The sequence below is a fragment of the Bufo gargarizans genome, chromosome 5 (assembly GCF_014858855.1).
Source record: "Bufo gargarizans isolate SCDJY-AF-19 chromosome 5, ASM1485885v1, whole genome shotgun sequence".
In the NCBI taxonomy this organism is placed as follows: Eukaryota; Metazoa; Chordata; class Amphibia; order Anura; family Bufonidae; genus Bufo; species Bufo gargarizans.
This window is the reverse complement of record NC_058084.1, coordinates 463762257-463823204: the sequence shown is the minus strand read 5'-3', so window position 1 is coordinate 463823204 and position 60948 is coordinate 463762257. Positions and strand designations below refer to the sequence as shown.

Genomic DNA, 60948 nt, shown 5'->3' with positions numbered 1-60948 from the left:
AGCAGCCCCATATACTGCACAGACAGCCCCCCATATACTGCGCAGACAGCCCCCCTATATACTGTGCAGACAGACCCCCATATACTGCACAGACAGCCCCCCATACACTGCGCAGACAGCCCCCCATATACTGCGCAGACAGCCCCCCATATATTGCTCAGACAGCCCCCCCATATACTGCGCAGACAGCCCCCCATATACTGCGCAGAGAGCCCCCCCATTTAATGCGCAGACAGCCCCCCATATACTGCGCAGACAGCCCCCCATATACTGCGCAGACAGCCCCCCCATATACTGTGCAAACAGCCCCCATATACTGCGCAGACAGCCCCCCATATACTGCGCAGACAGCCCCCCATATACTGCGCAAACAGCCCCCCATATACTGCGCAGACAGCCCCCCCATATACTGCGCAGACAGCCCCCCATATACTGCGCAGACAGCCCCCCCATATACTGCGCAGACAGCCCCCCGATATACTGCGCAGACAGCCCCCCATATACTGCACAGACAGCCCCCCATATACTGCGCAGACAGCCCCCCCATATACTGCGCAGACAGCCCCCCATATACTGCGCAGACAGCCCCCCCATATACTGCGCAGACAGCCCCCCCATATACTGCGCAGACAGCCCCCCATATACTGCGCAGACAGCCCCCCCATATACTGCGCAGACAGCCCCCCCATATACTGCACAGACAGCACTCCCATTTAATGCGCAGACAGCCCCCCAAATATACTGTGCAGACAGCCCCCCAAATATACTGTGCAGACAGACCCCCCCTATATAATAGAACCTATATATAAGAGGACAATCAATCAAGAACCAATATGAGAATAGCTCCTGCAAAGGGTTAAAAGTGCTTTTGGCATGGATAGTCATGCTTACCCTCGGCGCTTGCGCACTGGGATGTAATTTTTCCCTACCACCACATTGCGCAGGCGCGTATATCGTGTGGATTTTAATAAGTTAACCGCGCTTGCGCACTGACCCGTGATTTTTCCCTACCTCGGCTCCCCGACGCATGCGCAGGTTCCCGCTGTGCTGCTCAATTCAGCCGTGAGATTTTCAGTAGAGTGTCCTTTTGGGCATGCGCAGATGGTGAAACGTAAGGCACGCCTCCCGACGTCATCGCTGATGCGACAGGAAGTCAGAGGGTAGGGAAATCTCACGAGGTAGGGTAGTATAACGGATCACCCTTAGCTCGAATTGTACTTTCGGCGCATAGAGATGACGTCACCCCCCTCTCACGTCTGCCAGGAGTTGTAGCGCTACCTGGCAGGCTCAGCTAAATGACGTCATCGCTCCCGGCAGTCTGTGCGCTTCAATGTAGCGGTGTTTTGTGGCTGAGCGCAGTGGAGATGCTGAGTTATGAGAGGGGGGCGTGGACCCGGCAGCGGCCGTCTTACCCCGGGGACCCGCGGCTGATCTAGAAGAAGTGTGGAGGCCCGGGCCACCATTGACAGGAGCAGCTGTGAGGATTCTCATGCATTCCTATGGGGGAGGAGGAGGACTTTATGATTGCTTGTAGTGGAGGGACCTGAACAACCCCAGGAGCTGAAATCATAATGCGCCTATAAATATATATTAGTAATATAGGTTCAGTAGTCTTCTAGCTATGGCACTCCAATAGTGGTGTGCAACTACAACTCTCAGCATGTACTGGAAATTGTAGCTTCAAAACATTACTGTTTGTAGTAAATTACATTTCTGGGGTGAACCCCCCCAGGTTGTAGCCAGAATGCTGCAATAACCTCTAAATGTGTTTCCTCTCCGTGGCCGCATCTCCACATGATGACGTGTAGGAGCGACGCATCAGGTGAGGCGGCAGGTTTGGTCACTATGTGCGACGCGTTCCTGGGGTTATGTAAAAAGCAGCCTAAAGGGGTCCACCGGCTGGGACCCCACCTGCCTGTAGAGTGCTGGAGAAGCGGCATCACCTGCATGGTCACAATATATACAAAGCTCATTGGAGCTGCGAGGACGGCCATAGGTGCCCATTGTCATCATCTCTAGTATGGCCTCCATCTTTGAAGGGGTAGTCTGATGAAGACAATCCCCGTATGCCATATTGCCTTATTTGGGTGTATGATGTCATAAAGTACCAGAACAGAGAGTCACACTTTATCAGAATGGCCGCCGTGTAATGCCACATTTTCCCTAGATTTCCCCTTGTTAAAAAAATGAATAAAACCTCACAGCACGAGCGTAGTAGTCTTTAATGATATAATTCTTTTAAAGGGGTTCTCCGGTGTAGACAGTCCAGTATGCCTACGGCGCCACCACAGGGAAAATTAAAGGGGTTTTCCGGGAATAGATTGAGGACCCTTCCATGCATGAACCGTTGGGGTCTGACTCCGAGCACCCCCTTTTGATCAGTTCCTTTAGCACCATATTCGTTAGTCACGTTACCTTTGTACAACTCGGCCCCATTCTAGAAAATGGGTCTAGGCTGTATTACCAAGCACCGCCACTATACATTGTGCAGCACTGTGCTTGATGTATAATGAAAAGGCTGCCGTGGTAGTCCAAGGGGTGGCCCCCCACTGAACACATATTAATGATCTATCCTGAGGATATGTCATCAATGTCCGAGATAGGAATACCCCTTTGCACATGATCTGCCTCTGCCATAGACTGCAGTGATTTCCATAGGAAACTTGCTGTGCAGGCCTCTGAGTCTTAAAGGGGTATTCCCATCACAGATAATGGGGGCATAGCTAGGATATGCCCCTAATGTCTGATAGGTGCGGGTCCCACCTTTGGTACCCACGTCTATACTTAGAACGGAGCCCGCAAAGTCCCGGAGGATGCACCATGCATGCACGGCTGCCCTCCATTCATTCCTATGTGAGTGCCGAAAATAGCCAGGCGTCAGCCTCATAGAAGTGAATGGAATGGTGGCTGCGCTTGCACTGTGGATGTGTTTCCCATTCATTTCTATAGGACTTCCAAAAAATAGCCAAGCGTGCTGCTCGGCTATTTTAGGTGCTCCCAATGAATGAATGAAGGGCAGGCGCTCATGTGCGCTCTCTGGGACTTTGCGGGCTCAGTTCTAAGTATAGGTGACCCCTCTGGAACCTGCACCTATCAGACATTGGGGGCATATCCTAGCTGAGATCGGAACACCGCTTTTAAGTCTAGGACGGCCCCTTGAAGTATTACACAGCATCCATTTATATCAGTGGGTTTCTGTGTAATGCAGGACAGGCCCTCGAGAAAGATGTTCTTTGTAACCGCTCTCCACTCTGGCCAAGAGAGGAGGATCCTGAACAGGGGACCCGTCTATTAACTTTCCTAACAGGGTGTATGATGGGCTTTCTAAACTGGACAACCCCTTTAAGCTAGCTAGCTGCAGATTATCTCTCTTCTTCTTGGTATTTGGGGTCTCATACTCTGGAATAGACTGTATGCATTTCTCTTTAGGGTCTAAAATCATCAGTAATGTCACCTCCTCGTGACTCTTCTCTCACTTGTTCTTCCAGGTACAGGGATCACCTCAGCAGTTCTCAGCAGGACCATCGCCTGCTCTCAGAATGACCTCCATGGATAAAAGCAGCATTTACATGGCAGACAGGATTATAAGCCTCACCCTGGAGATCTTGTTCCTCCTGACTGGAGAGGTGAGCGACGTTGTCTCCTTCCTTACAGTAGTATTTTATGTCCACAATGTGTCTTCCTAGATCATTGTGTTCTTCTTCATACACAGGATTACACAGTAGTGAAGAAGACCTCTGGTGATCACATCACATCAAGCAGCAGCTTCACCGGGTCAGAAGACAAAGCCATATCTAAAGAGCTTCTTATGACATCTCGGGGACCCTCAATAAAACCTGAGAACAGTAATGAGAGGATTCTTCAGCTCACCAACCAGATCCTTCAGCTGCTGACTGGAGAGGTGAGACCCTTCCTAAAGATTATGCTTGTTTTTTTTCTGGAGGCTCAATGGTGGACCATTGACTCTAATAAGCTACATGGCCTACACTAATCGGACATTGATTACAAGCCTTATGGAGCAAAAATATTTGCTCCAAAATGTATGTATAACATTTTCTAACAGTTGAGAAGATGGTTTCAGTAGGGAATCACTGCCTAGATTGAAAGGGCATGTGGTGTTCTTCAGGCACCCATTGCCACATTCAGCTTTACTGGGGTTTCAGTCACTGTACAGGATGGGTTGACAGATTACACCATTCCAATAGCCAGTTTGATTTTTAATTTTTTTTAAAGTACCCAGGCAATAAGAACTTCCATAGACATCAAGGGTAGTGTTGAGCGAACTTGTGTTTTAAGTTCGGCGTCTAAAGTTCGGGTTATCGAAGAATCGCATTATGGATTCTAAATTCTGTTATGGTCGGTGGTAGCAGAATCCATAACGTGATTCTTCGATAACCCGAACTTTAGAGGCCGAACTTAAAACACAAGTTCGTTCAAAACTAATAAAGGGCAAACTACCTGAAAATAAATTAAATGGCAGCAGAAAATTTTAGGCTTGTTTGCTGCTTGGCCCCTGTTTGGTCTTATCTAGCTTTACGCATTGGCTATCAATGGTGGGCACAGTTGTGCTTGATCAGCACTTTAAATGCTGAGAAATAGTCACCCATTCAGGTAGGTGATCATAAGGACTTGGATGCTGTGCTCCTGTGTCACTGGCAGCTGTCACCATGAAGACAGCTTGGCACGAGATGAAGGTACTCTGTCTCTTGGAAAGGACTGTTGCGGTGTACCCGTACATAATTATTATTTTTTTGGGTGAGGACCTAGCCTCAAATGGACAATAGGCAGGAAGGGCTGAATACTGCAATATGGAGCCAGCAGGCTCTCGGGGAGAATTTGCGCCAGAAAGATGGACCCGCCCCCCCCCCCCCCCCATACCTGGGGATGGAAGTTGCGGCCTAGAAGGCCGTAAAGCTGGGAACTAATGTTTTTACGCAGGCTGACCGGGAATCACCGCCAGCCGGAGCACAGTGGGACCTGGAACGGTGCACGGAATGTGGCTGCGGAAGCCCACCCCGTGGGCCGGGAAGAAAACAGCGCAGGCCGGAGAAGAAATCAGTAGCCCCGAATTGAAGCTGGGGCCTAGATTTTGCGGCGCCCGGCTGACTTGTATATCCGCTCCGCCGCCGGGGAACATAGAAATGAATGGGGTTGCGTGAAAATCGCAAGCAAGTGCGGATGCGGTGCGATTTTCACGCACAGTTGCTAGGAGACGATCGGGATGGAGACCCGATCATTATTATTTTCCCTTATAACATGGTTAATACAGAATGCATAGTAAAATAGCGCTGGAGGGGTTAAAAAAATATATAAAATTTTTTAACTCTCCTTAATCCACTTGATCGCGCAGCCGGCATCTCTTCTGTCTTCTTTCTTTGCTGTGTGCAGGAACAGGACCTGTGGTGATGTCACTCCGGTCATCACATGATCCATCACCTGATCTTTTACCATGGTGATATCAACACCGGCGCAGCCTGCAACTGCCATGGGCTAGAGGCTGAGAGGTGGAACTGTGCACGAGTGGGCCGGAGCAGGACATATTTCCTCCTTGCTCACCTCCACACCCCCACCCTTCCTCCCTAGGATCACGCTCAGAACCCTCCCTCACTGGAGGGGTTAGTTCCGAGGGGGTGGTGGTGGGGGGAATCAGTTATTCGGACTCTGACATGAATCCAGTTCAATCTTCCAAGATTGCGTCCGTGCTAGCTGGCGGTACTGGGGTATGCATTACCCCCTTCCTTAGTTGGTATTTGCACTACTACTGAATACAGTACTTACCTTATGTATTACCCTCCTTCCATAGGTGGACTAACCACACTAGCACTGGTCTCAATGCAAGCCATAAGCGTCCCCCGTTCCATAGGTGGCGGAATTGCAGTTCCACTGGGCACAGTACTGTCAGTATGCATTAGCCTCTTTTATAGGTGGCATTATCACTGCCGTTGCAGTGTTTACCGTATGCATTGCCCCCTTACTTGGGTGGAGTAATTGCACTTCCCACCGGGTAAAGGACTCGTCATATGCAAGTTCCTGCTGTGTGCGTTACCCAGGGGTCAAGTCCTGGGAAAAAAAGTGTGGGAACTCACCCAAGATCCACTGCAACCCCCCCCCCCCCCTCCAAAAAATAAAAAAGCACAGAAAATCTAGCATGCTGTAATTTGTGTCGCTGCGGACTAAAAAATAAATTAAAAAAATAGCACTTTTAGAAAAGTTTGTCCTGGGATTCGATCTCATGACCTCTACACAGCAGAAGCAAGGCATATGCCCTCACAGCTATGAAAGCTGTCTAGCTTGCTACTTAAAAAAAAATATATATAAGACTTCTACTGTAGGTAACTTTGCCCACTGTGTATGGATGTAGCAGAGCTGGGTGTGTTGGGGCAGCTGTCATGTGTATGGTTGTACACTAGGTATCAGTACACAAGGTATCAGTAGAAGTATCAGAAAAAGAAAAAAAAACACTTTTAGTTTGTCCTGGGATTCGAACTCATGACCTCTACACATTACAGGCAAGGCATTTACCCTCACAGCCATAAAAGCTGTTGAGGTAGTTGCTTAAAAAAAAAAAACTAAGACTTCTACTTATACCTAGTGTACTGATACCTAGTGTACAACCATACACATGACAGCTGCCCCAACACACCCAGCTCTGCTACATCCATACACAGTGGGCAGCTGTCATGTGTATGGTTGTACACTTGGTATCAGTAAACTAGGTATCAGTAGAAGTCTTATAAAAAAAAAAAAAACACTTTTAGAAAAGTTTGTCCTGGGATTCGAACTCATGACCTCTACACATTACAGGCAAGGCATTTACCCTCACAGCCATAAAAGCTGTTGAGGTAGTTGCTTAAAAAAAAAAAAAATTAAGACTTCTACTTATACCTAGTGTACTGATACCTAGTGTACAACCATACACATGACAGCTGCCCCAACACACCCAGCCCTGCTACATCCATACACAGTGGGCAGCTGTCATGTGTATGGTTGTACACTTGGTATCAGTAAACTAGGTATCAGTAGAAGTCTTATAAAAAAAAAAAAACACTTTTAGAAAAGTTTGTCCTGGGATTCGAACTCATGACCTCTACACATTACAGGCAAGGCATTTACCCTCACAGCCATAAAAGCTGTTGAGGTAGTTGCTTAAAAAAAAAAAAATTAAGACTTCTACTTATACCTAGTGTACTGATACCTAGTGTACAACCATACACATGACAGCTGCCCCAACACACCCAGCTCTGCTACATCCATACACAGTGGGCAGCTGTCATGTGTATGGTTGTACACTAGATATCAGTACACTAGGTATAATTAGAAGTCTTATATTTTTTTTTTTAAGCATTTACCTAGACGGCTTTCATGGCTGTGAGGGTAAATGCCTTCCTCTGATGTGTAGAGGTCGTGAGTTCGAATCCCAGGACAAACTTTTCTAAAAGACATTCTAAATGATCTCGTAGTGAAGGAGATGATGTCATTAGGGGGCGGGGCGCCATGAGAGGAGTCGCAGGCAGCGGCACCGCACAGACAGCTTCCTCTCAACTGAAGCCGCCCCTCCTCCCTTAACCTGCCCTGCACAGTGCGCTCCGTCTCCCCCTGTGAATCTGATTCAGCCGTGTTCTCCTGGCTTGAGGCTGAAAGGGAACGGCGTTCCTGCCATGAAAAAAGTGCAGGAACGCCGTTCCCATGCGTTCCCCCTCCACTCGACCCCTGGCGTTACCCCCTTCCATAGGTGATGTACTTGCACTACCTCGGATTACAGTACTTGCCCGATATGTTACTCCCTGTCATAGGTGGAGTGATTGCACTGCCACTGAGTGCAGTGCTTACCGTAGGCATTACCCCCCTCCATAGGTGGGGTAATTACACTTCCGTTGGATGCGGTTCTATTGCTCTACCTTCTTCCTTAACCGGAGGATTGCACTACCACTGGATGCTATTCCATCAGACATTTGCCATCACATGCTTCCTGTGGCATTACCCTCTACAAATAATCCATTAACGGGGGAATCACTAAGCATCTTTGCATGTTATATTTCAACTACGCCACAACACTAGATGCCTTGGCTTCCTTCACAGGTGGTCCATGGCAACAGTCGGTACCCGCTGGTACCTGGTACTCTCCCTCTAGTGGCATATGGATACTGCCACTGGATACTATGGCTACTTCCATATTGTATCCTTCTCTTCTTCCGGCACTGGTTGAGGGCACAAAAATGTCGACCTTTGTGCTCTCAGGGGGGTCACCCAGCAACACTTGTGTCCTAGAGACCCCCCATCCCCATGAGCCTCCACTGGTCAGGTCAGTCACATTACACAGAATACTGTGATCACGACCCTGCAAGCAGAATATTCCACTGACTCCGGATGCTTTGTCCACCACTCTTCCTTATCTAGGTGAGGGTGTTATGCTGGCACTCTGCAGTGACTATACAACGGGTTCTTCTTCGCAGGGGAAGTCTTCACGCTAGAGCTAGATGATCGTAGTCGCTGCAGTGGGGCAGCCCCCCTCAGGTAGGGGTTCTACCCTGGCACTGCTTCGGCGGTTGCTTCTGTTTAGTGCCCTTTTCAAGTGGAGTGTTTAAGGTTAGCTCTACTTAACTGGGACAGCATGGTACCATGACTTCTACTGGATGTCCTCAGGCCTCCTCCTCAGTTTTACGCTGGCGGAGCATGCGGTAGCTCATACTGCACAAGGGGTGTTTGCGTCACCATTACATGCTAGGGTTCCTACTGCACAGCTCTTTCGTCAGGTGACGGATTCTTCTAACACTGGAATCAGTAGCCTCTACGGCGTGGCCTTCTCCTCAGCTGGAGTATGGCGTTAGCATTTCTCTTGTGGCTTCCCTTGTATGGCCTCTGGATGCCCATCTCTATTTTTTCCACGTAACCAGGGTTCCTCGGGTACGGTGGAGGCGTTGGACATCTTAATCGCACTCCACCCGGCAAGAGTATTTCTCTCATCTTTGTTCCACTCATCTGCCCTTCCAGGCAGTGTTGCCACATTGTCAATATATGGTCACTGACGGGGCTTCCCATCACATCGGCTTTACTTTTACCTTTCTCCGAGGTATTGGTTCTTTGGCCTGCAGTGGGGCATGCACAGGCGTTTTTTTGTCGATGGTTTCTCAAGCAGCTTCTCTCGCTAAAAGTCCCACCACAAGCCTCTACGGCTATAAGGGCATTGGTCTACTAATTTACAGCTTCCTAGGGGGCGTTCTCTTGACCAGAGGAGGATCCTGTGGATCTGGATTTTTAGTTCTACTTCCACAGTTGCGGCCAGGAGCCGGCTGTTTAGTGGCGATTCAGTGAGGAACAGGCCCTCCCTCTGGGACGTCGTCTTCTCCTTTTTATTTCGGGGAAAGCGGCATTCCGTGTGGCGGGATCATCCACCCAGCGTTTTTCGGAGTTGATACGCCTTCTTGTACGTACTTTTTTCTTTTATCATGAACATAAGGCAGTGCTCCGCCCAGTATTCTCTTTCTTTGCAGAAGGTAGTCGCCCTTCCACGTCATCACAGACATGGATTTCTCTTCTTTCTTCCTCGCATTATACGGACGAGCTCTCCATCAGCCATATGATTTGGCCTCTGAGGTTTGCTTGTCCATGACTAGCGCTTACCGCCGTACAGACTTTACCTGTTTTTTCCTGGAGGTCCTTGTCAAAGCTGACGGCCTCCAAGGGATGTTTTCCAGGTATATCTGTTTAACAGTTGCTCGGGCATTCTGCTCCCGGGGTAAGGCACCGCCCAGCTGAGTTTTGGCCCACCCGACCAGCGGTCGGTGCTTCTCTGGTTCATCTCCGTCATGGCAGTGTCTTGTTCTTCCGGGGCACACATTCACCAAGTTTTACCGGGTGCCTTCCTAGGCATCGGCGGCTGCTGCTGCTCCAGGCAGCAAGGCCTTGCAGACGGCAGTGGGTTACGCATCCTCGAGGGCGTTTTCTCCATGGGTGTGTGATTTGTTTCCCTCCCCGCGGACTGCTTTAGGATGTCCCACGGTCCTGTGTCCCCCAATGATACGAGCGAGAAATCAAGATTTTTGCGAAACTCACCTGTAAAATCTTTCTAGTTTAGTTCATTGGGGGACACAGCTCCCACCCAGTGATTTCTGTTTGCCGTAAATTATGACAGTTGAGGAGCCAGTATGGCCCTCAGTTCTGGTTCGATCCGACTGGCATTGGTCAGTTATTGGTTGTTTACCGTATGGTTTTTCTCTCCTACTCCTATTGCTTGGGCAAAAACTGATAACTCCTCCCCTGCCGGCTATACCCCCTCCAGCCTGTAGAGAGCATATCACTTTTCAGCCTAGTGTCGCCTCCTAGTGGCAGCAAGCAGCTATACCCACGGTCCTGTGTCCCCCAATGAACTAAGCGAGAGAGATTTTACAGGTGAGTTTCACAAAAATCTCGTTCTTTACACCCCTCACTCCAGTTTAGCAAAATGGCTGCGGTGAGACATTTAAAGGGGTTATCCAATTTTGAATAACCTCGCCTAGGATGCCCAGCCCCACGAGCCTGTGCATACTTGCCTGGTCCCTGACACCAGTTACCGCCGGGATCTCTCTGCGGCCGTTTTAGCATCTTCCCTGCCAGCAGCATCCGTTGACAGGGGGTGGGGGTTGTGTAAGGGGCAGGTCACTGTCGCGGCCTGCTATTGCTGACGTCCCATCCCTTGTCGACGGATGATGTTTTCTGACGGCAGGGACGATGCAAAGCTAGCTGTCGAGCAATACTGGAGGTAACCGGTGTCAGGGACCAGAGACACTGCTGGATGCGGACAGAGGGCCCGTCGGCCCCTTTAAGTATAATGGGATCTGGAGGAGATCCGTACGCTGTTCCTGCAGACAAGCGGAGAACAGGCAGGACACAAACCGCTGCATGCTACGGTTTGTGTCCGGCTGTTCCTCCTCTTGTCTGCCAGAACGGCCATGCCAGAGTTTCACACCAGAGGTGTGAATGTAGCCTTAGGGAACACACACTCTTGCAAAACTTTTCCCTTATTTTAATAATGACCTGGTCTTGAAGGGGTTAAACAAAACAACCTTTGCGCCAGCTTTCCCCATGTGCACACCTTCATGCCATTGTAGGATTGATTTTTGTTGTTTACTCCACTCTGACTCCTTCAAAGATGACCATCTTATGTCTAAGTGTGTCTCCAAATATTGCAGTCAAATAATGTTCTCATTGATTTATGCAACAGGAACTTCCAGAGGTTTTCTTCATGACTATCAGTGTGCATTTCAGGTTCCTGTACGGTATCATGACATCGCTGTCTACTTCTCTATAGAAGAATGGGATTATGTAGATAAACACAAGAACCTGTACAAGAACATCGTCAAGGATGACGAGCAGAACCTGTCCAAGAACATCGTCAAGGATGACGAGCAGAACCTGTCCAAGAACATTGTCAAGGATGACGAGCAGAACCTGTATAAGAATATCATCATGGATGACCAGCAGAACCTGTACAAGAACATCATCTTGGATGACCAGCAGTATTCCCCACAAGGTGAGGAGACTATAGATGCATCAGGCATCCTCAAGGGAATGCTTCATGTGCCTTTCTTCATTACCCCCAACAGGTTCTCTTTTTGGACATTGAAAAAAGTACTTAACAGTTCAGCCTGAGCAAAGCTCCGGTAGTCGGATGGAAGGTGGGGGGGAGGGCTCTTTTAACTCCTCATATCTTGGGCTGGGTAGAAGCTAGAAATATGGGCTTGGTCTTGTTTGTAAGCTGACAGTCTAAGCCTTAAAACAAGACTCGCAACATGCTCTGCTCTACATCGGCAGATATAGCTGTTAGAATTCAGGTCTGTGATAGCAGCTGAAAGTGAAAGCAGTTTTCAGCTGATTTTACTCCCAACACATCTTCTAACAATCTCCCAATGTAGATGAGATAATGCTGTGATTCTCTCTGTGATGCTTTCTTCGGTTGACTGAGCCCTTTCGCCGGTCGGACTCCCTCTTTGTGAACCCTGAGTGTCCTCGCAAGGGCCTTCAAGCTTCCAAGGCCACCATATCCCGTTGGATTATGTCGGCAGTTAAGGAGGCCTATGTTGCCAAGGGTCGTGTTCCTCGCTTTTGATTGACCGCTCATTCCACTATGGCGGTCGGGGCTTCTTGGGCGGTTAGACATCAGGCTTCAGCTTCCCAGGTCTGCAAGGCCCCCACCTGGGCCTCTGTTCATACGTTTTCTAAATTTTATCACATCCGCTCCTTGGCCTCTGCTGATGCCAGTTTGGGTCGCAGGTTTCTGCAAGCAGCCGTGAGTTAGTTGCGTTGCATGGCTGTTTTTTCTGCCCTCCCTTGTGGACTGCTTTAGGACATCCAATGGTGCGGTGTCCCCCAATGCATTCAAGAGAAAACTGTATTTTTGTACTCACTGTAAAATCCTTTTCTCGTAGGATGCATTGGGGGACACAGATCCCACCCTTTGTGGCTACGTTTTTTTCTTGTGCTCCTACTGCTTGTCTACCTACTGGTTTGCTCCTGCATCTGCAGTAGGTATAGCCCAGTTTGGAGGAGCCAACACTTTTTACTTTGTGTCAGCCTAGTGGTAGCTGGGCATATACCCATGGTGCGGTGTCCTCCAATGCATCCTAAGAGAAAAGGATTTTACGGTGAGTACAAAAATCCAGTTTTTCTCTCTTCTGCAGGTTTTCACCTGCTGCAGCCCACTTCAGTTGCACCCCCTGCGGGTGCGTACTCAGGTACCTCACCGGTCACCCATTCCCCATTGACTGCATGCACAGTGGCATGCCGGCATTCCCACGGTCCCTATGTTGAGTCTGCCGTTCGGGGACCCTGCGGCACCCGAAGACATCGGACGGTGAGTATCTCCCCTGCGTCCCTGTCCCCTTTCGTGACCAGGGATGGCATCTACTTTTTCGGGGGTCCGGGGTGCTACTCCCTCTTCTTTATCCCCTTCTCCCACAGGCGGGGAGGTATTTCTCCCTCTGGGAGGAGGGGGGGGGGGGGGGGGCGCTTGCTGTCTTCCCCCACTCCCTTCTTTCTCCCCCCCTGGGGTCCTTTTCTCTTCTCTTCTCCCTGGCCACCCTGCTTCCTTTGCGGCCTCCCCCGTCCACTCACCGGCCTCCCATCTACTTTAGTCCCCTGTTTCTACCGGGACTAGGCTGCGTTTTCTCTGGCCCCTGGTGCTTCTTTTGCTTTCTCCTCTCCCTGAGCGTCGCTTCCCCTCACCATTTTATTTTCATTCCGGAGGGCCCCCGGTCTCCCGCATTTCTGTCCCGCCGACGGCGCTCCTTTTCCGGCCACCTCATTAATCGAGGCCCCGGCTTCCTCCACGCCTTGGCTGCGTTCTCTCTCGCCCCCTTTCCTCGTTTCCCGGGCTTTTGCTGGCCATTTCCCGCTCCGCTCTGCTTCCCTCCTCCTATGCCAGACAAGCGTGGGCTTTAACCCTGTGGGTGCTGTTTCACTTAGAAATAGCCTCCATCTTGTCAGCAGGGGGTCCTTTCTCTTAGATTCTGCAGCTGCAGCACCTCTTTGGGGACTCGGCCCCTGGGACTCAGTAGGCAGCCTTGGCTGGCTGCTTTCTTTTTCAGGCTCCCTCTCAGGCCTCATGTGCCCTTTCTGAGGACTCCAATTCCCAGCCCCCTCGGGGGTCGCATGTATTTGGGTGTGCCCGGGGCAATAAAGGGTTGCCACGCGGTCAGCCTGTCCTTATTTTTGCGCAATAGCTCCCAGGCCCTCTGACTCCCTGACCTACTTCTCCGTCGGTCTCTCTTGACTGCTCCAACTGCCTGTCCAAAAATTGCGGCCACCTCTGCCCTCCCAGGGACCCTTCCGCGGATGGCGCACTCTCAACTAGGTCCCGCAGTCGACCTCTGGTTGTCACAACCATGTCCTGCTCCTCCTCGGTATCCTCGGGTCACTCCCAGGACAAGTCTGAGGCTGGTGACAAACCCTTCCCTGCCATTCCATCCGCTACTTCGGGGGACACCTCTGCTCTGATTCTCTCTCGGTAACAGAGCATCAGGCGGTCTTCCACCAGACAGATTCTCTCTGAGTGGTTAAAGACAAATGTCCGCTGAGGAACCTCTCCTCTCCAGGGTTAGTATGCTCTCTAGTGGACTTTCGGATGGCGCTCCCCTGGCTGCACGAGGTAAGTCAGCCTGCGACGTGGTTAGCATGCCGGCACACCTACGTGGTGTCCCAGGTACGTACGCGATCCCCTTAACAGGGGGTCACTTGTACCACTGCCAAATGCTGTGCCCAGCACTGCAGCTATTTCTCTGTACCAGGGGCTATATTCAACAGACCCTCCTAGTCCGAGAATGTTCGCGCCAGGCGCTGAAGCCAAAACAGCCATTCTGGTGCTAGCGTGCGACACGCAACCATATATGCGGAGGGAGCTCTAGTTCACCAGAGTGAGTGCCTGTAGCCATTACAGTACATTATGCAGCCGTATCCGAGCAGCTACATTGCTCCCTTCATATGTAGAGTACCTGTACCATCTCCAGGGGCTGTAGTTATTACACCTGTGTGGTTCTATGGTGCTCCATCTCCAGGGGCTGTAGCCATTACACTGGTTCTAATTTGCACCAAGCAGCCACATTGCTCCCTTTAGAGGTAGAGTACCTGTACCATCTCCAGATTTGCTGTAGCCATTACACCTCTCTGGTTGTATTATGCACCATGCAGCCCTATTTCTCCCTTACCAGGCGAGGTATAGAGGCCATTTCTAATGCGGTAGCCATTGCACTTCTCTGGTTCTAGTGCACACCACGCAGGTATCGCTCCCCTCTGACATGGAGTTCCTGTGCCATCTCCAGATGCTGTACCCTCTGCACCTGTCTGGTTTTAAGTCTGCAGTACACAGTCATATTACTCCCTTATTAGGTAGAGTACTTGTACAGCCTCCATATACTTTAGCATTTCCAAATGCTGTAGCTATGTTCCACACTCATTATAATGAGCACCATGCAGCCACATTACTCCTATTATTGGCAGAGTATTTTCAGTATCTCCAGCAGGGCTCCAGATGGTCGCCAATGCGACTTAGAATTGCTAAATCGCCATTTGCGCCTAGACCCTCCGCTGCTCTGCCTTTCATACACGAGGAACTGACATGGCACGCGCTGCTGTTAGCGCGCACCATGTTCTTCTCAACAGCACAGGGGAGAAGGAGGCAGCCCCTCCCCCCTGTGCTGCCGCTGCCACCAATGGGCTGATAGAAGTGAGGAGGAGGGGAGGGGCTGTGACCACTGCGCCACCAATGAATATAGTTTATGCCTTAATACAAACTCAGACTGCGTTGCAGGTGCCGGCCATATCCCATACCCGGCACCCAGCCTCTATGACTGCGCGCTGCGATCTTAACCCCTCAGGTGCTGCACAACCCCCCCCAACCCCAGTATTATAAAGTAAAATCATTGGTGGCGCAGTGTAGTCTCTCCCGGCTTTCCCTGCCGACTTATACTGTATCCTTTCTGACATATGGATGTTTGGCGATTCTTTCTCCAAATCCAGGCTGCTGCACTTGCCCCTTCTGGGACATTGTTACACAGTTGGCTGGTCACTACACTTGGGATGGTTGGTCACGCATGGCCGATGTTATTCCTTGGTTTTCGGACTATTGTTGTCCTTATGTGGTCCGATTCTTTGGACCCTTCTTGAGCCCCTGTCCAGGTAATCCTGCTTGGAGTCCCTGACCCCACTCTTCTTTGGGCCCGGTTTGGTCCTTTTTCCCTCCTGGGTCCACATAGGTTGTTGCCGCCTTTAGATTCTTACCTCTCTTCCCATCCCCCCAGATCAAGGCACCTGGTACCAACCGTATTTTTCACCCTATAATTTCCCCCATTCACTACACAGGGACACTGTTATGGGGGATCTGTGGATGACAGATTAGATAAGATGCTATATATGTGTCATCCACAGATTCCCCCCATAGCAGTGTCATGCCATCCACAGATGCCCCTATAACAGTGCAATCCACAGATGCCCCCATAATGTTCCCCCAATAACAGTGCCATCCACATATGCCCCCAATAACAGTGCCATCCACATATGCCCCCAATAACAGTGCCATCCACATATGCCCCCAATAACAGTGCCATCCACATATGCCCCCAATAACAGTGCCATCCACATATGCCCCCATAACAGTGCCATCCACATATGCCCCCATAACAGTGCCATCCACATATGCCCCCATAACAGTGCCATCCACATATGCCCCCATAACAGTGCCATCCACATATGCCCCCATAACAGTGCCATCCACATATGCCCCCATAACAGTGCCATCCACATATGCCCCCATAACAGTGCCATCCACATATGCCCCCATAACAGTGCCATCCACATATGCCCCCATAACAGTGCCATCCACATATGCCCCCATAACAGTGCCATCCACATATGCCCCCATAACAGTGCCATCCACAGACCACCATTAGTTCAAAACCCACCAAAGCACACCTTTTTGGTTCAAAATATATTTTTTCTTACTTTCCTCCTCAAAAACCTAGGTGCGTCTTATGGGCCGGTGCCTCTTATAGGGCGAAAAATACGGTAGTTGTTTAGTGCTATGGTTTGCAGTTTACATCGTATTGGTCACTTTTAGGATGGAGCTTTCCCTCGTTTGGAGAACTGTTTCTCCTTCGGCTGTTTGGAGTCCTCTCCTTCTACCTTCTACTCCAATATCTCTCAGACCAGTGGGTCTCCGCTTGTATCATCGGGGCCTGCGACTGGTTCCTTTTTTCCCTGTGACTTTATGTGGCCAGGGATTTCTCTGGTCTTACATTTCACAGCGATATTATGTCTTTCAGAGGCTTGTTCCTCGCCTCATCTGTATGGGAAGCAGGTCTTTATGTTCCCTTCCTCTGACCATTACCTAAGACCCCCCCCCTCCTCCGGGGGTCAGCTGTTTTCTCTGACTGGGAGAGGCTTCCTCCTTTTCATAGCGTGTTTCTCTTTCCCCCCGTCCTTGCTGTAAAAAGAAGCTCGCTCGCTTCCCTTGTGAGTCTTTGTTATGATTTCTCTCAAGCGTTTAGCCTCCAGTGCTTCGTTGTTTCCTCTGTACCCTGGCCTTTACATGTGGTTGGCCACGGACTGGCCGTGTTTTGCTCCGAGACAACTTAAAGTTTTAGTCTTTGGTTGAGGACTCCTTCCATCCTTTTTCCAGGCATTTTATCTCCTGCCAGGCACCCTCATAGTCTATTTTGTCTTATTGGGTCTGTCCTCTTGGGGCTTCTCCCCCTGGAGCTTCCATATCTATGCAGAGCGCTAGGTTGTTTCCAACTTAAGTACTTCCATATGCAGAGCGCCAGGTCGTTACCAACAGACATTGCTGTGCTACTCTCCTGTTTCCTCAGGGGGAGACCTGGTTCTTCAAGATCCTTCCTAGGGCTCTCTAGTGCATTCTTGGTCAACTCTTGATTCTCGCGCAGGACATCTGGACCTGTCCCTTCTCCTCTAGCGCTTTATTTTTTTCCCCACCTTGGGTGGAGCTAGGTGTTTCCCTTTGTTCCTTTTTGCAGGCCTTGTTTACCAGGCATCTGTCCATGGGATCCTGACAATCTCCCATTTTCCCCACGCCTCCACAACGGCACTTCCTGGAGGGTACCCGCCTCTTCAGGGACAGGAAAACAACGGAGATCAACGTATAAAAGCCCCCTCCCCTTTACCTTCACCAGTTGTTTTCCTGTCCCTTAAGTGACAGGTGGAGATCGGCGGTGTGCAGGGCATTTCGGTGGCGTGCTGCGTTCCACTGTTGGAACGCAGCGCAGGAAGTGACGTCATCACGCCTACCCGGAAGTTTTCAGGCGGCAGATTCAAATCAGATCGGCGTTCTCCAGGTAAGCAACTACAGAGAGGAACAGAGGTGTTTTCATTCGCACCACTATGTCTGTCCCTGGAGAGATGGATACAGCAAAGAAGACCATCGATGCCCCTAGGCCTTCAAGCCCGGTAATCCTCCTCCCTGAGGACATTAATATTATCACCCTATATGAGCACTGGGTTTTTCCCTTTATTTTTCTGGGTGATGGCTCTCCTATCTGAAGTCTATTTAAATTACCCAGCTCTGACTCTCCACCCTCATAATTTTTATTTAGTGGAGGGAGAGTCAGAGATCTTCGGGAGAACCATCACAGAAGAAAAAATTTCAAATGTGCAAGAAGACATTATCCCCAAACACTAAAAAAGTCGCTTTGTCAAAAAGTGTATAAATAGAGTGGTATCCAAGGAATCTCCTTCTATTGTTGATAGCCTGAGATCCTTAATTAAAGAAGAGATTGGAGCAGCTATCGACGCAAGACTACCGGTAGTCTCTCCAAAACCATCCACCTCTAGAACGGTTCCTTCTGTGATCGAGGAACAGTCTTCTGAGCCGGATGAACGAAACGCTTCTTCTGATTCGGACCCTTCTATTGAGGAGACTGAAACCTTACTTAAGAACATCAGGGCAACAATAAATTTAGATGAGTCAAAAGAACCTTTGACCGTCCAGGATCAGATGTTCTTAGGACTAGGGGAGAAAAAGAAACGAGTATTCTCGGTTCATTCTAACATCACAAAGTTAATCTTAAACTAATGGAAGGATCCAGGAAAAAGACAGGCAGCATCTAAAATGTTTAAGAGGAAGTATCCCTTTGCTGAGGAAGATTCCAGCTCTTGGGATAAAGCCCCAAGAGTAGAGGCACCAGTGGCTAAAATTTCTAAAAGATCCGCATTACCTTTCGAAGACTTGGGAGTCCTTAGGGATCCTATGGACAAGAAGTGTGAGTCCCTCCTCAAGAAGTCCTGGGAATCTTCTATGGCTTCATTACGTCCGGGAATATCGGCTACTTATACAGCAAGAACTCTGTCATTATGGCTGACTCAATTGGAGGATTATATTTAGTCAGGCACTCCAAGGGAGGACATTCCCTAGACTTTGTGCCATCCCCTGTGAGGGAGATTGTTTATTTGGGAAGACACTAGACGATATTCTAGAAAAGGGCTCCGATAGGAAGAAGACCTTCCCTACCGAGTCAGTTTTTTTTCATCAAATACGTAATTTTCGTGCCCAAAAACGTCCTGCATTTTATCAAAAGAAGAAAAATCGGGGATCCTCATGGCAATCGGAAGAAGTTCAAAATGGAGACAGTCAGGTCCACAATCAACCTAATATACAGGGATTGGGTAATGGCAACAATAGATCTATTCGATGCTTACTACCACATCCCAATCCATCCGCATTACCAATTTTTTTTAAGAATGGCCGTCTGGATTCGGGGGAGAATCAGTCGTTTCCAGTTCCGGGTTCTTCCCTTTGGTCTATTCTCTGCCCCAAGGGTATTTACAAAAATGATGGCAGAGATTTCAAGCTTCTTCCACCAGTCAGAAATAGTCTTGATTCCGTACGTAGACGACTTGTTAATAACAGCCTCAACGACAGAGTCCCTTCTCTTGCAGTTGCAGACTGTAATCAGAACATTATCACAGTTGGGTTGAATCATCAATATGAAGAAGTCAGATCTAGTTCCACATTATCGGAAAGTTTTTCTAGGAGTTCTCCTAGATTCTTCTCATTTAATGTCCCTCCTTTCTTCCAGGGGGAAAAAAGAGAGACCTGATTCGAAGAGTAGCAAAATTTCGGAAAATATGCAGGGCATCCATAAGAGAAATCATGACGATTCGGGGGGTAATGACCTCCACAATATCATCAGTGAAATGGGCCCAGGCTCACTCGAGAGTACTTCAATCCTTCCTGTTACGATCCTGGGACCGAAGACAGATCTTTCTAAACAAAAAGCTGGAAATTCCTCTCCATGTAAAGCGCTCTCTTACCTGGTGGCTCAGAGAAGAGAACCTTTTTCAGAGGTGTAGAATGGCGGCAGACGGAGCAACTAGTCTGTGATGACAGATGCAAGCAGCCAGGGTTGGGGTGCTCACCTGAAGGGCAGGACATGTCAGGGTCTATGGCAGCAGAGCCTTATCCAGCCAACATGCGAGAGCTTCACGCAGTCTGGCAAGCATTAAAATATTTAGCTCCATCCCTAGTCCAAAATCATGTAAAAATATTTTCCAACAACTCGACCACAGTTGCTTACATAAACAAACGTGGGGACAAAGTCGTCGCCTCTCGAAGGTGACAGAATATTTGTCTGGGCAGAAGCAAACTTAAAATCGCTGACGGCGGTCCATATAAAGGGCAAAGAGAATCATCTAGCGGACTTCTTGAGCAGAGAAAAATTGAGACAGGGAGAATGGAGCTTAAACCAGACAGTATTCGACCAGATCTCGGCAAGATGGGGAACACTGTTAATTGACTTGTTCGCTTCAAAGGAAAACAAGAATCTCTGCAAGTTTTAGTCCCTTTCTTACAAAGACAGACCGCTGCAAGTGGATGCCTTAGCACACAAATGGCCGAAGGGTCTCCTGTACGCCTTTCCTCCCTTCTCTCTAATACCAAAAGTCCTGACAAAAGTGATAGAAGAAGGATCCCAATTGATATTAATAGCCCCGTAGTGGCCCAAAAGGTCTTAGTTTCCGATACTCAAGTCTCTAGCAGAGACAATTACTGGAGCCTTCCTCTTCTTCCAGATCTCCTACTCCAGTTGCCCGGTTCCTCATCCCAGCAGTCCGCAACTCCACCTGACAGCTTGGGGATTGAACGGAACATCTTGAGAAGGAGGGGGCTATCTGAAAAATGTAATATAAACTTTACTGCACAGTAGAAAAACTGTTACTTCAAAAATATATCTAAGATTCTGGAAAGCTTTTCTGACTTTCTCTAAAAATTCCTGGGACCCATTCAGGCTAGGACTAGTACTAGATTTTCTCCAATCAGGACTAGACCAAGGTCTTAGAATAAGCACCTTAAAGGTACAGGTACCAGCACTAAGTGCTTTTATGGGGGAGAAGCTGGCTGAATCGGATCTAATTAGAAGGTTTTTTTAGGGGCGCTAGAGGATTACACCCAAGATTCTGATCCTCAGTCCCATCTTGGGATTTAAATCTAGTTCTTTCTGTCCTCTCGGTTTCTCCCTTTGTGCCCATTCGAGACATATCTATGAGACTGTTAACCTTTAAGACCGTTTTTTTGCTCGCAATTACAACCGCTACAAGAGTCGGAGAGATTCAGGCTTTTTCAGTTCAGCCTCCATACCTTATAATACTGGAACATAGAATTGTTTTAAGACATTCTCCTGAATTTCTTCCCAAAGTGGTATCTAAATTTCATTGCCGTCAAGAAATTTCTCTTCCTTCAGAAGCAGCCTGAGGACAAAATGAAGAAGAGAAGAGGTTCAGTAACCTTGACGTGAGAAGATGTGTTCTTCAATACCTTGACACTACAAAGGACTTAAGAATGAGTAATCGGTTATTGTTCCGGTACCTGGGCACTAACCAGGGTAGAGCAGCTAGCAAGGCTTCCATAACACGGATTAAGTCCTGTATATTTCTTTGTTACGTTGAAAGAGAGATGGCTCCCCCGTCGGGACTAAAGGCTCATTCTACGCGAGCTATGGCTGCCTCCTGGGCAGAGGGGGCCTCTGCCTCGCTTGAAGATATCTGCAGAGCAGTGACTTGGGCGACCCCTTCTACTTTTTACAGACATTACAAACTTGATGTGCTATCCAATAGAGACCTATCATTTGGCAGAAAATTTTTATCTGCCGTGGTCCCCCCTGAGTGGATTCTTTGTTATACCTCCAGGAATTGCCGTTTGTGGAGGCGTGGGGAAAAGATGAAAATTACCCTTACCGGTAATTGGATTTTCCCTTAGCCTCCACAACGGCACGGGGAATTCCCACCCAAAAATGTTTTTCTTTCTTTTGTTACATTTATTTGAGATTATGGGCAGTTGACCCTTTCTTTCATTTGTATCATTGTATGTCTTAACCTTATTAAATGATGCATCTACTTGAAGTTCTAGGTCAGTGATGGCTAACCTTGGCACTCCAGCTGTGGTAAAACTACAACTCTCAAGATGCCCCCCTTGCTTGGCTGCTCTCAGAACTCTATAGAAATAAATGGAGCATGCTGGGAGTTGTAGTTTCACCACAGCTGGAGTGCCAAGGTTAACCATCACTGTTCTAGGTTATTAACTGGTGAAGGTAAAAGGGAGGGGGCTTTTATACGTTGATTATACGTTGATCTCCTCTGTCCCTGAAGAGGCGGGTACACTCCAGGAAGTGCCGTTGTGGAGGCTAAGGGAAAATCCAATTACCGGTAAGAGTAATTTTCATCTTTTTTTCTTTGGAATGATTTCATGCTAGGGTCTCTCCTGGTCCTATTGGGTCACATGGTTCCTCTGCACCTGTGCATCCTTCTTTTTGCATGAGGTTTAAATCCCACCCTCGAGGACTGCTTTTGGACGCCCCATGGTACTGTGTCCCCCAATGCCATTAACGAGAAAATTGGATTTTTGTACTTACCGTAAAATCAGTTTCTCGTTCAATGCATTGGGGGAGACAGATCCCACCCTTTGTTTTACTTACTCTCCCTTTCACCGGGCTGTGGTTCTCTTTCCTTTCCCGATCCAGGACATGTTGGTTCTTCACTTTTGTTTCTCTCTCCTACTGCTATTGGTACAAACTGAATAGCCTAGTGCAGTGGAGAGGATATGGCCCACCTGGGCGGAGCCAACCTTTTTTTATATCTAGTGCCTTCTAGTGGTAGCTGGGCATATACCCATGGTACTGTGTCCCCCAATGCATTGAACAAGAAACTAATTTTACGGTAAGTACAAAAATCAAATTTTTTTTGTAAAAATGCTCATTGTGTAAAACATAAAAATAAAAAAAAATTGACATATTTGGTATAGTTGCGTCTGTAATGACTGGATCTATAAAAATATTATGATTCACCCCATCAACTAAACGGTATAAAAAATGACACCAAACTGCTTTTTTTTGTGACTTCACCTCCCCAAAAATGAGATAAAAAGCAACCAGAAAACCAAATGTACCCTAAAATGGTGCCAATAAAAACTACAGCTTGTTCTGCACAAAATAAGCCCTTACGCAGCTCATTCAACAAAATAATAAAAAAAAGTTATCGCTCTTAAAAACCATGACAGAAAATTCCATGTTAGAAAATCCAGATGCCGCTCCTTCCCTTCTGAGCCCTGGCGTATCCCCAAATAACAGTTTACGACCACAATTGGAGTGTTACTGTATTCCGGAGAAAGTGGGTAGCAAATTGTGGGAGGATATTCTCCTGTTATCTTTTGTGAAAATGAAAGTTTAGGCCTAAAGCACCAAAATAGTAGTAAAAATTCTATGAAACACCTGTTGAGTGAAGTGCTCGCTACACCCCTTAAAAATTCCTTGGGTGGTGTAGTTTACAAAATGAGGTCACTTTTAGGGAGTTTTCACTGAAGGGTTACCTCAGGGTCTCTTCAAATGCAACATGGTGCCCAAAGACCATTCAAGCAAAATCTGCCCTCCAAAAACCATATGGCACTCCTTGCCTTCTGTGCCCTGCCATGTGCCCTGCCATGTGCCCATACAGCCGTATATGACCACATATGGGGTGTTTATGCAAACTGCATAATCAAGGTAATAAATATTGAGGTTTGTTTTGTTGTTTACCCTTGATGCGTTACAGGAAAAAAATGATTAAAATGGAAAATGTGCAAAAAAAAAGTGAAATTTTGAAATTTCACCTCTATTTTGCTGTAATTCCTATGGAATACCTAAGGCTGGGTTCACACTTGAGAGTTTTACAGTGCGTTCAAACGCGCTGTAAAATGCTCAACACATGAAAACCAATGCTTCCCTATGGCCCTGGTTCTCACTTGAGCGTTTTACAGCGCGTTTGAACGCGCTGAAAAACTGCCCTACGCTCAAAAAAGTTCTTGAGCTTCTTTGGGGCGTTTTGTCGCGTGTTTGCGGCCATAGGATTGCATAGGAACGCGCAAATATGTTCTTTTGCGCATTTGTGACCAGAAAAATGACGCAATTGGTCGCCTTCTGGAGAATTCCATGACTGCAAACAATCCACTCTCCCAACACACATGAAATTTCCCACTTGCATGTGGGACTGTATTCTACTACACGGGCCCCGCTCACTGTATATTACTGTAATCTTATCTATAATTGTGGCATTGTTAATAGTAATCAGCGCTCTGTAGCAGAGAGGAGGGAGGAGGCAGGACGGGTGCTGGCAGAGTGAGTCACTACATCACGCGCCTGTGCTGCCCACTTTATGAATGAAGCAGGCGGCGTGGGCGCATGACGTATGACTCACGCTGCCAGCGCCCGTCCTCCCGGCCTGCCTCGTCCTTGCTTTTGAGCGCTTGTTGTAAGTAATACACAGCGCTGATTACTATTAACAATGCCACAATTATAGATAGATTACGGTATATACAGGCACTGATTACTAATAATGCGCAGGGACAGGGAGAAGTGCACACAGCCCAGGTTATCAGCTGCTGGGGAGGACCTGGCTTTAATTATTTACTTACAGTCCCTGGCTGTCAGTAATCTGACCTTGCACGCTGCGTGCTTCTGCGTCCTCCGTCCTTCAACACAGAGGACGACCCTGCATAGCAACCTGATTTTAAGCACAGATAAAAATAGGCAGTAGAGGGAACAAAACTGTGGAATTAAGGGGTAATTGAATACACAGTGAAAAGTTGAAATAGGGCCACCAAGGAGATATTAATCACCACAATCCCCAAAAAATTACAGTTATACTTTAAACTTTGGATCCATGTTTTAAAATGGTTTTAAAGTTTAAACATCAATGGCTGAAGTTGTTCATCGAAGTCTTGTGAACTCGCCTTGCCGAAGCAGTCTCCGTACAGCATTAAAACTAAGTTTGGAGCGAATTGACTTTTGCATCTAGGATCTGAAGTTCGATTGGCTCAGCACTGGTTATAACTAGTGAGGGGGAAAAATGTGACTGGCCCTTAAAGGGGTTTTCCAACTCTTTGTACCTGATGACCTATCCAGAGGATAGGTTATCAGCATCTGATTGGTGGGGGTCCAACACCTGGGATCCTGCCGATCAGCTGTTCTCATCCAACTGGCTTTCTCAATTAGAATTAGACTTGTACAATAAATGTTGGCATTAAACTGTGGTGACTCATGCTTTAATCGGCATAATCTATTATAATTAACATGAGGTCGGACACCTCCTGAAGGTGAGATTTTTCCGTCATTGAAGCTGTTAGGTGTGATTAAACTGCCTTTGTGTTAGTTAATCCAGCATGGTCTCGGTTTTGTTTTTTTCAATCTAGATCTCGAAAAGAGTTTAAAAATGTTCGGGAAAAAAAGCATTTTAAATACTTCAATAAAAAGAAGTCTAAAGAAGACCATAAAAAAACAACTAAATTGTTAATAAGTGCTTAGGAAAACTCTGCAAGGGTAGCCTAAGACTGTTAAGCAATATGTGCTAAAAATGGCTCCAGAGTTGGTCATCCACTGGTACCAAGAGTGCTACTGGAGCATAAATCCAGTTCCAGGCGGACACATGGCCTCACAAGTTCAGTGGAGGTCCTAAACATCCGATCCCTCTTGCCATTAGGACCCGTTGTAGCATATATAGACCATATGACATAATAAAAAATAAGAATAATATTATTGGAAAGGTGGAAGGATTTGCCTCTCTCCTTACATGGGGTAGGGCTCAGCTATTGAAAATGTCCAGTTTCTCACGCCTGTTATACCCTTTGCAAACCACCCCCCTTCTGCTGAGGCACATTGACTTAATGAAATTGCAGTCAGCATTTAACACCTTTCTGTGAGTAAAAAAAAGGCCACACATTGCCTATTAAAAACGAACTATGCTAAAGTGGGAAGGAGGTTTACAACTTCCAAATATTCGCAACTATAACCTCGCGGTGCTATTCCGCCATGTCCGGGATTGGTTGTGGGGGACTTCATATTTCATGGCAGGTAATATAGAACAGGAGCTCGCTGCACCCTGGGATCTAAAAGGTTTGCTACACACTCGGCTAAAGGACTTACCCGCTCATATCAAACAGTCCATCCTGCTCCGGGACACTATTATGTCATGGAAGGCTATACGTAAACTCTATAGACTCCCTATGTACCTTACTTCCTTTGTGCCGCTGTGGACATTGCCGGCCTTTTCACAGGGGAGGGAAAATAAAATGTGCAAGGAATGGAGATAGAAGGGCATTCACAAACTTAAAGATATTTTAGATTCCTCACAGCAGAAATTAATTGAATGGGTTGATCTTCAAAATAAGAAGATCACTATCCGCCGCCCACTATCTTCCGTATCAGCAGTTACGGTCCTATTGTAGAGCACAGTCAGAGAGCTTGGGAGGGGGGGGGGGGGAAACAGATTGGCGTGGTTTGAGGCATTGGTGGGGTGGAACAACTCTATGTTCCATCTATCAGAGCTGTATCGCAAAATTCAGAACACAAAGAATATCAGTGTGGTGGCCACTGCCTTTGTGAAGTGGGGGAGAGAGATTGACTCTCTTGACTTGGCCCAAAAAAATGAGAGGGTTATGAATTTGTGAGGAAAGCGATACCCAATGAACAGTGGAGAGAAACGCAACTGCGGTTAATGCATAGAGCGACTTGCGCCTTTGAGCTCTCTTTCAGAGATGCGCCGGCTCATTATCTGCATCATTGTCCGAAATGTGAACTCTCTCTAAAGCGGGTCTCCTACACAGTTTTTGGGATTGCCCGAGGCTAAAACAGCTGTGGTCGGAGGGTATGAGGTATATTAAGGAGGTTTGGGACGTAGAGGTGGTACTTAAGCCGGTCCAATGTATCTTTCACTATATACCGGAAAACCAGTCCAACTCTGAGTCTGGGGTACCCGAAAAGGGAGTGCATATATTACTTATGTCCATCAAGAAGGCGATCTTGAGACACTGGGTGGAAAAAGAACCCCCCTCTTGGGAAGAGGTACTAGGTATCATGAAGCAGGTGCTCTACTTGGAAAGGCTGGAAATGGAGAGACATAAAGAACAATCTATTCGTTCTTTTATTAAAAAATGGAGAAGGTTCATTGAAGTTTCGTTGTCGACAGAGGAAATTAAGGAACTAATGTCGCCCTTCACCCATATCAAATGGTATTTAGAGGCTAGTATAGGGGGGAAATTAGGTAAATTGGAAGTTTAGTAACTTATACCTCTTCTCGGGGTGTAATGTAAATGTAAGTGGGCAACATCTATACTGGTAACCACGTTTACTGTTCCCCTCACATACCTGACAGTGTAGAGTGAATGTCTTCTCACCAAATGTCAAGGTGAGGGGGGGGGGGGGGCAGTTAAAGTTATTCTTTTTCGGAGTGTTTGTTTTCTTATGGTTGAAAAAAAAAAAAAAATGATGGGAAAATATACGATAAAAAAGGGAAACATGAAGGTATTATCTAATGCTGTATTCTTTGAGCTACCGTTGAATTTCTATACTTGAAATTATTTTGTCTATATGAACTTGTATTCCCTCCTTTGTCAATAAAAAGAAGTAAAAATAAATATATATATATATATATATATATATATATATATATATTTATATTGTGGGGAAACTACACTATATATTCACATATATCTGTTATTCCCAACAGACGAGGTTCCTGTTTTTGCTCCCAAACTTGAAACCGAAGACGATTTAATGGAATATCGTTCAGAAAATCCCTTTCTCCCGAATATACAGACTCCTGTCCCTGCTGATTATACCTCATTTAACCTTAGTAACGGACCAGTCTCTACGCTTAAGAAAGCCCACTGCGATCACTGCGCCCAGTGCATAATTGTCCAGCGCAGGAGCGGGCAGAAGCCGTTTTCTTGCTCAGACTGCGGTAAAAGCTTCAAGTTTCGATCAAGGCTCGTCGCCCATCAGCGTGTTCACACAGGGGAAAAACCGTTTGCCTGTCTCGAGTGCGGGAAGTGTTTTATAAGGAAAGAAAAACTGGTGGAACATAAAAGGATTCACACGGGAGAGAAGCAGTGTTCATTTTGCGGGAAATGTTTTACTCAGAAGTCGAAATTGGTTGAGCACCAGAGAACCCACACGGGGGAGCGACCGTTTTCTTGTCTGCAATGCGGGAAAAGTTTTGCTCAGAAAGCAACGCTGACGAAACACGAGCGCATTCACACGGGGGAGAAACCGTTCTCTTGTTCCGAGTGCGGGAAACGTTTCTTGCTGAAGTCGAATCTTCACTGTCATCAGAGGACTCACGTCGGACAGAAGCCATTCTCGTGCTCCTATTGTGACAAGGGCTTTGCGCAGAAGTCACATCTCGCTGAACATATAAAAATTCACACAGGGACAAAACTTTTTTCATGTTCACAATGCGATAAAAGTTTCCCACAGAAATCTGGACTCATGGCTCACCTGAAAGTCCACACAAGTGAAAAACATATTTAAAGGGCTCCTCCCTACTACCCCTTTTGGTATCCTTATTATCAGTGTACGGTGATATAACCTTGTTAAAGGTCCCAACCTGAACTACTTGTATAATAAATTGTCTCTCTATTGCCATTTGGTGTCTAGTCTAGAAGCAGGAGGGAAATTAAGTAGAAAATGTATATAAAAGTCATCGAAATACCTCACTTAATAGCCACCTCCTTTTCAATCCTCTGCAGTAAAAACTGAGAAATAGGGCTGCAGCTATCGACTATTTTTGTAATAGAGTATTCTATTGATTAAGGCCGAATGCATGCTCCCGTGGAACACGGATGTGAGTGGTCCGTGATATCCCGGCCTGGCATCCTGCAGAGGGCAGGAGCGCACAGCGTCATTGTTTGCTATGACGCTGTGCGCTTCATGCCGCCGCTGCAGTACAGTAATACACATATAGATTATACGATTGTATTACTGTACTGCAGCGGTGGCACAAAGCGCACAGCGTCATAGCAAACAATGACGCAGTGCGCTCCTGCTCTCTGCTGGATGCCAGGTCGGGATACCACGGACCACTCTCATCCATGGCCGTGTGCATTCGGCCTAATCCAACGATTAATCGAGTACTCTAATAACAAAACTAATTAAAAGAACGTTTTTCTTTATAAAAACTCAGCTGCCCCCTCAGTTCCACCAGCTGCCCCCTCAGTTCCACCAGCTGCCCCCCCAGTGCCACCAGCTCCCCCTCCTAGCCATGTTCCCAGTGCCAGTACTTACCTTTCCTGTAGGGGCACCGCTCCACAGCTCCTCCATCATCTTCTCCGCTCGCTGATGTCACACAGCATCGGGTCATAGTGCGCCCTCCGTGCACTGTGATCTGACGATGTGTCCGGATACAGTGCAGCGCGGGACGGGACGGCGGGTGACCAAGGAGTGGTGACTAATAGCAAGTGCTTCACTCCTACTCCGTGGTCACATGACATGTCGAATTACTCGATTCAATACAGTGATCGTTTCAGCCCTACTGAGAAATGTATAAACTATTATTCAACGCATAATTCCGTACATGGATGGCATTATGCAGAAGGGCTTGTATGGAGAGGGCTGCTGCTCTGAGCGCACTTCATACATGTTGGGTGCGATCAGCGATGATGCCAAAACCATTTAAACCCTCAGATCGCGGCATCTGTGAGGTTAAACAGAGGAAGCCTAACTTCACAGGTACTTTGTACTAGCACTATTTAGGGCTGCAGCTATCGGTTATTTTAGTAATCAAGTATTCTATCGATTAATCCAACAATTAATCGAGTACTCTAATGAGAAAAAAAAATCAGCAGACCTCTGTGCCATCAGTCCTCAGCGCCATCAGCCCCCTCCATGCCATCAGTCCCCCCCCATGTAATTTGCTTCCCCGATGCCATGTCCTCTGTGCTATCAGCTCCCCCCAGTGCCATCAGTCCTCTGTGCCATCGGCTACCCCAGTGCCTGTTGGTTGTGGGTTAGAGAAGACACTAGTAGCTTGTGATGAGGCAGAACTTGGTTTACATACAAGACATTTCAGCAAACTGTAACAGCAGCCATCTTTGTATAAAGAGAGAGAACCAACAAGTTTTACAGATATACATAACTGGTAACCTTAACATACAGGCCATCGACTGGTCAAGTGATATTAATACACAAAACTATATATGGAACATGCTGTTGCATCCCCAACACCCCTTCTCAACGGCATGTGCATAATTATACGACATTCAGTCTCTTTTGTAGAAAACAATTACATTATCTTGGCAAAGGTTTGGTGAGTGTGTCTGCAATCATCTTCTCTGATGGACAGTACTGGATGTTGATAACTCCTTGTTCTTGCATGTCCCTGAGCAGATTATATTTTACATCAATGTGCTTGGTTCTTGGGTTAATCTTCTCAGAGTGTGTAAGCTGTATGCATCCCTAATTGCCTTCAAAGATGGGTGTGGGTTGGGACATATTCAGTCCCATGTCTAGTAAAAGCTGACGAATCCAGATGGCTTCCTGACATGCATGTGCTGCTGCTATGTATTCCGCTTTAGTTGAAGAGAGTGCAACAGTCACTTGTTTCTGACTAGACCAGCTTAATGTTCATTGTCCATACTGGAAGATGTAACCACTTGTAGATTTGCAGTCACTGGTGTCTCCAGCCCAATCTGGGTCCACATATCCAATCAGTTTTGGGTTTGACGATGCTGGAAGTCGCAGCTTCATCCAATTTTGTTCCCTTTAGGTACTGCATTACCCTATTTACTTCGTTCCAGTCACATTGACACGGTGTTACGACTTTCCTGCAAAGTATTCCCACTGCTATGGCGATGTCTTGTCACGGTGGCGATGTATAGCAATTTTCCGATTGCCCTGCGGTAATAATCATTGTTAGGTAACAAGTTTTCTGTTCCATTGTTTTTCGGATCATCTGGTTCCATTGGTGTTTTCGCTTCCTTTGCATTATGCATGTTAAACTATTCTAATATTTCTGTAATTTTCTGACTTTGGTTAAGAAGATGGCTTCCATCCTCTTCCCGCTCTATTTGAATTCCTCGGTAGTGAGTAATGTTCCCCAACTCTTTAATTTCAAAATTTTGTTTGTTTGTGAACTACTTGGTCATGGTCCCTTTTTTGTTCAGAACACATCAAGATGCCATCAATGTAAATTAGGATGTATGTCCTAATGTTCTCTTGATTCTTTGAATACAGACATGGTTCTGCTTTACTTCTTGAGAAACCTTTTAGTGAATATTGCATTCACTTTTTCATTCTACACTCTCGCTGCTTGCTTGAGCCCATAGATGCTCTTTTGCAGTTTGCATACAAGGTTCTTTTCCTTCTCAAATCCTGTTCCTGTAGGGTTGTTTCGATACCAAAATTTTGATTCATTTTCGATACCATAAAAAAATACTGCGATATTCGATACCACGCAAAAAAAATTAACTCCAAAAAATGCCACGTGCATTCTGCATTTTATGGAATGTCTGGCCCATAATCGAACAGTCCTTATCCATTTTTTTTTTTGGGGGGGGGGGGGGGACAAGGTGACAAAAAAATGGCAAATTGCGCGGTTTTTCTTTTTTCTTTTATGGCGTTCTAAGGGGGTGATTTATACTTAATATTTTTGTGGGTTTTTTTTGTAATTTTGTGGTGGCGCAGTGCGCCCTCCCCTCCTCTTCATTTCCATTGGTGGCAGCAGCAGCACAGGGGGAGGGAGAAACTGCTTCCTTCTCACCGTGCTCCTGAGGGAACATGGCGCACGCTGAGCAGCGCGATCCATGTTCTCTGATACTGGGCTGTGCAGTAGCACAGCCTAGTATCGTTAAAAGACAAATTCCGGTATCGAGGTCCATACCAGAAAAAACTATCGATTTGGGTATCGAAAATTCGATACCCGAAACAACCCTAGTTCCATGTATAGATCCTCCTTGATGTCTCCATACAGAAAAGCAGTTTTGACGTCTAGGTGCTTCATTTGCATTCCCTTTCCGGCAGCAATGCTAAGGAGTGTTCTTATGGTGGAATAGTTCACAACTGGAGCAAATGTCTCATTGTAATCTTCTCCAAATTTCTGGGAGTATCCCTTGGCAACTAATTTTGCTTTGTATCTATACAGGTCCTTCTAAAAAAATTAGCATATTGTGATAAAGTTCATTATTTTCTGTAATGTACTGATAAACAATAGACTTTCATATATTTTAGATTCATTACACACAACTGAAGTAGTTCAAGCCTTTTATTGTTTTAATATTGATGATTGTGGCATACAGCTCATGAAAACCCCAAATTCCTATCTCAAAAAAATAGCATATTTCATCCGACCAATAAAAGAAAAGTGTTTTTAATACAAAAAAAGTCAACCTTCAAATAATTATGTTCAGTTATGCACTCAATACTTGGTCGGGAATCCTTTTGCAGAAATGACTGCTTCAATGCGGCGTGGCATGGAGGCAATCAGCCTGTGGCACTGCTGAGGTGTTATGGAGGCCCAGGATGCTTCGATAGCGGCCTTAAGCTCATCCAGAGTGTTGGGTCTTGCGTCTCAACTTTCTCTTCCCAATATCCCACAGATTCTCTATGGGGTTCAGGTCAGGAGAGTTGGCAGGCCAATTGAGCACAGTAATATTATGGTCAGTAAACCATTTACCAGTGGTTTTGGCACTGTGAGCAGGTGCCAGGTCGTGCTGAAAAATGAAATCTTCATCTCCATAAAGCTTTTCAGCAGATGGAAGCATGAAGTGCTCCAAAATCTCCTGATAGCGGCTGCATTGACCCTGCCCTTGATAAAACACAGTGGACCAACACCAGCAGCTGACATGGCACCCCAGACCATCACTGACTGTGGGTACTTGACACTGGACTTCAGGCATTTTGGCATTTCCCTCTCCCCAGTCTTCCTCCAGACTCTGGCACCTTGATTTCCGAATGACATGCAAAATTTGCTTTCATCCGAAAAAAGGACTTTGGACCACTGAGCAACAGTCCAGTGCTGCTTCTCTGTAGCCCAGGTCAGGCGCTTCTGCCGCTGTTTCTGGTTCAAAAGTGGCCTGACCTGGGGAATGCGGCACCTGTAGCCCATTTCCTGCACACGCCTGTACACGGTGGCTCTGGATGTTTCTACTCCAGACTCAGTCCACTGCTTCCGCAGGTCCCCCAAGGTCTGGAATCGCTCCTTCTCCACAATCTTCCTCAGGGTCCGGTCACCTCTTCTCGTTGTGCAGCGTTTTCTGCCACACTTTTTCCTTCCCACAGACTTCCCACTGAGGTGCCTTGATACAACACTCTGGGAACAGCCTATTCGTTCAGAAATTTCTTTCTGTGTCTTACCCTCTTGCTTGAGGGTGTCAATGATGGCCTTCTGGACAGCAGTCAGGTCGGCAGTCTTACCCATGATTGCGGTTTTGAGTAATGAACCAGGCTGGGAGTTTTTAAAAGCCTCAGGAATCTTTTGCAGGTGTTTAGAGTTAAATAGTTGATTCAGATGATTAGGTTAATAGCTCGTTTAGAGAACCTTTTCATGATATGCTAATTTTTTAAGATAGGAATTTTGGGTTTTCATGAGCTGTATGCCAAAATCATCAATATTAAAACAATAAAAGGCTTGAACTACTTCAGTTGTGTGCAATGAATCTAAAATATATGAAAGTCTAATGTTTTATCAGTACATTAGAGAAAATAATGAACTTTATCACAATATGCTAATTTTTTAAGAAGGACCTGTAGATGTTTTCTTCTGCATCGTATTTCACTTTAAAAGTCCATTTGCTTCCGATAGTTTTGCGACCAGGAGGGAGTTCTGTTAGTGACCAAGTTTTATTTTCTTGAAGTGATTTTATTTTTTCTTCAGTTGCTTTTCTCCCACTGATCGGCTTCCCTTCTCGGCAAAGTTTCTATGTCTTCCCAGGATGTTGGCTCCTGGGTTTGATGTGTTTTAGCAGCGTATGATAACCTGCAGGGTGGTATCCCTTTTGTCGTCCGAGAGGATCTTCAGATTTTTTTTGTTGTTCAGTGGGTTCTAATGGCTCGTTAATTGTACGTTCCACTTCTTGTTCTGCCTCTTGTCCTGTTTCGCATGGGTCAGTGTTTCTTGCTGATCAGCGCGCAAATCCTCTCCACATTTTTCAAGAATTGTATTATCTGGTGCTTTGCTTTCATCAAAATAAACACTGTGGCTTACTGTGACCTTGTTGGTCTTTGGACAAAGGATTCTATATCCCTTACTCTGCTCACTGTAGCCCACCAGAATGCCTTCTATGGCTTTGTTTGCCAACTTGGAGCATTTCTCACTTGGAATGTAGGCATATGCTTTACAGCCAAACACTCTGATATGCCCTACGTTAGGTTTTAATTCATTCCACATTTCATATGGTGTACTTTCAATAGCTTTTGATGGGAGCCTGTTATGTAGGTATGTTGCAGTCATTATCGTTTCTCCCCAGTATTTGTTAGGTAATGCAGCGTCTGAAATCATACATCTGGTCATTTCTACAAGAGTGCGATTCTTTCTGCTACGCTGTTTTGCTCAGGGGTGTATGGTACAGTTGTTTGGTGTATAATACCTTGTTTCTTTCGGTATGATTCCATCTCTTTACTCATATATTTCCCTCCATTGTCAGTGCGTATTAATCTGTGTTTCCTTTGAAACTTGTTGCTTGTCATGGCTACTGTCAGGTGGTAATAATTCAATTAAGAATTATTAATTATGGTCATAAAATAATTAACCATGAAAAAATAGAATTTATATAATTTGTCATAAGTTCTTGAAATCATGACCTGGTGAGTTGTAGACAACCTAATCGATCCAATTACAGTTGAGTCCAACTATTTCCTCAGATAATAAGTTCTTTTGACGTGAGATGACGTTAATGCTAAAGGTATAGTTTTGAATTATACAATAATACACAGGTATTTTAAGAATATGCAAATGTATTGGTTACAAGGTTATGAACATAAGTAAATAAACAATACATATGAGTGGAAATAACTTGTCACATTATAACAAACCTATTATTAGGTTAGGATATCAAAATAGGAAAATAAGTTTTATACATCACTTCTGTTCAGAGGAAACCTCATGATATCAGGATGGGCATGTCTAATCCTAGACATCAATATGGAATGCTAAATACATTCTGCCCCCTTCTAACCAACTACACATCACATGACTTCAAGAATGGGCAAATCCATTCAAGGATATAACTTAGAAGAGATAACTGTATCCTTCCGCCCCATCCTGGACCATTTTCACACACATGAATTTGGTAAGACTATTAAGACAAATAACAGGGATCTTATGATCAAAGCTATTGTTATATTTTAAATGGGAAGAACTTGGAACAAGTCTTTCCTGTGGGAATCCATTACTTAGCTTGGCGAAGAATATTACTATCAATATATATATTTATCAATATATCTAAGCAATCATTTAATGCTTTGATAGATTATGAGTCTTGATTCTTCTGCAGGTAGAATGAAGCCTCACAATATCCTAAGACTACATCTCAATATTAAGATAATTAATTTATTCACCAATCTAGATGGTATAATTTCACCCACATTCTCCAATTTGTCTTAATAAAATGAAATATCATTCTGTGTGTCTCTTACCAAGTCCTAGTAGGAATCTCACTTTTGCTTCCAGGAAAACTGGGTGGTCTATCATCGCATATCTCACCATGGCTTTCATCTTGTTGACCCCTCTAGAGAGCTGAACTTTTCCTTGTGTGTCTAAGCCTGTCTTCTAACCTCTGTAGGTGTCCAGCTCTTTTGTTTTCCTTTCCCCTGGTTGCTTAGCCCCTTTAGGATCATTCCTCCTTGTTCTTTTTTTTTTTAAATAGGGGTTTTTCTTTCCTCCATGTATGTGTGGTTTATGATCACAAACTTATCAGTTAGACACACCTTCCTAGTTTGAAACTTTCCAATCATTGTCGGATAGGCGTGTACTTTGATAAGGAATGTGACATCATAACATCACCCAGAATGCACTTTTGATACTGTTGCAATGTCACCTACTCATACCTACAGTCGTGGCCAAAAGTTTTGAGAATTACATAAATATTGGAAAAGTTGCTGCTTAAGTTTTTATAATAGCAATTTGCATATACTCCAGAATGTTATGAAGAGTGATCAGATGAATTGTATAGTCCTTCTTTGCCATGAAAATTAACTTAATCCCCCAAAAACCTTTCCACTGCATTTCATTGCTGTCATTAAAGGACCTACTGAGATCATTTCAATAATCGTCTCGTTAACTCAGGTGAGAATGTTGACGAGCACAAGGCTGGAGATCATTATGTCAGGCTGATTGGGTTAAAATGGCAGACTTGACCTGTTAAAAGGAGGGTGATGCTTGAAATCATTGTTCTTCCATTGTTAACCATGGTGACCTGCAAAGAAACGCGTGCAGCCATCATTGCTTGCATAAAAATGGCTTCACAGGCAAGGATATTGTGGCTACTAAGATTGCACCTCAATCAACAATTTATAGGATCATCAAGAACTTCAAGGAAAGAGGTTCAATTCTTTTTAAGAAGGCTTCATGGCGTCCAAGAAAGTCCAGGATAGTCTCCTAAAGAGGATTCAGCTGCGGGATCGGAGTGCCACCAGTGCAGAGCTTGCTCAGGAATAGCAGCAGGCAGGTGTGAGCGCATCTGCACGCACAGTGAGGCGAAGACTTTTGGAAGATGGCCTGGTGTCAAGAAGGGCAGCAAAGAAGCCACTTCTCTCCAAAAAAAACATTAGGGACAGATTGATCTTCTGCAGAAAATATGGTCAATGGACTGCTGAGGACTGGGGCAAAGTCGTATTCTCCGATGAAGCCTCTTTCCGATTGTTTGGGGCATCAGGAAAAAGGCTTGTATGGAGAAGAAAAGGTGAGCGCTACCATCAGTCCTGTGTCATGCCAACAGTAAAGCATCCTGAGACCATTCATGTGTGGGGTTGCTTCTCATCCAAGGGAGTCGGCTCATTCACAATTTTGCCCCAAAACACAGCCATGAATAAAGAATGGTACCAAAACACCCTCCAACAGCAACTTCTTCCAACAACAGTTTGGTGAAGAACAATGCATTTTCCAGCACGATGGAGCACCGTCCCATAAGGCAAAAGTGATAACTAAGTGGCTCGGGGACCAAAACGTTGACATTTTGGGTCCATGGCCTGGAAACTCCCCAGATCTTAATCCCATTGAGAACTTGTGGTCAATCCTCAAGAGGCGGGTGGACAAACAAAAACCCACTAATTCTGACAAACTCCAAGAAGTGATTATGAAAGAATGGGTTGCTATCAGTCGGTAATTGGCCCAGGAGTTGATTGAGAGCATGCCCAGTCGAATTGCAGAGGTCCTGAAAAAGAAGGGCCAACACTGCAAATACTGACTCTTTGCATAAATGTCATGTGATTGTCGATAAAAGCCTTTGAAACATATGAAGTGCGTGTAATTATATTTCACTACATCACAGAAACAACTGAAACAAAGATCTAAAAGCAGTTTAGCAGCAAACTTTGTGAAAACGAATATTTGTGTCATTCTCAAAACTTTTGGCCACGACTGTAGATGGCACTGTGGTATAAGCTATTTGCGTCATCCTATAAAGGGTTAACTATGTAAGTCTGACTTCATCTGGCATTCTGTACATTTGACACCTGAAGTTTAAATTAAAGCTATAGGGATTAATTCTGACGTTTTTCCCAATTAGAGACAGATCTCTAGGCGTCTCTCTGAATGTTTCTCACACTGTTGATCTATGGACCCGTAATGATATGAATGGGCCTTGTCTTCTCTGTCTATATGTACCTCTTCTATACCAACAGGTGATTAATTGTTAGTTACAAAAACACCACATCTTTGCAGACACTCTTTGCAATGTTTTAGAAGTGAATATTCTCCTATCGACAAATATATATAATAAATATATATATATATATATATATATATATATATATATGATACAATGCTGGATACATCAAGGTACTTCATAACATCTAACAATATGAAAGAACACAGATGTCCTATTAATTTTCTTATACAAAACTAAGGTTCATTATATGAATACATAGATATTCTGCTTCATTAATAGATACCTAACTGTTTAGGTAATTAGTACCAGCTGCTTCTAGGGCTTACTCTTATCTCAGTCATAAATTTATAAGGAGACAAGGAGGCCTCTTCTCAGACTGGTACATTCATGAACAGAATACACTAATGAGCAGTTACCTCTATACACAGTAACCTCACCATGAACTTATATTCCACTATACATGAAGATTCATATAAGATGGTGCATATAATTCAACATGGCAATCGATATCCATTATAACTAGAATATTTGAATATAAATGTTTTGCACCTATGAAAAAAAACACAACACTACAAACGCTCAAAGTTTTTCTAATGTCTCACTTTTGTGCTTCATTAGATACGTTATTGTGTACCTAGAATAATCGTCGATGAAAGTCAGTAAATATCTGTGGTGGTTTTCATTGGTCCGCACACATCCCTGTGTATCAGTTTCATGGGTTTAGTGGTTTTTCACTGACTGGTCTGTGGAAGAGAGATTTGGGTGGCCTTTGCTTTGATGCAACACGTGCACTTGCTGAGTGTGAGGCAAAGCAATATTTTCATGTCTTCTGATAAACCTCTCTTTGCAAAGTCCTTTATAGCTTCTGGGTTTCGATGCCCCAATCTTATATGCCACAGGTGGATGCTCTTGTCATGTGGGTTATGAGTTGCCGTATTAGCCTTCTCACTTTCAGTGATGAGTTTGTACAGATGTTCATTTAACCTTCCTCTTGCTAGAATTTGCTTTCCATTTTGAATTGTGCATTCATTACCTCTGAACTGGACAGTGAGTCCATTGCTTGCTTGCAAGGGTTTTAACTGATAGGAGGCTTTCTTCTAGACTTCGAACATACAGAACATTCTTTACAAGGATGCTTTGCTTGCTCCCTGATGGCGTTTTGCAGTTCAGAAACCCCTCACCATTACCGTCCGCTGTAATACTTTTCCCATTTGCTAGGAAGACTTTATTTTACACTAAAATCAATTTCCGTGAAGAATGTCTTGTCGCTTGTCATGTGACTTGTTGCCCCTGAATCAATGTACCGTACGTGTGAGGTACCGTATTTTTCACCCTATAAGACACATTTTTTTTCCCTCCTAAAGTGGGGTGAAAATTATAATGTGTCTTATAAGACAAATGCGGGGGGGGGGGGGCTGGGGCGTTTGAATGGCCGTCGCTTTGCATGTTGCCGATACATCGCAGGCTGTACTGCATAAGGACATCAGCCTGTGATGTACCGGACATTGATCCTGACATGTACAGTACCTACTGAGGAAGAGGGAAGAGCCTGGCACTTCTATGGCGGGACATCAACAACCACGATCCTCCTAGGACCTGTCCCAGCCTCCTGGAGCCGCGTACATGCACACCAGACTGCACCCATCTCTATGGGAAAGCCCTATTGCTAGAATGTAGTGTCGGATTTGAGGTTTTTGTAGAATGTAGTATTGGAGCTGAGGTTTTGTGATGGCACAAATACGATCCTCTTTCTGTGATGCAGGGCTCTTATATTCTATATTGTGTGCACTCAGCAGCATAGCAGGTATCCCCCCAGTACAAAAGTGAAAATAAAGGCAGGCAAAAACGTACTGTTAGGAATATGGATTATCGTTGAATGGCAGCCATGATTTTCATTTAATTCACCTGGGTACATGCAAAATAAGTTCTCACATCTGCTGTCAGATAGCAGAGGTAGTGAACTCCACAGGAGGGCCCTGCTTTAAAGCCCCAGCCATATGGCAGGGAACTTCTTGCAGGCCACCTTTGTTTACAATTTCAGCATGGATCCAGCAGGAAAACCTCCCTGCAGGGGGTCTAAGCCATTCCCCAGTTCAATCAAATCTAGCAGACAGCATGGAACCGGCAAGTTATAAGGAATTATGAATCGCCCGGCCATCACAGGTGCAAACCGGATACATATTTGTGTCCCGGTGACCATGATAAACATGCCCATGGTCTTAGTTTGGTGGTGGGATGCCAGGGAAGGGAGATATACAGTACAGACCAAAAGTTTGGACACACCTTCTCATTCAAAGAGTTTTCTTTATTTTCATGACTATGAAAATTGTAGATTCACACTGAAGGCATCAAAACTATGAATTAACACATGTGGAATTATATACATAACAAAAAAGTGTGAAACTGAAAATATGTCATATTCTAGGTTCTTCAAAGTAGCCACCTTTTGCTTTGATTACTGCTGTGCACACTCTTGGCATTCTCTTGATGAGCTTCAAGAGGTAGTCACCTGAAATGGTCTTCCAACAGTCTTGAAGGAGTTCCCAGAGATGCTTAGCACTTGTTGGCCCTTTTGCCTTCACTCTGCGGTCCAGCTCACCCCAAACCATCTCGATTGGGTTCAGGTCCGGTGACTGTGGAGGCCAGGTCATCTGGCGCAGCACCCCATCACTCTCCTTCATGGTCAAATAGCCCTTACACAGCCTAGAGGTGTGTTTGGGGTCATTGTCCTGTTGGAAAATAAATGATGGTCCAACTAAACGCAAACTGGAATGGAATAGCATGCCGCTGCAAGATGCTGTGGTAGCCATGCTGGTTCAGTATGCCTTCAATTTTGAATAAATCCCCAACAGTGTCACCAGCAAAGCACCATCACACCACCTCCTCCATGCTTAACGGTGGGAACCAGGCACGTAGAGTCCATCTGTTCACCTTTTCTGCGTCGCACAAAGACACGGTGGTTGGAACCAAAGATCTCAAATTTGGACTCATTAGACCAAAGCACAGATTTCCACTGGTCTAATGTCCATTCCTTGTGTTCTTTAGCCCAAACAAGTCTCTTCTGCTTTTATTCGCAGGGTGTCTAAGGGAGACAGAAGGAGCCTCCCCCTCTAAACCACTTAGATGCCACGGTTGCTTCTGCTGATCCGGGCCATTAGAGAAGAAGCCTGGCCCTTATGTGAGAGCCGAGCCCCCACTCTCCGTTGCACAGGAGACCTAAGCAGTGCTTACGCTAGGGAATCATAAAAAGGCATATTGGTAGTCCTCAGCTGGTTATTTTTCTTTGTAAAATTGAGAAATAAGGATTTGAAATGGTAATTTTCTTTTATATTTTTTTAACATTTTTTTAACAAATATTTTTTCCAGTCCTCATGTCAAGATAGGGGCCAATGCGGCCCTGAACTTCACCCGCAGAACTGTCACTACCTGCTTTCATGTTCCTCCCTAGGTGACGGCCCACAACTGGATGGTGGTCCCTTCCTAATTAGGTGGAGAGGACTACATGGAACAATACACAGGACAAAATCATAAACAAAGTGACAGATACACAGAGCAGATAATGGACTAGTCGCAAACTGAAGATAGCCAAAGTCCATACTAGGAGAAGCCAATATACGCTAAATCAGAAACCGGAAATCAGAAACAAACCAAGCCAGAAGGTCAAACCAGGGAATCTCATCAGATTCAAATCATCAGGGAGAGGATTAATAGTCACAAAACACACCAAGGTCCAAAGTTCTAATTCAATATAATTGGGTATATCAGGAATAGACACCTTAAGCACAGGCAACTGTGGCAAGCAGTTGCGTGCTTAAAGGGAATGTCATCAGAAAATGACTTATTATTTCAATCACGTTTTTATGTTTGACATATTTTTAAAGAATGTTTTGTTATTTTTAATTTTCCATGTCAATATCTGTATTTAGACAAAAACTATAAAATCCTGCAGTTTTGCACTGGCCACTAAGCCTATTAATAGGCGCCACTTCTTGGTCTGTACAGATCACTTTACCGCAGTTATCTGCTTATTTATCATTCTAATCCTGCCTGTATTGATATCACCTCTGTATAAATAAGACAGCATTCAACATTCACAGTAGGTGATTGTCAAAGCTTATCTATTCTTTCCCTGTACAATGACTTCTGCATCGGTCACAGAGCATGCCCAGAAAACTCTCCCATGGAAGTCAACGAGGTCCAATCCTGACCATTGTGTTATGGATCATGGGGGCTGCCGTAATGCTTTTTAAATGCTGTTAAAAACAGCTCAGACAAGATGGCCATGTAGCTGTCCAGCTAAGTCCTGTCCTAGGTTGCTTATATGGCTTACATGTTTATATAGCTAGACCTGCCAAAAATGTTAATACAGATCCTTTGTATATGTTAGAGACAGAAAGAGAGTTATTTACAGTGACTTCATGTTTCTGGATGTCATATAATAGTTATATATTTTGTTCACGGAAGCAGAAAGTAATATGCCTTTTAGATTCATTAAATTAATGTAAGGTAAGCTCAATGACTCAGCAGAATTATCAACAGAAAGCATACAGTTAAACTGTTGTTACTGCCCAGGAGTCTTGACCAATCACAGCCAACCTCACACTGAGTATGTGTGGGAAATCCCCTAGCAGAAGCTTCCGTAGTCAGTATAGACCAGAGAAGAGAAGCTGAACAGACAGATCCAGTCAGAGCTGTGTTTTATGGGAACAAGAAGCCAAATAGTTCCACCTAACCACACAAACTGAGTAAATCAAACAAACCAATATCACATCTCAGATATGCCTCTCAGAGAGAATATACAGTGCTTAAATAACTTAAAGTGAGAGTACAGATACTGAAGAGAGAAATATATCCATCACTTATGTTAAATGACAAGATTGAACAATTAAACCACCATCTTATGCGTGCCTGCCATTTTGTGATACTTTGCGCAACACGAGTTTGTACATGGACTCTCTGCTGCGGAGGTGGCAGTGCTATATATGAAGAAAAGTTGAAGTTAATAAAGAAGTTGTTTTAAGCATTTGGTGTGCTCTTTAAACCTACTGTTTCCATAGAACGACGCTAGAATAATTAAAGCAGAGTAACAGACAGTCTGGTTGGACTAAAAAGTTAGAGATATCAAATTCTTCTAATGCCACAGCGCACTTCATTGTGCTGCGCCTGTCACAGTAGAACTATTCGCCTCAGAGGGCGAAGCAATAGCGCTCCTCAATTTGCACAGAAAAGAGCGTATTAAAGCAGCGGTGCGCCAGCATATACCAATGCGCAGCAACTGTTCCCTGAGTGAGCAAGCAAAGACACCTCAGCGGAGCTACCATAGAGGCCATAGAACGTGTGTATTCGTCAAACTGCAGCCGACCCTTTAAGTGTCAGAATAGTCATAGAGCACCAACCCTCCTGTGATCCCTAGAGAGAGAAAGAGACGCATGGTGGGGGGCCAAGGTCCAGAGCTAGAGTGCCCATACCGCTATTCACAAAGAGGCCACGTACTGCAGCCAGCTAGTTTCCCACCAATAGGCCCAAAGCCTGCAGCAGCGTACTCAAGCCAGCGCATTGCGAACATTGCAAGTCAGCACAGAGCATCGCAAGTCAGTACAAGCTTTACATCACACCAAGAGAAACTGATTGAGCAAGTTCAAGCAAGAAAAGACATGTCTCCTTTAAGATGGACATTTGTTCCAGCAACCTTCAGATTGCAGTATCCTGCTCTTCAGAATAAGGTCAGAGCTTTCCTTTTATTACTTATCATTGCATATAGGCCTTGGCATAAAGAGACCTTTTTGTGTTCAGGAATAAAAGACTTTAAAGTAAAACAAAGGACAGTTTGTAGTACCCGGACTCTAAAGTATTTAAAGCGAAAGTCATTTAATGCCTGCATTTATCACTGTTACATTTAAAGTAAGTCACTTATTTCTTCATTTATTAATCTTGCATTTTAAAGTGAAACGTCCTTTTAATATTCTCATTGATGATTGTTATAGTATTTAAAGTATAATGTCTGGGCCTTGTATTACTATGCCACTGTTAGAGGATACAAATAGATGGGGCAGAAGGTGAAGCGCAAGAAAACCTGTCTGAGTTAGAAGAGTCTGATGCAGCATTAGTCTTGCCTCAAACAAATATAGTCCAAACAAATGAACTGAGACGTTCATCCCGTGCCAGAAAACTGACCCCAAAAATGCTGGAAAATTTGGAGCAAGAAGCAGCCCTGAAAGAGAAAAAGTTTGTCCGGATGTATGATAGGTGGAAATCATACATTAAACACATTCGTAGAAAGCTAAAGCAAGAAAGTATAAAAAGGAACTTGAGTGATATGGTAGAGATGGTAGAAGAATCTGAATCAGAGCTTATGGCAGCATATGTCAACCTGCAGTCGTTTACAACACCTTCCCAGGATATTGTAAGGAACATGGACACTGTACTGTAGTCACTAAAGATTTGGTAAAGCTCATGAGAGAACTATTATCTGCAGAAAACTATGATGAAGTTAAAGCAAGAAGGAGAATGAACAAGCTTTTTATGAGAGACTATGATAGGTCCTTAGGTGGAACCACAATTACAAGTGGGACTTCCTTCACTAGCAGAAGTGCCACCCCTATTTCAGAGTCCTCGAGTACTTCAGCCAAAAGAAAGGAATTAGCTGAACAACTTTCTGTCAAGAAAGCAGAAATTGAGATGGAAGCTGCTGTCGAGGCGCAGCGCAAACTGATAGCTTAAAAGGAGGATGCACAACGCCATCAAATGGAAGCTGAAATCGAGGCACAGCTCCAACAGATGAAGAGTCTGGAAAGGCAGAAAGAAGATCAGAAAAGCCAGACTCAGAGTATACGAAGAGGGTATGAATCAGAGTAGTCATAGGTTCAAATCAGAACTAAGTGAAGAAGTAGACTCCTACTTTCCTACTTATACCCATGAGAATGGAAGGAAATCTCCAACATTTAGTGAGGAAACAAGTCATTATCATTCCATACCTGCACAGACAGACAGAGGCCTAGTCACGTGTTACGAAAAAGGTGTGTGAATTTACCCTCTATCTCTACCGGAAAAGATGAAGAAAGGGACTCGCCTAATTTAGAACTAAGTGAGAAAATATAACCGGGTGATTCTATCCCTAGATGTCACGGCAACGGTCGGGAGAATGTTACAACTGTTGTACCAGCTAGACAACAGAGAACAGTCCTCGCTAGACTTCCAGAACCCACTGTAATTTCAGGATACGTACTGAAGTTCATAGAGTGGAAGGCAAGTTTTGAAATGATCATCGAGCATCATTGGTTCAGCCCAGTCGACAAGTTATTCTATCTTCAGAGATATGTTGGTGGAGAAGCAAAGGCAGTTCTTGAAGGTAACATCTATAGAAAAGACGAAGAAGCCTACAAGCAAGCTTTGGAAAAAATGAATACAAGATATGGTCATCCTTTCTTAGTACAAAGAGCTTTTAGAGAGAAATTGAATAACTGGCCTAAAATAGGTCCTAAAGAACACTTCACTTCAAACGCCAAAAGTATGGTGACTTCCTGCAAGCATGCAGCAATGCCATCCCACATGTACGATGACTAGAAGTACTGAACGACTATCTAGAAAGCCACAGAATGCTAGCTAAGCTACCTGAAGAAGTGGCTTCTAGATTGAATCGCTATGTGACTGAATAGTTAGATCTAGGTAAGGACTTCCCAAGTTTTAAAGAGTTCTCTGAGTTAGTCAATACGGAAGCACAAGTTCGTCAATAAGGAAGCACGGATAGCATGTAATCCAGTAACAGCATCTTAAAATCCTTAAAAGAAAGGCCTGTGAGAGATATAAGACGCGCAAGAGCAACTAGCTTTGCAACCAACACAGCAGCTACATGTCCAGAAACCTACAAGAGCAAGTCCAAAGTCACTACTGGGATCAGTAGAGAGACAGAACTGGCAAATCTTCAGACTACCTTCAAATGTATGTTCTGTGGAGAGAACCACTCCATACATAAGTGCTAACAATTGAAGTAGAAGTCCCCAGATGAAAAGAAAATATTTGTACTTGATAACCAACTGTGTTTCGGATGTCTAAGAAAAGGCCATGTTACTAAGAAGTGTAAGAAAAAGGCCACATGCAGCTTTTGCAAAGGACACTATCCTATACCACTACATTAAGAACATCCAAAGAAAGATAAATCCTCAGTAACTAAAGATGATGAGGATGAAAAGAAAGTATCGGTATTCTCTTGCAGAGTGGGGGAAGGAGAAAGCAACGGCACATCAATGGTTGTACCAGTGTGCCCAGAGTGACGTCACCTTCATTGATCAAGAAATCTGCAAGAAATTAGTGGCTACAGAACCAGTGAAGCTCAAACTCGCCACAATGACAAGAATAGACATATTAGTGAACAATCAAAGGGTCAAAGGACTGAGAGTTAGAGGACTTCATTCAAATTTCACATTAGATCTACCTCCAGCTTATACAAAAGACGATATATCTCTAGATCGAAATCGCATACCTACCTGTGAAACAGCCAATAAATGGGAGAAGCCATCTGTCATATCTCATTAAATGTCCCCGCTGAAGGAGTTTAGTGTTGGACTGTTAATAGGTTACAATTGTCCCGAAGCCTTGGTCCTACGAAAGGTAATCACAGGAGGAAAGGGTGAACCCTACGCTTTTCAAACTGATCTAGGATGGGGGGTTGGAGGAAAACAGCAGATTCCAAACTCTAGGCAGATGACAGGATTGTGTCATCAAATATCTGTTCAAGATTTACCAACCGTAAGTCCAGCGAAAGTAACTAAGATCCTTGAATCTGATTTTAAAGCCATAATTTCTAAAGAAAAGAGTGTATCCCAAGAAGACATAAAGTTCGTACACACTCTAGAAGAAAGTATTAAGCAGAATCAACAAGGTCATCTTGAAATGCCCTTACCTTTTAGAGAACAACCTCGTCTGCCAAATATCTAAAATCTTGCCCTTGCAAGATTGAAATGTTTGAAGAAAAGATTGGGAAGAGATCTCAAACTCAAGAAGGATTATTTGAAATTCTTGGAAGGCATCCTCGAAGAAGGACATGCAGAGAAAGTTTATAATCAACCTAAAGAAGAAGTGTGGTACATCCCACATCAAGGAGTTTACCACTCAAAGAAACCAGATAAGATTGGAGTAGTATTTGATTGCTCAGCAAAGTATGATGGTGTTGCATTGAATGGTCATCTATTAAAAGGACCAGATCTTACAAACATTCTGCCTGGAGTACTCTGTAGATTCAGAAAGTATCCCGTAGCGGTCATGTGTGACATTGAAAAGCTGTTCCACCAGTTTCATGTGAAGAATGAAGATAGAGACTTCCAGAGGTTCCTGTGGTGGGAGGATGGAGATACAGATACAGAGCCAGCAGAATAGAGAATGAAAGTACACTTGTTTGGAGCAGCATCATCTCCAGGTTGCGCCAATTATGGTATGAAGTACCTGGCCAATCAACTTTTAGGTAGATGGTGGTCTTATAAGTCTAGAGTCCACAGAATCTGCAATTAAACTAGTGAAAGAAAGCCAAGAGTTATGCGCAAGAGGAAACCTGCGCCTTCACAAATTCATCTTAAATAACAGAGAGGTACTGGAATCTATCAGTGACTCTGAACGTGCATCAACAATGTAGAATGTACTGTAGATCTCAATTATAATCATCTTCCTGTTCAGAACATACTTGGATTGGGATGGAATGTAGAGAACAACAAGTTATTTTTTTAAGTATCTATTGAAGAGAAAGTTGCAACTAGACGTACCATTCTTTCCGCAGTGGCTTCTATATATGATCCATTGGGATTCTTGGCCCCAGTGATCCTCAGAGCAAGAGAAATACTACAAGAATTATGCAGACAGAAGTTGGGATGGGATGAACCCATAGCTGAAAATTTGAGGCCAAGGTGGGAGAGTTGGATAAGAGACTTGCAAAACTTGAGAGAAGTTCAGATACCCAGATGTTTTGTACCTCATGATTTCGATAAGTATAAGAAAATAGAACTTCATCACTTTTAAGATGCCAGTAGTTATGGTTATTGACAGTGCTCCTACATCAGAGTAATAGTAGAAGGAAATATACACTGTTCCCTGGTTATGGGGAAGGCCAGAGTTGCACCTACCAGTATTCAGACAATACCAAGACTTGAACTGACAACAGCCGTAGTTTCAGCATCAGTAAGCAAGTTTCTGAAAGAAGGATTGGAATTGAAAATAGATGAAGAATATTTTTGGACATACTCACAAGTTGTCCTAAGATACATAAACAACGAAGCTCGAAGATTCCATATCTTTGTCACCAACAGAGTTCAGAAAATTTGGGAAATAACAAATCCATAACATTGGCATCACATTGACACAAAGCATAACCCAGCAGATCATGCTTCAAGAGGCCTGAATGTAACAGAATTGAAGAATTCAAATTGGTTCACAGGTCCAGAGTTCCTTTGGAAAAAAGAAAATCATACCCAGTAAAGGTCATACAGAATTGTCTATGGGTGATCCAGAAGTAAAAGTTGTACAAACATTGAGCACTGCTGCCAAGTGTCAAGATGACATAATTGAAAGACTAGCCAGATGTTCAAAATGGAATACAGTCATAAACGTAGTAACTTGAATTCAACGTTTGGCAAAGGGAATCAGAAAGAAGGAATCATTGCATGTAGAGGAAAGACTGAAAGCTGAAGAAACAGTCATAAGACTCATTTAACAGAGATTCTACAGTGAAGAATTGAAGAGACTTAGTCAAGAACCTAAAAGGCTTCCAAACAACCACCCATTGTACAAGCTTAATCTTGTTCTGCAGGATGGTATACTGCATCATTACCTAGCAGAGTTAAGCATCCAGCGATTCTACCGAAAAATTCTACCTTCACAAGATTGATTATTGATCACTACCACAGCAAATCTTTGCATCAAAGAAGAAGCTTTACCCAAAGCTGTTTGAGAGAAGGTGGTTACTGGATAGTAAAAGGAGGAAAAGTTATAGCAAAGTATATAAGTAAATGCGTAGTCTATAGAAAGACACATAGACCTACCGAAGAGCAAAGAATGGCAGATTTACCGGCAGATCGTGTAAACCTCTCACCACCATTTCTTTATAGCGGAATGAATTGTTTTGGCCCACTCATCACCAAACAGAACCGCAAGGAGTACAAGAGATATAGACTAATATTTACATGTATGAGCTCCAGAGCAATTCACCTGGAAATGTTAAAAGATATGTCAACTGATGCTTTAAGATGTTTCATAGCCATTAGAGGTAATGTCAAAGAGCTTAGATCTGACCAAGGATCTAATTCTGTCGGAGCAAAGAATTAATTGAAGAAAGCTCTAAAAGAGATCGATAAAGAAAAAGTATTATTTTTTAGAGAAACAGTGTGATTTTCACATGAATGCTCCAAATGCAAGCCATACAGGAGGAGTTTGGGAAAGACCAATTGGAACTGTAAAAAATTTGTTAAGTTCAGTGTTGAAAAAGAATGCCGGAAGAATGGATGATGCGTCATTTGGAACCCTATTCAATGAAGTAATGTCTATTGTCAACAGTCGTCCACTTACAATTGATAACATCAACGACCCAACAAGTTTGAACCCTTTAACTCCCAACCATCTACTTCACCTTAAGTCTAATTTTATAAATCCACCGCCTGGCAAGTTCACCAAAGGGGATCTATATGCTAAAAGGAGATGGCGCAGAGTTCAGTATCTATCAGAACAGTTTTATAATAGATGTAAGAAAGAGTACTTAGCGAATCTGATGCTAAGAAGTAAATGGCAAACACCCAGAAGAAATGTCCAAGTTGGTGACAGTGTCGGTAAAAGAAGAAGATTTACCTAGAAGTCCATGGAAATTGGCCAAAGTTCTAAAAGTTCAAAAGGATGAAGACAAACTAGTAAGAAGTAGTTGTTACAAATAGGAGACTCAAAACTTGACAAAAAAGGAAAACTTCTCACTACTCCACTCAAGTTGGAACGTCCTATGTATACAGAACTTAGTTGTTCTACTTGAGAGTGATTAAAGACACTTAGAAAGTTGAGAACCTGATGAAAATTCCCAAAATTCATGTTCAAGTCCTACCACTAAAAACAGAATTATAGGTCATTTTGGTGGGAGTGTAGCTGGCCAGCTAAGTCCTGTCCTAGGTTGCTAATATGGCTTGCATGTTTTATATAGCTAGAACTGCCAATAATGTTAATACAGTTCCTATGTATTTGTTAGAGACAGAGAGTTATTTACAGTGACTTCATGTTTTGGATGTCATATAACAGTTATATATTGTGTTTACAGAAGCAGAAAGATAATATGCCTTTAAGATTCATTAAATGAATGTAAGGTAAGCTCAATGACACAGCAGATTTATCAACAGAAAGCATAGAGTAAAACTGTTGCTATTGCCCAGGAGTCTTGACCAATCACAGCCAGCCTTACACTAAGCAGAAGTCTTGACCGATCACAGCCAGCCTCACACTGAGCCTGTGTGGGAAATCCCCTAGCAGAAGCTACTGTATCTTAATGTGTACTGATATATATATATATATATATATATATATATATATATATATATATAGAGCGACGTATTTTCAATGCATATACATTACTACAATTATTGCATTTTGATGATGCTAAGCCCTTACTCCTTTCATCTACCACATAGATGATCTGACTCTCGATAACTGCCTTATGATATAACAGAATATAACTACATACTTAATGTTATGATATATCCCTCCAGTTACTTTGTTATTATTGTTTCTCTTACACTATAAATAACTTGTAAACTGCTGCCTTGTCCGGTACCATTTTCCGACCTAATATTATATTATAATCAGTATGTAACTGAACAAATATGGCACACCAATAAAAAAATTGTTAAAAAAAGAAGCTTCTGGAGTCAGTATAGACAAGAGAAGAGGAGCTGAACAGACAGATCCAGTCAGAGCTGTGTTTTATGGGAACAAGATGCCAAATAGTTCCACCTAACCGCACAAACTGAGTGAATCAAACAAACTAATAGCAAATCTCAGATAAGCCTCTCAGAGAGAATATAAAGTGCTTAACCACCTCCCGTCCGCCCGTTGACTTTAAACATCCGGGAGGTGGTTCTCTATTTCTGAATAGACGTTCCTGAACGTCCATTCAGAAACTGCAGATGCACACTAATCGTGCAGCTGCAGATCTGGTTGCCCGCTGTCAGTGACAGCAGGGCAACCCTTAGAGGAGGCAGGGACAGTGCCCAGGTGTCCCAGCCTTCTAGATCGCTGTATACACAGCGCTCACCGAGCGCTGTGTATACAGAGCAGGAAGCGTTATGCGCTTCGTGTTATGGCCTGGCGGTCATGTGACCGCCGGAGCCAGGTGAGTGCAGGAGCTGTGAGGTCTGTATTGCGCTGTACAGCCTCTCTGGGGGGTGTATTTCTCCTATGTGCTTTTATGTCAGCCCCAGTTACAAGAGAAATGAACAGTGGAAAAAAAAAAAAAGTTAAGTTAAATGTCCCCCAGAGGTCTTGTATGACCTTATGGAGGACAAAAAGTGTAAAATAAAAAATAAAGTGTTAAAAAAAAAAAAGTTTCACATGTAAAAAAAAAAAATTCCCCAGGTAAGGAATAAAAAAAATATTTAAAAATAGAAAAAATTAAATAGACATATTTGGTATTGCTGCGTCCGTGACAGCCGGCTGGCTCTATAAATATATCACATGATCGACCCAGTCCTATAAACGCCATAAAAAAAAGTGTCAAAAAAAGCAATTTTTGTCACATCACAAAAAGTGCAACACCAAGTGATCAAAAAGGCGTATGTCCCACAAAATGGTACCAATAAAACTGTCACCTCATCCCACAAAAAATGAGCCCCTACATAAGAAAATCTCTCAAAAAAATAAAAAAAATATAGCTCTCAGAACATGGACACATTAAAACATATTTTTTTTGTTTAAAAAAATGCTATTATTGTGTGTAGAGCTCGCAAATGACACGGTTTTGCGGCCAATAGGTGAGATTGATGAATGGCTTCTGCTGTTCGCAGGTGTCGGGGAGGGGGTGTAATCGGCGACTCTTTGGGCTTCAGATCAAATATTGCAGCCGTCACCAGTGATGGTCTAACCGAAGGAAGGGATATGGACAACAGTATAGTCCTTTATCCTTACTTGCGAAGCAGTTTCAGGAGGCAGAGTTCCCCTTAATGTAGATTGCCTTCACAGGCAGACTTCTGTTACGGCTTCTCAGCCTATATCACCATGGGGTGCCCAATATCTTGACTGGGCTCTAGGCCCCTTGCTTCACCACCCTCCAGAGGCAATTCTAGATAACCCCTCCTACCCCTTCAGGGGTTAACTTCTTTCCCCCTTACTTGTATACCGACACGTGCTGAGAGGTGACGCAGGGACAGCGATGTCTTCCTTCACAGGCGATTCTTCAGCTGCACAGCAAAAACGCTCACAGCCTGCCACCACCGAAGCGATTCAGGTTCCTGGACAACTTTCGCCGATGGGACGTCGGTTTTCCTTCGTATCAGCACCAGCAACAGCACTCAGCAGCCTCCGTCTTCCTTCCCAAGATGGCCGCCCTCCGTGCTAGGTAAGCAGCAGTCTTCCTCCATGCCGTCCACTGGAGCTATAGGGATACGGCCAAGCACCGGAAAAGCTGCATCGGGTGACTCTGTATGTGCCCACACAGCTACTACACCCAGGGTGTTTAAATATGCAGGCAAAAGCAGAATTTAGTCAAGATGGCAGGGGAGCTCAGACAGCGTGCGTCTTCACTCCATGCCCGGCAGACCACGCCCCCCAAAAATGCTATTATTTTGTAAAACTTAAATAAATAATAAAAAGTATACATATTAGGTATCGCCACGTCCGTAACGATCTGCTCTATAAAAATGTCACTTTACTGAACCCCTCAGGTGAACGCTGTAAAAAAATAATAATAAAAACTGTGCTAAAACAACCAATTTTTTGGTCACCTTGGCCCATAAAGTGTTATAATGAATTATCAAAAAATCATATGTACCCAAAAATAGTACCAATAAAACTGGCACCTTATCCCCTAGTTTCCAAAATGGGGTCACTTCTTGGGAGTTTCTACTGTAAGGGTGCATCAGGGGGCTTCAAATGGAACATGGCATCTAAAAACCATGTGGCGCTCCTTTTCTTCTGCGCCCTGCCGTGTGCCCATACAGAAGTTTATGACCACATGTGGGGTGTTTCTGTAAACTGTAGAATCTGGGTAATAAATATTGAGTTTTGTTTGGCTTTTAACCATCGATTTGTTAACAAAAAAATTGGATTAAAATGAAAAATCTTCCCAAAAAGTGAAATTTTAAAATTTGATCTCCATTTTTTTCTTTAATTCTTGTGGAACGCCTAAAGGGTAAACACAGTAAAATCGGTTTTAAGTAACTTGAGGGGTGTAGTTTCTACAATGGGGTCATTTATGGGGGTATCCACTATGTAAGCCCCACAAAGTGACTTCAGACCTGAACTGTTCCTTATAAAGTGGGTTTTGGCAATTTTCTTAAAAAGTTTAAGAATTGCTTCTAAAATTCTAAGCCTTCTAACGTCTTAAAAAAATAAAATGACATTTCCAAAATGATGCCAACATAAAGTAGACCTATGGGGAATGTTAAGTAATAAATATTTTATGAGGTATCACTTTCTGTTTTAAAAGAGAGAGCAGACATTGTTTTCCTTCAGGAAACCCATTTCCTGAAAGAGAAAACTCCAACTTTCCATAAACACTACTACGACAAATGGTTCCATTCCCATACCCCCAACAAAAACTCCAGAGGAGTCTCTATAGCATTCGCAAAACACATCTTCTTTGATCTTATAGACTCATATATAGACTCAGAGGGTAGAATAGTGGTCCTCATTGGAAACTAGAAGGAACTTTAGTCACTTTAGCAAATCTTTATGCGCCGAACACCCAACAGGCCCCCTGGCTCCGCACCTCACTGGCACTCTTAGACAGCTTCAAACAGGGTGATCTAATTGTAGGAGGAGACTTTAACGTAGCACTAGAACCCCTCATCGACACCACCTCTGGGAAATCGCCACTCTCATACAAAGCCCTTAGACATATTAAAAAGTCATTACAATTTCTCTCACTAACAGACACATGGCGTTTCTTCAACCCCACAGGAAGAGACTATACACTATTCTCAGCCCCTCACAATTCCTACATTAGAATAGACTATTTTTTCACTCAAAAGTTTTCTCTTAATAAGGTACTATTCTCAACAATTCGCTCAAGTATTCACATGGATCACTCCCCGATAGAACGGATTTTCAAACTACAGACCCTCACAACTACCAAACCACCCTGGCGTCTCAATGAAACACTACTCTCCATTACTCAAGTTCACACTAAAATAAATGACCGTCTAGACCTTTTTCTTTAGACAAAATCGAAGCAACGACATCTCTGTTCCCATGATATGGGAGGCTCATAAGGCCACGATACGAGGTGAATTTATATCCCTCGGCTCATACTACAAAAAACAAAGAGATCAAAAGATCTCAAACTTACAAAAAGAGATCGAGGAACTTGAACGAACCCATAAACAATCCCTTGCATCCTTTCATCTCCAACAACTAGCATCTGCTCGCTTGCAACTTAGAGACATACTCAACAAAAATTCAGCAAACATTTACACGTCTATCAAGCATTCCTTTTATGCTCATGGCGACAGAGCGTCCAAACTTATGATGTCTCTCATCAAAAGAAGGAAACCCAGAACCCAAGATCTGGAGAAGTATCACAAATAGAAATGGAATTTATAACCTTTTATACCTCACTATACCAACTTAATTCCCACACATCAAGAAATGAGACACAGGATAAGTCCAAACATATAGACCAGTTCCTTTCCCGTATTACATTACCTACTCTCCCACCCTCTGCTCACACTGATTTGACCAAGCCTTTCACTCTGAATGAGGTCCAGTCCACCCTGAAAAGATGCCTAAATCCAAGGCCCCTGGCCCAGACAGGCTACCTTGCGCTTATTATACTTCCTTCTCTACTATCCTACTTCCGCAGCTGACAGACACTTGTAATGCATACCTACAGGGATCTCATATCCCAAAGCAAGCATTAGAAGCATATATCATACTGATACACAAAGAAGGGAAAGACCCAAAACAATGTGGTAGCTATAGACCTATCTCGCTACTGAACTTAGATCTTAAGCTATACGCTAGCCTGTTGGCCAAGAGGATAAAACCCCTAATCCCACATCTGGTCTCTGTGGAACAAGTAGGCTTTGTAACCGGGAGGGAAGGGAAAGACAACTCAATAAAAGTTCTGTCCTTGCTACAACTAGCCAACCGCAAGAAGACACCTCTAATCATGCTGTGGACTGACGCGGAGAAGGCGTTTGATAGGGTGGACTGGACCTACATTAGACAAGTGCTTATACATTTTGGCATCCCCCCCATCTTTCACCAGTGCAATTTTTGCAATGTATACCCTACGGCAAAATTGCGGCTCAATAAATCACTATCAGAATCATTCGAAATTCAAAACGGAACTAGACAGAGCTGTCCCTTGTCCCCATCTCTCTTCGTACTATCCTTCTAACCACTCTTACAGACTATTAGAGAACATCTAGAGATAATTGGCTTTCACACACATGAGCACACACACAGCACTGCAGCCTACGCGGATGACATCTTAATTTTCATCACAAACCCACTAGACGCATTTCCGGCATTGCAGACACTTCTCCAAGAATACGGTTCCCTCTCTAATTTTAAGATAAATGCAACAAAGTCTGAGGCCCTGGGTCTCAACATCAGTAATGACCTAATATCTGACCTCAAACAACGCTTCCCATATCAGTGGCCACAATCACACATTACATACCTAGGCCTCAAAATTAGCAAAACCTGGAAGGACCTCTACAAACTGAATTATGCTCATTTACCCCAGACATTTCAATCGACTTTTGACTCTTGGACACTCCCATACCTATCATGGATGGGACGTAAAAACCTTATTAAGGCTATAGTTCTTCCAAAACTATTGTATCTCTTTCAGGCACTGCCAGTCCCCTTACCAATCTCCTTCTTTACTGAGCTCAAAAGAACTACTAACCGCTTTCTCTGGCAAGGTAAAAGACCTCGCCTAAATGATGCATTACTCACGCAACACAAAACAAGAGGGGGAATGGCGCTGCCTGATTGGAGACTATATTATGAAGCAGTACATATCTCGAGATTATTACAGTGGTCGAGAGGAGAGGCCGAGAAACTCTGGGTACCTCTAGAAGAATGTCTCGCACAATGTCCATTAAAGTCACACCTATGGGTTAAGGAAGACATTACCCCAGCCAAACTCACACTCAACCTCATTACCCGAGAAACACTTAAAATCTGGCGGTCCTACAAAGAAGATCTTAGTCCTATTCTCTCCCCCCTTATGTCCATAGCAGACATAACAGATTTATACTCGGCCAAATATAGAGATATAGGAATTAACCCCTCAGACCTGAAATCTATCAAGATACAATCTTTTCTAGACCAAGATAGCCCTGACGACCCACTTTCCTATACCCAGTTACACCTGATACAGAAGTCCCACATCAAATCATTAATCACCCCTATCCTGACTACATCTAACACATATAGAGAGCTGACCCCTTTTGAGAAACTCATTACTTCACACCATTCCCCTCGCCATGTTTTGTCACAAGTCTACAAAATACTCCAATCCATTAAAAACCCTAATGATATGACATACATCACAGAATGGAGCAGAGACTTTGAAACTACTTTAACAGACAGCGAATCCAAACAAATCTACTTAAGATCGCATGGGATCACTAGATGCACACGTCTCCAGGAGAACTCCTTCAAACCAGGTGGTATCTCGCCCCAGTTCAACTCAAGCAGATGCGCTGCCTCAGCACAGACATATGTTGGAGGTGCTCCCAAACCAAAGACACATACCTACACATGTGGTGACTCAGCCTTTCTGGACTGAGATACTTAAACTGGCTAAACAAATGTGTTCTTTACCCAAGACCCCATGCAGCACACCAGACCTGCAGGGTATTGTGATAGTGAGGTCACGGTTATGGGCAATCGAGGGTTACTCACTTTTTAGACGGGAACCCTGGGCAGGCATGCGGCAGTGAAGGAGAGGTAGACACAAGTTCCTCTGGGGCACACTCTGGATGTAGGGACCAGACCTGATGGTGTGTGAGGTGCCCTGGATGTTGCAGGTATTTTGAGTGCCTGAGGCAAGGTCCCTTTAAGGATCGTGATGCCAGTGCCTGCAACTGTGGCATACCGATTTGTAGGAGTATTAATAGAGTACACAAATGGTAAACCAAACGTTGCTTTACTTTGGAAGAACAGTCCAACTTTGTACAGGCAGTTACAGTAGATGATGATGCAGTCCCATATAGCACAAATGCACAGCAGGTTCACTTCACAATACGGCAGGTATAAATCTTGCAAGTTACTTGGTTAATGCTTTGCAGTACAATGCTGCTCTATCCCCTCAGCTATTCTAGCTGGCTGGATCCCAAGGCCCGGATGCCTAATTGCTGTCTTGAATCCTTGGTATATAATTCTTCCTCCAGTATTGACCCTTGCTTTATATTTAAGTACCTCTGCCCCTCAGCTTACTTCTCTGATCTAGGTGTCCTGTCTCTGCTGGGTTGCTGCAGGTTTCTCCCAGGAGGTAGATCCTTCTTCTGGGGTGACTCTACTGAGCTAGGCTTAGCCTCAGGAGCTTCAGGCTGACTAGGTGGCACTTCTAGTCCCCTGGCATACACTAACCCTCCCCTGTCTGGGCCTACCTATATATACCTAGGGCTCTCTAGCTCCCTCTGATGTCTGGGAGGCTAAACTACACCCTGACAGGCCTGACACCCAGATAATACAGGGAAATGCACATTAAACATCACATTAATGCAATAGACATATTAACCCTTGTGTAGTGCCCACCTTTACTTAGTGGGACACTACATACCCACACGCTATGACGTTGCCCGTCCTTGGCGCAACATAAAGGGGTCCACCCAGCTGGAAACTGCAGCCTGAAAGACAAAATGGAGAACAGGCATATACAGCAATCACCACATTAGCAATATAAATATAACAATCAGTTTCACTGGAAAGTGCGGTGAAAAAGGGGCTTCGTTCTCTTCTCTCAGGATAATGTAAGGGAACAGGGGGCGCTGACCTGGTGCAGCGTATCAATAATACCAGGATAGTCCATAATAAAACAGTAGTAGTCCATAGGAAAATGCTAAACAAGTATAAGTTCTTGGAGGCTCAAAAAACAACATGAGTCCGTACCCAGGCTGGTAAGGGTTAAACAGGGGTTTCCCGAGAGGGGATACCTGGGCCCATAATGTAGTCTCCAAATCTCACAGGTGGATGCCCCTTTGTAGACCGTGTGGACCTCCTTACTGGCCTCTGGAGCTCTGGAGCTACTTCAGGAGCTCTCTGGGACAAGGTGTCCTGAGGTTGAAAACTAGCAGGAACTGGAGCTGGTACCATCAAGTTCAACCAGGGTGTGAGAAACCAATGAAGCGGATCTTTATCATGGAGTAAGTTCTCAACAGCCTGCATAGGATCAACAGGTGGAGCTGGCAATTCGGGTTCAGGAGACTCTGGCTCCATGTCCTCTGCCGCCGGTTCTCCTTCTATGCAGGGCTTTAAACAATTTCTATGTACAACGTGGGAGCCCTTCCCTTCTCTGGAGCCTCAGCATTAGGGATGGCAGAAATAACATAGGGAATTCTTTTCCACTTACTGTCCAATTTGCTGGTTCGATGGTTGTTCTTTAACCACACCTTGTCTCCTAGAGTTAGGGGGTCCGCATGAGCAGCCAGGTTATAGTCTCTTTGCTGTCGTTCCCGAGCAGTCTCCATGCGTTCCTGAACGATCTCTTTGGCATTGAGGAGACGTCTTTGGTGCTCCACTACCCAATCAGTCTTTGGTAGTGGGTTAATGACATCCGGCACTTGCACATCTAGGGAGTGATCCGCAGGCAACCTCCCTTGTCGGCCAAACATCAAAAAGAACAGTGTGTAACTGGTGGAACAATAATTTGTGTTGTTATAGGTATACATGAGTTGTGGCAACAGAGTAGGCCAATCACCCCTTGTCTCAGGGGGTACTGCTCTCAGCATTTCAATGAGCGTTTGATTCATCTTTTTACAGAGTCCGTTACCTTGCGGATGATAGGCGGTGGTCCGGACTTTCTGGCAATTATGCAGCAGGCACATCTCTTGGAACAGCTGTGACTCAAACGCAGACCCTTGGTCGGTGAGGATTCTCTCTGGGCAGCTGTAGGGCAGGAGGAAATGCTTCCAGAATGCCTCTGCTGTCGTATTAGCTGTCAGGTCTTTCACAGGCACTGCTACCACAAACTTAGTGAAGTGATCAATAATGGTCATGGCATAAGTATACCCTGAGCGACTCAGTAGGATGGAGAGGCGCCCTCTGGTCATGGAGTTCAGTTCGCCCCACAGCACAGGCAGTGTTGGGGAACCAGGGGGGCCGTTTCGCATCAAGTTCGCAGGCCCGGTCGGCGGGCGCAGATAGCTCCTCCTCTTCCTCCTGACAGGACACCTGACGTCAATGTGGCCAGTGCGCCTGCGCGAGTCGGACGCCGCGTGCGCGGTACACAAGCCGCGTGCGCGGGCATACGAGCGTAGTGCACATGCTCCATTCCAGACCATAGGTGCTATTCAGGCTGGGGGAGGGCTTCAGCCTCCGTCACCGCCCTCAGCCTTATGATTGGCTTCTGACTAAGGAAGCCTCCTGGTTGCCCGGCAACCAGGGGGGCGGTCCTGGGTTCACTGTGTACTTAAAGCCAGTCAGAGCCTTGACTCATTGCTGAGTTATTCAACCTTATGGTGAACACCCAGCTCCCTCCTGTGAACCTGTTGTTTAATCTGACTTCCCAGCTACCGACTCCTTGCCTGTTTCCTCGATTTACGATTTCTGCTGCCCGCCACGACCCGGAGCTAGAACCGACTACCCGATTGGACTGACCTTTTTGTACTACGCTAATTTTTGGGATTATTTCGTCCCTGCCAAAGGATTCCATACCTGATCCACTATTCCAGTCCTGACATAATAACTCAGCCTAACCATGGAATCCGCGGGACCTGCAGACGGTGCCCCTTCTTTGTCCGAACAACTGACGATGATGGCGCAAGCCCTTCAGGTTATGCAGGCCAGCCATGCACACCTATTAGGGAGAATGCGTGCCCAGGAGCTGCGCCTGGCCCAGTTCACTGCACTACCACCCTCACCTCCTCCCGCTCCACGCACCTCACTAGAAGTGGTGAACAGTGAACCAGCAGTAGCCCTATCATAACGCTTTTTTGGAGACAGGAAGAAATGCAGTTTGTTTATTATTTCCTGCGAGCTACCGTTCTCCTTGAAACCCCGCACTTACTCCTCGGACTATGTCAAAGTATGGACAGCTATCTCCCTGTTCACGGGACCCCCACAGACCTGGGCCCATCAGCTCCTGCAAACTGATAGCCCAGTGCTGTCCTCTTGGGGCTCCTTTGTTTCCGCCATGCAGGCACTCTTTGACGACCCCCTGCGTCCTTCCACCTCTAGGGACACTCTCCGTTCCCTGCGACAAGGAAGGCGTCCAGTGGAGGACTACATTACGGAGTTCCGGGAGATCGCACCAGATACCGGACTCAATGAAGTGGCCCTTATCGACCAGTTCCAGATCGGACTGTCGGACCAATTAAATCACAAACTCGCCCGTATCGGGGTCCCAAAGGTCCTGGAAGGGCTGATGAGCACGGTTACCCAACTGGACCGCCGTTTCCGGGAACGAAGGACGGAGAGACAGCACGCTTTGCCTCCTCCTGCACGACGATCCAATCCTCTTCCCGTTTCAGTCCTTGGGCAATCCTCCACAGTGGGAGACCTCACCCCGGACGAACCAATGCAGGTCGGAGTAGTCAGGGGTCCACTCTCAGCAGTTGAGAGGTCCAGAAGGCGGACTCTCAATCTCTGCCTCTACTGTGCCAAATCCGGGCATATGTTGAGAGACTGTCCTGTCAAACCACCTACAGGTAGGACTGTCAGTTCCGCTGTGTTCCTGAACATACCTGTATACCACGGTTCTTCACATCTAACTCTGTGTTTCTCTGCAGCTGAACGGAACTGGCCATGAACTCACGGCCTTAATCGATTCGGGCGCAAGCAGCTGTTTTTTTTATTCCAAACTTGCCACGCAGCTAGGAATATCCTTCCGCCCCAAGGAACACCCATCCCGACTCCACATGGTGGACGGCAGTACATTAAAAACCAGACCTGACTCTTTGGAATCACACCCTCTTACCCTTTCCATTGGTCGCCACCACCGT

At 44.9% G+C, this 60948-nt stretch overlaps 1 protein-coding gene across 3 annotated transcripts; it reads left to right on the top strand.

Moving 5' to 3' along the window:
* Positions 1 to 1252: 1252 nt before the first annotated feature.
* On the top strand, positions 1253 to 28408 carry LOC122939651 (oocyte zinc finger protein XlCOF6.1-like). 3 transcript variants are annotated; one of them, XM_044295783.1, is made up of 6 exons: positions 1253 to 1477; positions 3489 to 3626; positions 3713 to 3901; positions 11245 to 11340; positions 11413 to 11509; positions 27508 to 28408. In XM_044295783.1, the coding sequence occupies exons 2-6, from the start codon at positions 3540 to 3542 to the stop codon at positions 28308 to 28310; spliced, it is 1272 nt and encodes a 423-aa protein (XP_044151718.1). In that variant the 5' UTR covers positions 1253 to 1477; positions 3489 to 3539; the 3' UTR covers positions 28311 to 28408. The 3 variants fall into 3 exon arrangements, with proteins under 3 accessions (XP_044151718.1, XP_044151716.1, XP_044151717.1); XM_044295781.1 differs by having other exon boundaries at positions 1254 to 1477; positions 11245 to 11509; XM_044295782.1 differs by lacking the exon at positions 1253 to 1477 and adding an exon at positions 1504 to 1822 and having other exon boundaries at positions 11245 to 11509.
* Positions 28409 to 60948: the final 32540 nt, after the last annotated feature.

Coding starts and splice junctions, on each gene's coding strand:
- LOC122939651 (XM_044295781.1), top strand. CDS start 3,540: ATGACCTCCATGGATAAAAGCAGCATTTACATGGCAGACAGGATTATA. Junction 3,902..11,244: donor TTCAGCTGCTGACTGGAGAG/GTGAGACCCTTC, acceptor TGTGCATTTCAG/GTTCCTGTACGGTATCATGA. Junction 11,510..27,507: donor CCAGCAGTATTCCCCACAAG/GTGAGGAGACTA, acceptor TATTCCCAACAG/ACGAGGTTCCTGTTTTTGCT.